The sequence below is a fragment of the Abramis brama genome, assembly GCF_963993115.1.
Source record: "Abramis brama genome assembly, chromosome: 2".
In the NCBI taxonomy this organism is placed as follows: Eukaryota; Metazoa; Chordata; class Actinopteri; order Cypriniformes; family Leuciscidae; genus Abramis; species Abramis brama.
Window position 1 is genome coordinate 26,524,920 of NC_139964.1, and position 68,070 is coordinate 26,592,989.

The 68,070-nt window shown below is 38.8% G+C and overlaps 5 protein-coding genes across 7 annotated transcripts; all 5 read right to left on the minus strand.

Annotated features, from left to right (window-relative positions):
* Positions 1-9,331: 9,331 nt before the first annotated feature.
* LOC311077983 (uncharacterized protein) lies at positions 9,332-18,930 on the minus strand (the record flags this gene model as incomplete). The annotated part of the gene is made up of 7 exons (XM_084106628.1): positions 9,332-9,908; positions 10,791-10,851; positions 11,005-11,193; positions 11,295-11,484; positions 12,071-12,118; positions 13,017-13,075; positions 18,873-18,930. 7 exons carry the CDS (start codon positions 18,928-18,930, stop codon positions 9,749-9,751), a joined length of 765 nt encoding a protein of 254 aa, XP_083962754.1. The 3' UTR covers positions 9,332-9,748.
* A 23,456-nt stretch (positions 18,931-42,386) lies between these two features.
* On the minus strand, positions 42,387-45,708 carry LOC311077984 (lysozyme C, milk isozyme-like; the record flags this gene model as incomplete). Its single annotated transcript, XM_084106629.1, has 7 exons — positions 42,387-43,136; positions 43,478-43,525; positions 43,907-43,967; positions 44,114-44,329; positions 44,428-44,617; positions 45,271-45,324; positions 45,646-45,708. The coding sequence occupies 7 exons, from the start codon at positions 45,706-45,708 to the stop codon at positions 43,037-43,039; spliced, it is 732 nt and encodes a 243-aa protein (XP_083962755.1). The 3' UTR covers positions 42,387-43,036.
* A 1,606-nt stretch (positions 45,709-47,314) lies between these two features.
* LOC311078486 (uncharacterized protein) lies at positions 47,315-49,952 on the minus strand. The gene is made up of 6 exons (XM_084107310.1): positions 49,899-49,952; positions 49,309-49,498; positions 48,812-49,210; positions 48,169-48,229; positions 47,960-48,001; positions 47,315-47,677 (listed from the first exon to the last, which is right to left on the minus strand). Exons 2-6 carry the CDS (start codon positions 49,487-49,489, stop codon positions 47,608-47,610), a joined length of 753 nt encoding a protein of 250 aa, XP_083963436.1. The 5' UTR covers positions 49,490-49,498; positions 49,899-49,952; the 3' UTR covers positions 47,315-47,607.
* A 2,746-nt stretch (positions 49,953-52,698) lies between these two features.
* Positions 52,699-56,971, minus strand: LOC311078485 (uncharacterized protein). 2 transcript variants are annotated; one of them, XM_084107309.1, is made up of 7 exons: positions 56,737-56,822; positions 56,390-56,418; positions 55,609-56,053; positions 55,188-55,523; positions 53,952-54,021; positions 53,591-53,623; positions 52,699-53,085 (listed from the first exon to the last, which is right to left on the minus strand). In XM_084107309.1, the coding sequence occupies exons 3-7, from the start codon at positions 56,042-56,044 to the stop codon at positions 53,016-53,018; spliced, it is 945 nt and encodes a 314-aa protein (XP_083963435.1). In that variant the 5' UTR covers positions 56,045-56,053; positions 56,390-56,418; positions 56,737-56,822; the 3' UTR covers positions 52,699-53,015. The 2 variants fall into 2 exon arrangements, with proteins under 2 accessions (XP_083963435.1, XP_083963434.1); XM_084107308.1 differs by lacking the exon at positions 56,390-56,418 and having other exon boundaries at positions 56,737-56,971.
* Positions 56,972-62,216: 5,245 nt separating this feature from the next.
* LOC311078279 (uncharacterized protein) lies at positions 62,217-65,808 on the minus strand. Of its 2 annotated transcripts, XM_084107003.1 has the most exons (5): positions 65,752-65,808; positions 65,183-65,260; positions 64,808-64,891; positions 64,598-64,731; positions 62,217-62,516 (listed from the first exon to the last, which is right to left on the minus strand). In XM_084107003.1, exons 2-5 carry the CDS (start codon positions 65,257-65,259, stop codon positions 62,419-62,421), a joined length of 393 nt encoding a protein of 130 aa, XP_083963129.1. In that variant the 5' UTR covers position 65,260; positions 65,752-65,808; the 3' UTR covers positions 62,217-62,418. The 2 variants fall into 2 exon arrangements, with proteins under 2 accessions (XP_083963129.1, XP_083963128.1); XM_084107002.1 differs by lacking the exon at positions 65,752-65,808 and having other exon boundaries at positions 65,183-65,292.
* Between the last annotated feature and the right edge of the window lie 2,262 nt (positions 65,809-68,070).

Below are 68,070 nucleotides of genomic sequence, written 5' to 3' on the forward strand. Positions count from 1 at the left end.
TGCAGAAATGGGTTTTTGTGTTTCATTTTATTGTTATCAATTGTGAAAACTGTATAGTTTTATAGAAAAAAAGCAAATGTTTTGATGTTGCTTCGCATTTATTGAAATGGAATTAAACATGAAACAATCCATTATACATTCAGAAGATTTGAACAAACTGTGTAATTACGTCAGAGAAGAACCCAAAACAAACAAGAAAAATTTAGTAACATTAAGTTGATTTCAGAGAAAAAATACAATACAGTGTATGACATGAGCCCTTTAACCATTCATAAATTACTAGGCTATTTGTTCATTTTATTTTCCTGCAGGTGATTGTAAATTGTGATGGAGCCTGTGGTGGAGCTTAAAGGTGGATGTTAAGGTGGGGCTTTGGATAGGGCTTGTGAGGAGGCTTGTGGGGTCTGGTGGTAGAGGTTTTGGTGGGTATTGGTGGGGACGTTATGGTGCGTCTTGAGGTGGAAGTTGCGGTGGGACTTGAGATGGAGCTTGTGGTGGGAGTTGAAGTGGAGGTTGCAGTGGGAGTTGAGGTGAAGGTTTCGGTGGAAGTTGCAGTTGGGGTTTCAGTAGAGTTTTGAGTTTTTTAGAGTTGCCATCAAAGCAAAAATACTCTAAATGTATGATTACCAAACTATTTGGATTATTTGAATTTGTAATTTAGTAAGGCAACTTTAAAAGTTGAAAATATTATATATGATTATTAAATATTAAATTATTATAATTTATTTTTAAATCTTAAATATTATCTATATTAACAAACTAAATTGAAGTCAGAATATTCTGGACGAACAATAGTTATAGAAATAATACCCCTTTAAATTAATACATTTGCTTTTATTTCTTTTAATGATTCTTTATTAATTTATGTACTAAAATATAGTTTTGGAAGCATGTACTGTAATTTTAAAAATAATTGTATTTGTGTATGAAACTGAAAACCACTACACCAACTCAAAAACCCTTATTTGATTTTATTATTTACTATATAAAATGTATTTAGTTAGTAATTACACGTCTAATCTGGTTCTCCGAGGTGTCACATAACCTGTACATGACATTCGATCCCAGCTGAGACAAAAAGGACTCTTTAGATGTGTTCTCGACTGTCTAAAAGATGCACAAAGTCACTATTGTAATTTACTCAGAACTTGCTGTCACCCAGTTCCACGAAAACCAAACCGCAATGTTTCGTACTCAACACACAGTGTCATAAAACCGCCTTCATACAATAACCTCAAACTCCTTTATTTCACACACAGATGCGCCTCTCAGGGGAACACAAGTCAGTCTATATTAGAGTGACCAAACGTCCCGCTTTCCAGGGACAGGTCCTGTTTTTGGTGGCTTGTACCTGTCTGGAAATGTCACCTGAAATGTCCCAGTGTTTTTTAATTATATGTTCAAAAGTAAAACAATACCGATTTGAAAGAAGCAGAGAGCACAGGTTCACTCCACCAACAGAGGGCGCTGCGAAATACACAACGTCTCAACAATCATACTAAAATATGTTTGAGTGTGTTGAAAGTTGTTATAACGTTACCCTGTGCGTTCGCTCGGTGGCTGGTATGAGACACTTGTTGCACACTGCAGTATGCTAGATCGAAAATACAATATCATATTAACTCTTTCCCCGCCAGCGTTTAAAAGAAAAGTTGCCAGCCACCGCCAGCGTTTCTGATCATTTTTACAAAAGTTTCATGGCCCCCACAATGTTTTGTTGTGTGAATATGTGAACATGCAGGAAGGGGACACTTGTGCTTTTAGGGGCACACTTTAACCTGCTTCCTGCTCAGCTACTGTTCGGACGCTCCTGCTTACTGCTCCGCGCTTTGCTCTATCGCTTTTACATTTTATCTCCTATTTTTTTATTATTTTTTTTCTTTATTTTATTTCCTTTTATCACCTAATTTTAACTTCAGCAAATCAGCACAGTGCTCATACGACAAAGTTTGGATTACTACAAAAACTGAGAATTCTTTTACCCGACCAGCTTACATTCCGGGAAAGGAAAACAAAACTGCCTCAAGGATAAGAGAAAATGCCTCTTCTGGAATCTACTTGCTGCACCAACTGCCACAGACTTTTACAAAGGATTGCAGTTCTTGAAACAAAGTTACTTACAGGACCACCAAACCAGACGGAGCACACAACAGAGCTTCGTCATGGACACCCTCAGCATACCGGTGAGTCCCATGAAACTAGTGCTCCTCGACAGGTAGAGAAACAAGCCGATCGACTTACTAATCGATGGTACAAACAGGGAGCGAGACACAAAGGCACTCGAGACATCAGATTGTCACGAGCATCACATATTGCCGCAGTAGCATCCTCTACCCCAGATACAGCTCTGACAAGGATTGCAAACACTGGTCTCCTACCACTGCCTATACATCTTGAGAACAGATTTGAAGTAGTAAGGAATGTAAATGAGGAATCCCCAAACGTGATGAATGTGATCGAACACAGACTGAATGGGCCAGTAGCTAACACTGATGCTAACTAGCGCTCAAGGTCGAGCAGACAGCGGCACTCAGCTCAGAGCGCAGCCGAGCCCAGGACTCTGATAGTGGGGGACTCCATAATCAGAAACATTAGCAGCAGGGATACAACTACATGCTGCCTTCCACAATCAACAACTTGTGATATAAACAGGGAACTTCAGAACATTCTGATGAAACATAAGACTGCAGATCGACTCATCATTCATGTGGGGAAGAATGATATTCATAAAGAGCAGTCAGAACTCCTTAAGAAGGATTTCCATGAACTTTTTGAACACTTAAAAGACTGAAAGTTCAAACATTCATCAGTGGACCTCTCCCAGCAAGAGGAACAAACAGGTTTTCACGGTTACTTGGGCTTAATACGTGGCTGCAAAAAACCTGCAATATAAAAGGAGTGAACTTCATTGACAATTTCAATCTTTTCTGGAGTCAGAGACAACTGTTTCATCGGGATGGCCATCACCCAAACAAACTTGGTTCAAGAGTGTTAAAGGACAATATCTACTTCTCCCTCAATCATCCTTCTGCAGTTTGTGCCAATCCACTCAATCAGAACGGCACACACACACCTGGACACAATATGAATGACCACGGGACTTCACTTCAGCAGCAAAATGGACATGATAACACCACTCCGCCACAACAACCTCTGCTCACGGACACAATCTCAGCTGAGCCCTGCCCACAGAGCTCACCACAGACAGACATATCAGAACTGCTTGAAGATTCAGCACCCAAGGACGACTTCCTGGAAAACAGCCAGGGAAGCCAGGACAGCATATCACAGCCTCCGATAACACCAGAGCAACAGCCCCTTTCACCAGACACTCTCTCCCTCTCTCTAGCATCGCCACTTCTGTGCTTCTCACAGAAAATGGAAGAACTGGTGTATGCTGGAACCAGACTATCCCAATCTTTTGCTGCAAGCCCCCAGATACCAACCAAAAAAAGACAGGCACCGCTACCACCAAAGCCTGCGGGCCCAGCTCGCCCTCCCCCTCCTGTGAGAGCTCTTCAGCCTCTGCCACAACACCAGGGCCCACACCCTCCTCCATCTGCTCGAGGTGAACCAAAAACAACTGATACCAGCTCTCAGTGATATGTGTCGGGTCCCCGTTTTGATAACAGTAACTTTCTCAAATGTTTACAGAACAAGCGGGAACCCAGTGTGCCTGTATCTCTCTCTATTGCTGTTCTATTACAAGATAGAAAGTCTAAGGCCTTCAATAGCCGTACAGCAAACCTAACTAATCTGGTGCCTATTACACGTCAAACTAATATTGCTGTGGGGAAAAGTAAGACTGTTAAGTTAGCACTCTTTAACATCCGCTCACTTAAAAATAAATCACTTCTAGTCAACGACTTAATAACCACAAACAATCTGGATTTTATGCTTCTGAATGAAACCTGGCTAGAAGACAGCTGCAGTGCAACAGTCCTCAATGAAGCAGCCCCCCCCTAACTTTATTTTTATGAGTGTCTGCAGAGCTGTTAAGAGAGGTGGGGGTCTAGCTGCTCTTTTTAAAGATATCTATCAATGTAAGCAAATATCATTTGGGAATTACTTGTCTTTCGAATATCTGGGTATTGTGTTAAAAGGTGCTCCACGCATTTTACTTATCATTATTTACAGGCCTCCAAAATACTCTCCAGCCTTTGCTGAGGACTTTACAGAACTGTTATCAACAATTACCTCAGAGTTTGACTGTTTTGCCATTGCTGGAGATTTTAACATCCACATAGATAGTGCAGAGAACAATATGGCAAAAGAAATCAAAAGTATTTTAAAAACTTTTGATCTGACTCAGCATATACATGGACTCACACACAATCGTGGACACACTCTAGATTTACTTATCAGTAAGGGTCTAAACATTTCATCGATTGTTATTAAGGATGTAGCGCTGTCTGATCATTTCTGTATTTTCTTTGATATAGGGATCTCTCAGTCACGTGACCCCTAGCCGCGTGTCAGCCATTTTGATGGAATACTTCAGCGCACCTACATACATGAGAATGCGGATTATCACATGTTTTATGGCAGCGAATTGATTAAAATAATGAATAATGGTCACTGTATTAATTATCTTGAGCCTGCTGAAATGTTCCTATAAATATATTTTCTTTCCAACTGTGCAATCTGAATAAAAATAGGCTAAATATATTTATCCACTAAGCTGTAGCTCGTCTTCCCATTAACAGTTTTTTTTTCTCTTTCTGACATTTCATACCTGTTGGGTTTACATTTTTTAATTAAATTGACTATAAAAAAAGATTGCTTGTGTGTGCTGGTGTTTATTCCAGTCTTTTAAAATAGTTGAATGAATGAATGCTCGCGAGGTGCCTGTAACGATGTTAAATAAGCTAGGCTTATAATGTACACACAGGGTAGAGGAGAATTAGAGTCAACTACTTTGAATAGTATAGCATTTTGGGCATAAACATGTAAACAGTGAAAAGATTGACATTGAAAAATGACACAGAATGATAAATTTAATATTTAAATATTTAATCCAAATAAATGTTCGTGGTTAGCACTGATGTTATTCATTTGTTCTCACACACTTCAGCGTCGCGGTCACTGGTTTAGACGAACACTGCCACTATCTATTATATAGCGCACCGTCAGCTAACTCTTCACGTCATGTCATCACAAAAAGAAATATACAAGAGGAAGATAAAGGAATTAGGAATCATAGATCCATATGAAGCACCACAAGTTCTTTTTACAGGCATTTAAGTTAATGACACTGTAAAACTTCCTGACACTGAGTTCGGTGACATTTACAGCTACCTTATTCACTTCTCATTACGTTACACCGGAGCTTCATTAAAAGCATACAAAAGCTTAGCAGGCTATCGGTATCACAGCATCGCTCGGGCATGATAGAGATGAATATTTCGCGACGAGCTGTATTATCACCAGCGGTTTAGCATTTTCTATTCCGTCAAGATGGCTGCTCCAAATGGCGTGACGTCACGCGGGACGTCCCTATATTGATCTCTCCTGCCACTGAAGCTAGATCTGTGTCTGTCAAGAAGAGATGCTTAAATGAGAACACTAGTGTACTATTTATGAAGGCTATATCCTTAACACCAAGCATATCTGCAGACTCCGTTGATTTTCTCCTTGATTCTTTTAACTCAAAAGTTAAAAGTGTATTTGATGATATTGCTCTTGTTAAAGTCAGGAAGAAGAGTGGCAGACAAAAAGCACCTTGGAGAAACTCAACAGCAGTGCAAAATATGAAAAGAATAAACGCATGTGGCGGAAGACAAAACTTGTAGTCCATTATAACATCTACAAAGACAGCCTTCATGCTTTCAATATGGAACTAGGCAAAGCTAGACAGACTTTCTTCTCAAATATTATAAACAGTAATTTAAACAACACACGCACTCTTTTTGCTACTGTAGAGAGACTGACAAACCCCCCAAGTGCAGTGAGTTTGCTTCTTTCTTCTCTGAGAAAATCAATAATATCAGAAAGGTGATCAGCACATCCTTGAGTTGCGCTGGGGTCAGACAGATCAAACCACCTGAGAAAGTAGTTACTATGTCTGACTTCAAAGAAATTGATGGCAAAATTTTGGAAGAAACCATACAGCACCTTAAAACATCAACCTGCGCTCTTGACACTCTTCCCACATCATTTTTCAAAAGTGTGTTACACAGTTTAGAAGCAGATCTTCTAGAAGTGGTAAATGCTTCACTTCTCTCTGGGAGTTTTCCAAACTCCTTGAAAACTGCAGTTGTCAAGCCCCTCCTGAAAAAGAACAATCTGGATAAGACCATATTAAGCAACTATAGGCCGATCTCAAATCTTCCTTTCATAGGCAAGATCATTGAAAAAGTTGTCTTCAATCAGCTGAACAAATTCTTATGCTCGAATGGATACTTTGACAATTTTCAATCTGGTTTCCGACCGCACCACAGCACAGAGACAGCGCTCATAAAGATAATAAACGATATTCGCTTAAATACTGATTCAGGCAAATTATCAGTGCTGGTACTACTCGACCTCAGTGCTGCATTTGACACTGTCGATCATAACATATTTCTTGACAGGCTGGAAAACTGGGTGGGGCTTTCTGGGATAGTCCTAAAATGGTTCAGGTCATACTTAGATGGGAGAGGTTATTATGTGAGTATAGGAGATCATAAGTCTGAGTGGACATCCATGACATGCGGAGTCCCTCAAGGCTCAATTCTTGCGCCACTCCTGTTCAACCTGTATATGCTCCCAATGAGCCAAATAATGAGAAAAAAACAAATTGCTTACCACAGCTATGCAGACGAGACACAGATTTACTTAGCCCTATCGCCTAACGATTACAGCCCCATTGACTCCCTGTGCCAATGCATCGATGAAGTCAACAGTTGGATATGTCAAAACTTTCTTCAGTTAAACAAAGACAAAACTGAAGTCATTGCGTTTGGAAACAAAGATGAAGTTCTCAAGGTGAACGCATACCTTCACTCTAGGGGTCAAACAACTAAACATCAAGTCAGGAATCTTGGTGTGACACTAGAGTCAGACCTTAGTTTCAGTAGTCATGTCAAAGCAATAACTAAATCAGCATACTATCATCTGAAAAATATTGCAAGAATTAGATACTTTGTTTCCAGACAAGACTCAGAGAAACTTGTTCATGCTTTCATCACCAGCAGGGTGGATTATTGTAATGGACTCCTCACTGGCCTTCCCAAAAAGACCATAAGACAGTTGCAGCTCATACAGAACGCTGCCGCCAGGATTCTGAGCAGAACCAGAAAATATGAACATATCACACCAGTCCTCAGGTCTTTACACTGGCTCCCAGTTAAATTTAGGATTGATTTTAAAGTATTATTACTGGTATATAAATCATTCAATGGCCTAGGACCTCAATACATTGCAGATATGCTCACAGAATATAAACCCAACAGATCACTCAGATCACTAGGATCATATCAGCTAGAAATACCAAGGGTTCACTCTAAGCATGGCGAGTCCGCTTTTAGCTATTATGCCAGCCGCAGCTGGAACCAGCTTCCAGAGGAGATCAGACGTGCTCCTACAGTAGTCACTTTCAAATCCAGACTCAAAACACTTCTGTTTAACTATGCATTTACTGAATGAGCACTGTGCCAGTGTTCGTCCGACTGTTTGTACTGTACTGTGTTTTATTTTTTATTTTTCTAAACTGTTTTAATTATTCTTATTTCTTTTTATTATTTTAATTTCTTCTATGTAAAGCACTTTGAATTGCCATTGTGTATGAAATGTGCTATATAAATAAACTTGCCTTGCCTAACCTTTATCTTAAAGTTATAGTTCACGTAAAAATGGAAATTCTGTCATCATTCATTCTTATGCCATTACAAATATGACTTTCTTTTGTTGAACATCAAAGAAGATATTCTGAGAAATGTTTTTTTCATCCATACAATTGAAGTCAATATGCATCTTTTATTATCTATGGGCATGTGTCGATTGTTGGATACTGAAGGACATGGGAGCTTTGGAGTCCTTTATTTTTCCCCTTCCAGGTCCTGATGAGAGCAACAAGAACTTTCCAGAGGTATTTCCTACATGTGCTGTAACTCAATCTATGACCTCTGCACAGCCAAGGTTATCCTCTGATTCTGTAGTTAGACCAACATTTAAAAATGTTACAGAATTGTACTTTTATTGTTATGTAAAAAAATTTTTTTTTAATGTGAAATATATAATGTTCAAATGTAAAATAAATAAATAAAAATTATGTGAAATATATATGTTCAAAAACACTTTTTACTTTACTTACTTTAACTGCAAGAAAATCAAAGCAATACATCTAGACAAGTTGTGTTCCAAATTTGAGGTTGATATCTCATAAAATGAGCTTTCAGTAAGATTTTGTTTTGCCGCAGTACCAAACGTTTCCAATAGATGAAATTCGTCTCCCATTAATGTCATGAGTTAGATTTGACTCTCTCTCTCTCTCTCGCTCGCTCTTCCCACTCCAATCCTTCCCACCTGTTTGCTATCACAATTAGCGCAATCTCTGATTGAGACCGCACCTGTTCCTCTTTGTGTTCGTCTTTCGTGCCGTTTAGTGCCTTCCTGTTTTTGGCTTCTTTGCCAGATTATTGTTGAATGCTTCTCGCTCATGTTCACATCTTGACTGGAGCTACTTCGCTCATCGCTGCCTTCCCGCTGCAAGCACAAGATGTTTGCCTGTAAATGAAGACTTTCTCCTTTCTTTGATACCTGTTTTTTGCTCCAGATCTGCATCACCTTTTCCAGTGATCAGCAGTCTGCCTTAGTTCCTTTTGTGACTGAATAAACATTACTGATCTGCTTTTGGGCCCTCTTTACGTTCTTGACAACGTGACAATTCATTTCCTATGCGGTCATTATTGGCAATGCAAGTGTGACTATTTTTTTATGGAATATGTTCAAGGTTTGTTTTTTTCACACAGCAAGTGCCAAAACATTTCCAAGTTTCGTTCCATTCCGATGAAGTAAAAAATAAGTAAAAAAAAAAGGCAAAAAATGTCCAAAGAGAACCAGAGTGTTTTCGTGGTGAAAATAGTTGTATACTGCTATCTCAGGTTAACTTTATTAGGTTAATCAGTGAAGATGTCTGATGTTCTGTGTTGTTTAAGTACATTAAGTATATTTCCAATTTTTATATATATATGACTAAAAATGTCCCCTATTATAATTAAGTGGCTTTTTGACTGGGGTGAGACTGATGGACAGTGACGGATGGTCATAGTGCTTGTCGTCATGTTGTACTTCAGCACACTATCACAGTGTTTGCAATAAACAACTTGAACCGTTCGCGCCCATCATTTTTAAAAGCTCTTTATTGTCTTTATCATATACCATAACCGCACTCAGCATCAGCACAGTGTGATTCAAGGAACGGAGACAGTTTTATTTCAATTGTTGACAGAAATTTAAAACGCCACCAAACATTTACAGTATTACAGCGATAATATAAAGTTTATTCATGCACAAGCACCCTCTGTTCAGAGCCTTGTTTAAACTCACACTGGTCCCACCACCATCATAGTGACCCCAGTACCATTCAATCAAAGCAGTTGCCATGGGAACATCAGACTGTTGTGTTTTTAGATTGACAGAAATCATGCAGCTGATCAGAAGTGCTGTTGTTAGGTAATGGTAGTCAGTTCATATATTGATTCTGTAAATCACTGGTTCAAATCTAATGTTTTACAGCAGGTCAGAAGAGTAAAATCACGCTGTGGTTTCACCAACAAATACACAGTTCAAAAGATATTCGCCAACAAATACAGCTATCTGAAGCCATTTCAACTGAAGCCATTCGTGCTGACTTTTTAGTCAGACACTCAGCGAAATAAGGAGAGGGAACCACAGAGTCACACTCCTTCACCAAAATAGTGTTCAACCTGTAACGCACAAAAAACAGTCACACTTTGAATGTTCAGGCCAGATTTTACTTTTTAAGCCTTTATATTTGAGGTAAATAATTATAAATAAATCTATCTATCTATCTATCTATCTATCTATCTATCTATCTATCTATCTATCTATCTATCTATCTATCTATCTATCTGTGTGTGTGTGTGTGTGTGTATATATTATACAGTATATATGTATATATATATATATATATATATATATATATATATATATATATATATATATATATATATATATATATATATAAAAACACACACTTATTTCTATATATTTCCAAATTTAAATGTGACAAATTTAAACAGCACTGGGTTTACATGATTGCAAAATTATAAATAATATAAATATGCAAAAATAATCTCAGACACTATTGTGATTATTAAAAAGAGACAGACAATAGTGTGCAAACTTCTTTTTGCATATATAAAGGATCATAAATTTGATTATTTTCAAATTACGCTGCAAGTGTAAGAGTGATATCAGAGGAGTTTTTGGGTGTAGGTTTACTGAATTTTTTTTATGAATGTAATAATACTTCTATTGAATGTTTATATATTGTGCACATTTTTATAGACTTAACTTTCCCTTCGCATGCGCTTTTGCCCAAATGCCATCCAGTAACTACACTGTCAAAAACACTTTTTATTTGTAGTTGTAAATCAAACAGAAATACCATTTCAGTCTTTCTACTTCAGAATGTGTTAGTTGCCATTTCTTTCTAATTATGTGTGAAATTTAGCATTTTCTGAGTGAAATCAGTTTGAAAGTAAATCCTACATAAAATGTTTTTCAGGGTATGAAATGACATCTAGATCATTCAATGCAGTGTCAATAATCTGTGTAGTACTTACATGCTGTCAATCATGGTCTTCAGGCAGGCGATGTCATCTGTGATGTCATCGTCAATCAAAGCTATTGGAGGAAACAGAAAAGAGTCAAAGCCTTCTTCAAACTGGCTCACTGTGAGTGCTTAGAGAGCCATAGGAATCTGGCAGTTTTTGAGTCCAGAAATTCACAAAACATTGTTTAGGATATAGTGTTATGATTGGTGTGGCATTTTCTCACCAGAGCAGCTCATGTTGCAGACATTGAGCGACGGCATCATGCCAGAATCACAGGCCAGCTGATCACTGAGCTGAAACACGCCGTACAGCTGCCGAGACTTGATATTAAAGGGCTTGATCATCTTAGGCCTAGCACCGATGGCTTTGACAAAGTTGGTGTTGAAGCCAGAGGCATTGGCCTTGCAGACAACTGCCACAGAACAAAGGGAATAAAGGTTGTGAGGCTGATCAACCTTTTATCTGCACATCATGTGACATAAATATGGATAGAGAAGGGAATCTGTTACTCACGTCTAGCGATAAGATCATCCACGGTCATTTTGTCTCCCATGGCTTCAGTCACCTGAATCTCACCCGCCTCGAGTTGAGCCTTCAGCTCACATTTACTGAGAATCCGTCCCTCAGTCGCACTGAACACCAGCAGAACCAGAGCCAACGCCGCCAACATCTTCACTGGGAGAACGCTCTTCATCTCTGATATCTGGAGGTTAAACACAGAGAAAGCAGAGATAAATGGGAATTTATTTTTAGTTATAATTATATTAATTTGGTTGCACATGTGTAATGCAAAGTAGCCCATTTAAAATGGCTAATTATTTTAGTCTGATCATGCAAACAAACAAACTATTTTTTTAAATTTTATATACACTTCATCAAGGATGTTTTGATTGATCAAAAGTGCAACTGTTTTCAACACTGATAATAATCAGAAATGTTGTCAAATTAGAATGATTTCTAAAGGATCATGTGACACTGAAGACTGGAGTAATGATGCTGAAAATTCAGCTTTGATCACAGGAATAAATTACATTTCAAAAATATATTCACATAGAAAACACGTATTTCAAATTGTAATAATATTTCACAAAATTATTTTTGATTAAATGAATGTAGCCTCGGTGAGCAGAAGAGACTTCTTTCAAAAACATTAAAACATGTTACCAACCCCAAATTAACTATACAGTATATTTGTTGCAGTCACAATGACCAGCAAGGCATTCCCTACCAGTTTAATCACAGAACCTGCAATCAAACTGCTGGAAGAACCATATTAAAATGACTCTTACCAGATGTTTTGTTGTCTTCAGATGTTCCTCAGTCTTCACTGTCCTGTACTGTGACCCATCAGTCTTATATATGTTAGAGTCGTCTCCACCTCAGCTGCACCTGTGCTTTTGGTTCATCCCAGCATTAATCCTGAGATTAATTTAACAATTACAATTTTTTGGTCTGAATGTGTCCCAGGGGAAGATGGCCTCGCCCTGTTGAGTTTTGTTTCCTCCTAAGGTTTCTCCATCCACCCAAACCAACCGTCTTGAGAAAGATGTATTGTGCCTAAGACATCCTTGTTCCTATATTAATGAAGAAAACTGGCTCGTGTTTGGTGTGATGTGACGTGCAGGTCATTTTAGTTTGTATCTTTCATATAATTTCCAGTAGGGATGGGCGACATATTATCGTTTGCGATGTACCGCTAAAAATTCTACTCATGATAAGAATTAGTCTCGCAATAATAACGGTAAAGCCTAGTTGATGACGTATTTCTGTTTGGGACTGTTAGAAATTAAGAATTCCAACAAAAGTGCCTTCGGTTTTCGTCTTTTAATCAGGCATATGAATGGACAATGAACCAGCGCTGGGGAGTCTAGGTCAAACTCACAAAACTCTAGATATGAAATATATACAGTAGCAAAACTGTAAGGGGAGTCTCACTATCTCAACCAATAAAACCATACATGACATCATATACGTTGTATAACAAATCTATAAATTGTCATTATCCGGTAAAATTTCCTTCTAAACCTAGTGGTCCAGCAAGGCCTATAATGCATACAATAGAATGATCTCTCCAGTAGAACACTGGAGTCCACAGTAACAAATAACAGATGTGCATTACATACAAAGGAATCTACACTCTGCATGCATACATGAGCTAAGCTTTTTCTATGGACTAAGCTGAGATTTCAGAGAGTGAAAACTATAACTTCTGACAGGGACCCATTCGCAGCTCACGTGCAGAGCGAAAACAACTGTGGTGGAAGGCGGACTTGAAGCTGAGGTGGAGTTTATTGCTAAACGACAGATATAAACACACAGATATATTTTCACTCGCCAAACACTGACTGAGCGCTTGAGAGTTTCGCTCTCTGTCAAGCGATCCATAAAGCGCACTGTTTCAGTTCATCCCAATGAATGCACAGTGTATTTGACGCACAGTAAACAGTAAACACTAGTGTGAGGCGCCCGACTCACTGTTGCTTTGCTGAGAGTGCTTGGTGTTTCTCACACACTCAAAGAGAGAGCGAGAGATGCCCACGCAGAATTGACTTGCTACATGTAAACGATATTATTTGTTGGATTTTTCTGTAAAAATAAGGGAGTTCATTTGGAATTATTCAGCCTTTATGAGCAAGCAGAAACAAGTGCGCAAACACAGACGTGATTAATATTCATGAACCCAGCAGCTCATCCATCCGAGCAGTTTATATTGTTATTAGTAGTAGAATTCGTAGTAGTATTGTAATGGTCACCAGCTGGAGTGCCCACCAGAGGGCACGCCACACCAGACTATGATCACTCACTCACAAACTACTTTTCCCATAACTCCCATGACTCATCATCACTGATTGCATTCACCTGTGTCTCATTACCCTGTTAGTCTCAGCCTATTTATACCATGTTCACTCATTCACTCACTGTGAAGTTTTGTATGTTGTTGCACTGCATTTCTGAGCGTTTTCCCTGGTTTCATGTCTCTTGGTTTTTGGATTTTTTGTCTGTTCCATGGATTACTCTTTTGCCTCTGACCCTTGCCTGTTTTGTTTGTTTGTTTGGATGGCCTACCTGTGTTTTGACCTATTGCCTGTATATTGGATTACGTGTCTGGTTTGCCCCTTAATTAAAGCTGCATTTGGATCTCAACCTTCGTGTCTCGGAGCAGTTCGTAACAAGTATCATTATCTTATCAGTATTATTGTTCGTTTTTTACATTTCAAACTTGTAATTGATTTGAAATATTATTGTGTGTAATTATTATTGTGTGATGTTTTTCAGTACAGTTGCACTAAACATTATCTGCACTTTTACAGAAGAAACATATATCTGCAACTTTTCCACTTCTGCAAGGGCTGGTGTTTGGATTTTCACAGGGTTTTTTTAATATTTTTTTTATTTTATGTAATTGGTATATTATAGCCTATTTGATGGTGGGTACGTATTACTTTAGATCAATGTTTGTGTTTCTGAGGCTCTCAAGAATGCATGCAGCTTTCACTTTGTAGCCAAAAACAGTTGTGAAGGGTACTATATTTATATCGTCATTGATATCGTTATTGCAATAAATACCAGAAAATATTCTGATATAGTTAAGTCCATATCGCCCATCCCTAATTTGCAGCTGTGACTTTCTGGAGCTGATGTTGCATGGACAACAGACATATAATTGTCACACAATAGATCCTCACTTTCTTTTTCTTGGGTGTAACTGTTGGTGGTGTGAACCTGACGATTATGCTTTTGTGCAAAAATGATTCAGGGGCAAAGCGCTGTCATTTAAATAGCCGTTTTTAGAAACTCACAATGGCTTTAGTCAAGAAATTGTATCAACCAACCTAATTTATGGATGTAAGACTGGAAAAACTTGAAGAACTGATTAAAGGGACTGTGTGTAGGAATTTCTCCCATCTAGTGGTGAAATTGTATTTTGCATTCAAACGAATAATGCTCTCCAGCGCCTCACTTTTTCAAATGCGCGTTGCATTAGCCATGTACCAAAAAGCTATGACAGGATGTCTTATAATAGCACTTCGAGTTTTTCTTCAGGTGAACAGGTTTGTTATTTAAAACAAACTGAAACTTGAAACAACGAAAAAAAGAATGCTACAGTATGAATTACTGACTGTGAAAAACATTAACTATGGTAATTAGTAGTAATGCCTTCTTTACTCGTTATATTTTTGAAGTACGTGCATTGTTAGATATCATCATCATCATCAGAGCCTTCTAACGTTAACTTTACTCAATAGCTGCTATTCATCAAAGAGCCTGTTTAACTTTTAACTATAAATGTTCTACTGTCTATATAAAGTACACAACCAAGCAATAAAAAAAAGCTTGTAATTAAGACCGTAACATTGACTTACCTGTCGAGAAGAAAGCAGACAACTTCAGCGTCTCTTTTGAAAGCTTTCTCCTGCATTAGCTATTAGGGATGTCCCGATCAGGTTTTTTTGCCCTCGAGTCCGAGTCATTTGATTTTGAGTATCTGCCGATACCGAGTCCCGATCCGATACTTCTATAATACATAAAAAAAGAATAAAGAAGAGCGAAAAAACAGATCCAGGATGTTCCTTATTTTTTATTTAATTCACCTTATTTTAACATTCAACAACTCTGTTAACAAACAGAGCACTTCTGTGAGGTAGCTTGAACAATCAAGTAATACATAACATAAATTCTTCACTTTTGGACTTTAGTGCAACAGTAAATATAAAAAAAGTCTAATATATAATCAAATAGCACCTCAACTTAAAATACCCGGCAGGCATGTAAACAAATAAAAAATAAAAGTGCCACAGTGTTTGCAAAGCCAGTAATATGCTTTTAGGAACTGCACTCCTAACTCTTACGCCGGTTTCACACAGCACGCGTTAGCAGAGCGTGCAGCGCGTATTTTTTTCGCCGCCCATGTTAACAGATTAGAGCATTCACACCGCACGCAGAGGCGGCGCGGCAGTGCGTAGAAGAGCAGAGCAGCAGTGCCGCGATCGTTTCGGCGCCAAGTCTATTTTTGCTGTGCCGCTTACGCTGAATTAAAGTGACAATGCATTGATCATGGCCAAAATACACCGCAGTTTTATCCAAAAAGTGCTCCAAAATTGATGATATCTATTGTGTTTTAAACAGTCAATCAAATGACCAACAGCAATTTAAAAAGAAAACAAATGTCCAAAAACAAACTTGTTGCCAGAACAATAAAAACAAAGATGAACCAAAAGTTATATAGCCTAAATGAAATTATTAATAAAATAAGCTTCTTGACAAGTCTTTTCTCTTAAATGTATTTGAAAACGAAATAAAGCAATGCCAACTTATCCATTATAGAGTACTCTGTCTGTACACAACCCGCGGTTCAGCCGCTGCCAGTGTGAAAGCAAAACGCGCGTGTCCTGCTCCTGCTCACCACGCACTGCTCCTGCGCTGCTTTAAGCCTGTTTTATACTTCTGCGTCGAACTGCCGCCGTAGCTACGTCGTAGGCTGTGTGTAGCGCGCGTACCCTACGGCGTACCCTGACGTGCACCTCTCCAAAAATGTAACAGCGCGTCAATTCTACGCGGACACAAGCGCTGTGATTGGTATGCCAGAACCCCTCCCTCGGGGTTTCACATGCTCCCTAGGTGCGCGTCAACGCGGACAACGACACAGAAGTATAAATTAAAACCAACACATTGCCTAAGGCGTATAGTTTCCGGCGTAGGTCCGACGCAGAAGTATAATGAGGCCTTTACTGTGCGTTCACACCGCCGGCGGCGAGAGCGTCAAAGTGGCCGGAAGCCATTCATTTTCAATGAGAGCCGGCGGCGAGCTCCGGCGAGGGCGGCGCGGCGCGTCTTGGACGGCGAGAGCGGCGAGAGGAGTTGAAATCAAGTCAACTTTATGGTAATAAGCTATGACGCGGTTCGGCGGCAACTAGCGGCAATCAATCGGAATGTAGAAGTCCTCCGCCTGAGAGGAAAAAAATCACGCATTCTAATCTGCGTCAGAGCGTCCCCGAATCTTTCTACGGCGTCGGTGGCAGGGCGGTGTGAACGTACAGTTACGCTCTGCTAACGCGTGCAGTGTGAAACCGGCGTAACGCTAGGTTCACACCGGACGCCGAAGCGACGCGGAACGGAAAATCACGCGCGGTCCGGCGCCTGCCTGTTCACACCAGACGCGTATTCTCCGCGGCGGTCGACAAGCGCTTCTGCTCAGTTGTTGTTTATTCAGAGCTGTTTTTTTACATCATGGGTAAGTAAATAACCTCATAAAATGAATACACCATGTTTCTGTAACCAAGAAGTTTGTACACTTCTTTTATTAATCCGTTTTTTCTTTGTTTGTTTTCATCTTTCTAGTCTGTTTAGATACACAAATATGATCGCATTTGTCACTCGCGGTATTTTAATTTGAAAATTGCTTATATTTTGACAATTGACCGGATTGTCTCGTGTTTCTTGGTGTGACTTCCTGCCAGAATGGACGCAGATCACTCGCGGCTCGCGCAAAAAATAGACCAGACGCTGAAACTGGCGCTTCACGGCGCGGGCCGGCTGCGGCGCTCCGCGTCTGGTGTGAACGACACCATAGGTTAACATGGGCGCCGAAAGGAAGTGGCCTCCGTTCCGCGCCGCTTCCGCGTCGCTTCGGCGTCCGGTGTGAACCTAGCGTAACTCTGTGCCACCGCATAACTATAGATGGGTTAAAAAATAATGAGAATATATATACATATATATCCGAGTCCTGATCGGGAGGTAACGTCCGATTCCGATCGAGTCTGAAAACACGTGATCGGGCCCGATTTCCGATCACGTGATCGGATCGGGACATCCCTATTAGCTATCCCGACATTAAGCTTGTTTTGTAATCTCCGGTCACGTTTCCTTTTACGGTCTATTTTGGACTTTTTCGACGACGAGGACTCATCCTGTGACTCAGCATACAGTATGTATGAATGAACGGTGTATAAATAACCGTACAGTGCATCCTTTTAAACTTGCCGGGGCAGTGACAAGCCCCTCTCACTGCTCTGCTCCTCTGCTCCTCCGCTTCTGCTGACTTCAGTCACGTGACGCTGGTTCTGAACGAAAATGCGTTGTAGAAACGCGTTGGCCTAGTACTTTTTGTCCCTCTCTGCTATTATAGTTTTTCAAGATGGCAGAACTACATGGAAGCCTCCGTGGACCTACCCGTCCCATGTATATAAAGATAATAAATTCTTCGTTTACGAGGATTAGTCTGATCATTGGCAGAGGTATTTGTACACCATTGAGGGCATATTTATTAATAAAAATATTGATTTTAGATAATAAAATATCTAAAAAGCTACACATAGTCCCTTTAAGGAACAACCACTCCTTGAGTAGACAAAGGACCTTACTGGAAATTACCATTTGAACTCCTCCTTGTGCACTAAGGCAGTGGTTCCCAAACCTGTCCTGCCGGCACCCCAACACTGCACGTTTTCTTTGTCTCCCTAATCAAACACACCTGATTCAACTCATCAGCTCATTATCACATGGGTTAATGAGCTGATGAGTTGAATCAGGTGTGTTTGATTAGGGAGATAAAGAAAATGTGCAGTGTTGGGGTGCCGGCAGGACAGGTTTGGGAACCACTGCACTAAGGAGACAAAAGTCACACCTCTGAGTCATCCTAATCTACATTTTATTCCCTACCCTTTCTCTCTCATGCTAAGATCACCTAAAACTCACACAAGAATATATATAGTTTAATGTTAATGATCATCATCGAGTATTATACATGTTTGGTATCGTTTGAAATGTCTCAGGGCGACTGGTACGTGTCTCATTCCCAAATAAGTAAAACAAAAGGTAATAAGGTTTTTAAGAGTTCAGAGATAACTGGCACACAAAGGAAGGTCTCTAGACAAATGGTCTCCTACCTCCAAAAGGTGTAAACTCTGAATGAAAATTCCCATTGTTAGCAGATGTTTCCATCTGAAAGAGGTTCTGTCTATATAATGAAATGCAGCAAAAGGCTCTGGGCCTTTTTGTAACTCAAGTTGGCCCATGATGCTGTCACCATCACGATCATTTTCAGTGTCGTTGTCTTCTTCACTGTCACTGTCATCGTCATCTGTTACTCACCGTCTGCACTACAGTTCCCAGCATCCTCCTTGGCCCACACCTGCACGTCCTTCACCATTACCCACACCTGCCAGTCATCTCGTCATCATCAATCATTGTCTTCAGCTGTTGTCGTCATTGTTCATCTGTGTATTTAAGTTCCCTTCATGTCCTGTGACATGGGGCTCGTTCTTCGTACGTTGCTTATTACATCCGAGATCAAATGACACATCTAAGATGATATCGTCGTGCTAATCATGATCATCTGGCTAACTTGGTTCTTCGAACACACTTGCCGGATATGATTAGTATCGCTGGATTGAGTTATCTGAGATAATTGCGCGTTCATGCGCTGGTTAAAAGGGGATATGTATCGATAGTAGAAACATTGATCAGCAACGCTGCTATTGGCTGCTCAGCGTGGCCAAAGAGCGGGCTCAGTTTTTCTCCTCAGCAGAGCAAGATAGTTAAAGTTTATTCAGAATTTTAATGTTTAATCAAAACGCCTGGGAACACCTCAAAGTCTGCAAAAGCCAGGAGAGAGGGCTGGCAAAAAGTAGCAGACAATTTAAATCCGTTAGAAGTGGCCATGTTAGATGTTTTTATCACTTAATAGCCTATATATTTGTATTTTAATATTTGCATAATTACTTTGTTCATTGTAATGTCAGAGTCACCACACGAGAACATGGGAACAAATAAAAGCGAAGTACAAAAATATTCTACATAATGGTAATTTTTAGTTATATTATAGTCTCTTCTATAAAATGCACTGTTAAATAAATGGTGTTCTGATTATAAAAGCAACCAAGAAAAAGGCTGAGAAAAAAAATAGAAAAGATCTTAGTGGCCTACACTGTAAAATATTTTTTGCTGCATTAAATTAAGGCCGTATAGTCTTTTCAACTGTTAAATCTTGAGTAATGATGAATTGCTTGACTTGTGAAAGTGAAAACTGATAAACTTATGTTAATGTAAAAATATTTTGCCATGAGTTATTGATCACATTTTTCCCCGTGTGTAGTTCATTGTAATGACATTGTGTTTTCCTCTTTTGTGCACTTTTACATAATACACCAACACTTGTATCTGTTCCCAAGAAAGTGGTGGCTGAAATATGTGCAGTAAGTGGACATTTTCTAATTTTCCAAAGGAAAGAAAGTATAAGATTTTGTAATGTCCATTTGTTTCCATTGCACTGGACAGTGAATAAACCCTCTCAGATAACTGTCATATGGAGGAACTAGCCTACCTGCAAGTGCATAAATAACTTTACTTAATTTATACTTGTATGCTTTATGGCTGCAATATAAGTTGCAGGATTCCACATCTACAGAAGAGTCTGCACAGACAGAGGAGACATACAGTAGGCCTACAGGTGGGCAGTGTATAGCCAACTTTTCCTTTTTATTTGTTGCATGAGGCATGTGTCTAATATCTCTTGTTGCAGGCACTTGACCACTGGCTTTTCTTTACAAAGAACAATTGAAATAAAACTCAAGGAACTAAGCATATTTGTCTTTTATTAAACATTTAATGAAAAGAGTTTTTTTTTTTTTTTTTGGCAGTGCTGTGTAATATGGCACATGCAACAATGTCACAGGCCCTGTCAGGTGTGCAACCCTCAGACTTTTCAGACACTGAAATCTTCCCTTTAGTTCATTTCATTGTGTGCCCTTGTCCTGGCTAGGCAAGGCAAGTTTATTTATATAGCACATTTCATACACAATGGCAATTCAAAGTGCTTTACATAGAAGAAATTAAAATAATAAAAAGAAATAAGAATAATTAAAACAGTTTAGAAAAATAAAAAATAAAACACAGTACAGTACAAACAGTTGGACGAACATTGGCACAGTGCTCATTCAGTAAATGCATAGTTAAACAGAAGTGTTTTGAGTCTGGATTTGAAAGTGACTACTGTAGGAGCACGTCTGATCTCCTCTGGAAGCTGGTTCCAGCTGCGGCTGGCATAATAGCTAAAAGCAGACTCGCCATGCTTTGAGTGAACCCTTGGTATTTCTAGCTGATATGATCCTAGTGATCTGAGTGATCTGTTGGGTTTATATTCAGTGAGCATATCTGCAATGTATTGAGGTCCTAGGCCATTGAATGATTTATATACCAGTAATAATACTTTAAAATCAATCCTAAATTTAACTGGGAGCCAGTGTAAAGACCTGAGGACTGGTGTGATGTGTTCATATTTTCTGGTTCTGCTCAGAATCCTGGCGGCAGCGTTCTGTATGAGCCGCAACTGTCTTATGGTCTTTTTGGGAAGGCCAGTGAGGAGTCCATTACAATAATCCACCCTGCTGGTGATGAAAGCATGCACAAGTTTCTCTAAGTCTTGTCTGGAAACAAAGCATCTAATTCTTGCAATATTTTTCAGATGATAGTATGCTGATTTAGTTATTGCTTTGACATGACTACTGAAACTAAGGTCTGACTCTAGTGTCACACCAAGATTCCTGACTTGTTTTTAGTTGTTTGACCCCTAGAGTGAAGGTATGCGTTCACCTTGAGAACTTCATCTTTGTTTCCAAACGCAATGACTTCAGTTTTGTCTTTGTTTAACTGAAGAAAGTTTTGGCACATCCAACTGTTGACTTCATCAGTGCATTGGCACAGGGAGTCAATGGGGCTGTAATCGTTAGGCGATAGGGCTAAGTAAATCTGTGTGTCGTCTGCATAGCTGTGGTAAGCAATTTGGTTCTTTCTCATTATTTGGCTCATTGGGAGCATATACAGGTTGAACAGGAGTGGCGCAAGAATTGAGCCTTGAGGGACTCCGCATGTCATGGATGTCCACTCAGACTTATGATCTCCTATACTCACATAATAACCTCTCCCATCTAAGTATGACCTGAACCATTTTAGGACTATCCCAGAAAGCCCCACCCAGTTTTCCAGCCCGCCAAGAAATATGTTATGATCGACAGTGTCAAATGCAGCACTGAGGTCGAGTAGTACCAGCACTGATAATTTGCCTGAATCAGTATTTAAGCGAATATCGTTTATTATCTTTATGAGCGCTGTCTCTGTGCTGTGGTGCGGTCGGAAACCAGATTGAAAATTGTCAAAGTATCCATTCGAGCTTAAGAATTTGTTCAGCTGATTGAAGACAACTTTTTCAATGATCTTGCCTATGAAAGGAAGATTTGAGATCGGCCTATAGTTGCTTAATATAGTCTTATCCAGATTGTTCTTTTTCAGGAGGGGCTTGACAACTGCAGTTTTCAGGGAGTTTGGAAAACTCCCAGAGAGAAGTGAAGCATTTACCACTTCTAGAAGACATTGTAACTGGTTTGGGTCAGGGAATGGGGTCATAAAACACCTGTCTGCAGGCAGGAACATGTCATAATCACCTATGAAAAAATGCAGTTCTGATCAGCATAAGTGTATGTAATACAGTAAAATCTCCAGTGTTGAAATCCTGGTGTTAAGGACTTTTAGAGTAAAGAGTTAATTTTCTGGTGTTGAATTGCAAGGGATTAACACTGCTAGTGTTAACCGCACCCTCTGGGTGGTGAAAATATGTGGAGTTAAATTAATAACACCGAGAGAGTGTAATTAGTTACATCCGGGACATTTATGCGCTGGGCGCGACCAGACGAGCTGAAACTTTTTTCAAAGACGCCATTTTCTTTGACTCGCGATGCAATGCATCAATTAAGTGTTTTATCGCATTTATACATGCATTTTATATCATCATATTGTTTTATAACAATATGTATGTGCTGTGCATGGCTAAACTGTTCTCAGAGGGGCATTTTCCATGACGCGCGATGTGGAGCAGACCAGGGTGGTGTTGCTTTTTAACAGGGAAACGACGAAAGTAAGTGTTTTAACTAATTTACAATATTTATTTTATAACATATTGATTTATAGCTATATTTAAATGCTCTGCGCGCTTAAACGAGCCGAAACTTTTTTCAAAGGCGACATCTTCGAGGAGATTTGCTTGTAACGTTAACAGGGAAAACACCAAAAGTAAGTGTTTTTACCTAATTTACAACATGTATTTCATGGCATTATATTGTTTTGTAACGATATTTATGTGATGTGTGCGCTTAAACCTTTCTCACAGACTGACGTTAGGCCCTCCATCTTCTTTGACTCGTGACGCAGTGCAGACACGGAGTTTGCTTTTAACAGTGAAAACACCGAGTAAGTGTTTTAACATATTTACAATACGTGTTTTATAATGTTATATTGTTTTATGATAATATTTGTGACGTGCAAATATCATAAAGTAGCCTATGTATTTATCCTCAAACTATCTTTTACTCTCGTTTGCCAGCACACCTAACGTACAGAAGAACAACTCGCACCTGAAAAACAGAAGAACAACTCCACAAACTGCGGACCGACAATGCACGTGAAATTGTCACTTTATTTCCTTATTTGGTGGACCAATTTTCTTAAAATTGGTAAGTAATTCTTTCAGATTAAATATGTATGCAAAATGTATTTATCAGATTTACTTATGGTTGATGTTTGGATATGCTTTAAATGTATTGATTTTGCTATTTGTGTTTGCTAGGAGCATTTCTATGATGCACCAAGTAGCTAAGAGTAGCAGGCTGGGTGTTTAAAGACAGACTAGAACCTGGTGATGGTAAGATTTAACAGATAACATACATGTATGAGAGAATCATGGGCACGAACATAAAAAATAATCGGTAGATTTTCTGTGTTTCATAACACTCATTTTGAATTTGTCCAGTCAAATTATTTTACAAAAGTAAATCTTTTCTTTTCTTTTTTTTTTTTTACTTAAAATGAGTTTTCAAACCTTTTCATGATTTGACAGGTATATGTTTTCTTGCTGTTTAATTTTAGACTCAACTGATTGGGAAAAATCTGCCTATCACCTGCCCCCAACATCACAAAGCCACAACAACGGAGCAAAGATTCTTCCGGCAGCTGACTATTTAGTGAGATTTCTTAAGGTGCGTGTCTTAATTTATTCTTAAAGGGATAGTTCACTTTGAAATTAAATTTTGGTATGTTTTAGCTTACCTCAAGGGCATCCAAGATGTAGGTGTCTTTGTTTCCGCAGTAGTTTCAATTTTGATATTTTTAGGTCAAACCGTTCTTGTCTGTCAGTCATATAATGCAGGTCTATGGTCACCACCTCAAAGAGCATGCACAGAGAAGTCCAGAGAAGGAAGCGCATGCGCCCTCAGATCACTTGGACTCGGTTGTGTACAAGAGGTAAAAACTATATAAATACTGTTAGTTTTCTCACACAAACCGCTCGTTTCGTGTCTTTGGCCATCAATATGTACTTACGATGGGGAATTGTTTAATTTGGACTTCTCTGTGCATGCTCTTTGAGGTGGTGACCATAGACCTGCATTATACGACTGACAGACAAGAACGGTTTGACCTAAAAATATCAACATTGAAACTACTGCAGAAACAAAGACACCTACATCTTGGATGCCCTTGAGGTAAGCTAAAACATACCAAATTTTAATTTGAGTGAACTATCCCTTTAAAGGGTTAGTTCACCCACAAATGGAAATTCTGCCATTAATTACTCACCCTCATGTCATTCCAAACATGTAAGACTTTCTGTCATCTTCACAACACAAATGAAGATATTTTTAATTAAATCTGAGAGGTTCCTGTCCCTCCATTGACAGTCCACGCAACTACCACATTCGAGCCCCAGAAAGGTAGAAAGGTACATCATTATAGTACTCCATGTGACTCCAGTTGTTTAACATATACATTTTATTAAACTATGCAAGTGCTGTGTTTGCAGCAAAAAAACATTTACCACTTAATTTATAAAATATTAATTTCCAACATGCGTTCATGAGATAATTACAACACCTGCATGTTGTTAATGCGAGAGCAGATGTTGTTGTGTGATTGTGCATTGAAGATTAATATTTTGTAAATAAAGTTGAGTTAAAATTGTTGTAAAAAAGTCGTAAAATTGAGGTCAAACCACTGAAGTCACATGGATTACTTGTGATTTTCTTTATACCTTTCCGTGGCTTTGGAAGTGATAGTTGAATAGGCTGTCGATCAAGGGACAAAAATATCATCATGAAGTGTTCCGAAGATGAGCAAAACTCTTACTGGTTTGGAACAACATAAGGGTGAATAATTAATGACAGAATACAAATTTTTGGATGAATAAAGTATTTAATTTACTTGGAAATCAGTAAATTCAAGTCTTAATCTTACCAAAATAGTTTCTTGTTTGAGTCACGAAAGTCTAAGATGGTTGAACTTTTTCCACCATAAACTTGGTGTATTTATAAAACACAAATTGTATTGATTGTAATTGGTCTGGTTTTGTGTTGTCTAGGGAACCAGCACTCCAGGATTTTTCGAGAAAGTTGGATCTGCACAGCCTTTCCTTCTCTGTGAAACAACTATGCACTGAACTTTACTGTTAGCAACTGGACACAACTGATCCACTCATATTCTGCAATTGTTTTTCATCTGCTGAATGTTGTTGACCCAAGCACTGCTGTACTGTTGCAAAGTCGAAGGTACTGAATCAACTTCACTGACACAGAGCTTACATTCACTGACATGTACAGGACTTGAGGTATTGCAGACCATTTGAATAAGCAGCTTTCATATAATTCTGGTGACAGAAATGCCTATATTGTTCCTTCATCATTTATTTTAAAAGACTAATAAAAAACTAGTTTGTTAAAACAACTGCTTGCATTTTGCCTTTATTTTTAACTTTACAATGAACAGAATTCTACTATGATTCTACTATACTATGAGGTTACAATTTAACTTTCTGGATTGTTTTGAAATAAAGGTTTGAAAGAGTAATATAGAGTGATGTTTATTTCAAAGAGTTTATTTTACAGTTCTTTAAAGTGGCAGATGCAGAACACTAATAAGAAAAACTGGTAACTCCCTTACTGTTTTTATTTGTAAAAATGTGTTTTATCAACACCAGGATGGTTTAATATTTGACTCCTATAAGGTTGAGAAGATTGTGATTTCCATTTTTTCAAAATTGTTAGGTCAACACCAGAACAGTGTAGAATTTTAACTGCACCCAGCTCTGTAACAGTGTTGTTGTTCTCTGCATTGGTGTTAATATTTTACTCTCTTAATGTTCATATTGTAACACTGTGTCGGTGTTGCGAGAGGCAACACTTTTGAAAGTGTTGAACTAACACTTTGTGGGTGGTTCCTATATATACACTTTTAAAGTGTTGAAATTAACTCTATTGGTGTTGATTTCCGGATTTCAAATTTACTGTGTGAGCTTGATATTTAATTGTGGAACTTTTCTCACCACTTTCAAATAATGTGCATAAATGTGAATCTCTGAAAATTCTTAAGTCATGCACAGATCCTGACCATTTTGCTTTCACATTTGTGATATGGAAGATTTTAGTCAACTGCCTTTATTTTATTTGATATAATATTACTAATCTGGAATATTAAGAATCACAATAGTAACTGGGCTGCACATGTACATTGTGAACCCCCTTTCTGTTCACATAATCCCCTTCATTGAGGCCTTGATGGCAGTCTATGGTCTAGCATAGTCTATGGTACCAATCAAGTTAGTGAAGCCTGAGTGATATACTGTAATCGGCATGGTCATGATTGCATGATCTTCATAAAAAATTATGATAGCCTAAAAAAAACTGCTTTAAAAAAAACTGCTTTACAACATTGGGTCTTAAGTAGGTTGCAAATGCCACAAAAAAACCTAAAACTGTTTTAAACCTAAAAGCACCAGGTAAACTCCGAATGACACGACAGACAGACAGACAGACAGAACCATCAAGTTCTCCACATCTCCAATAGTGTAAAGGAAAGAGCCACTCGCAAATAATCTTAGGGCAATGCAAACAGTTTGTGCTGTAGTTAAAGCCCGACTCCGACAAGTCGAAAATAAATGTGCGTTTCCAACAAATTAATAATGTAAACGACAATCTCACGAGTCACGAGAAAAAATATATATCTCAGAAAGTGCACTATCGCGCTGCGCTGGACTTCCCGTATCAGCTCCGTTTATGAAGCCGCAGTCTAATCCTGTTAACATGAAATAAGCCTGCTCCCGAGCAGGTTTAAGCTTGCGCACCTGTTGCTATGACAGCAAGTCCAGGATGAGCGTCAAAGAACCAAACAATCCAAGATCATGCCAAATCGCCAACAATCAAATCCAGCTAACTGAGTTAGCGACGTACGAAGAACGGGCCCCTGGTGGTTGGTTATTGTTTGTGCCTTGCACGCTGTCTCACCTAATGATTGTATTCTGCGTTACTTATTAAAAGAATCTTTGTTAGTTTTCTATATTCATCGTATTCATTGGATCTTAAATGTCACAGAATAACCGACCGAACAAGTTGGATGAATGGGCAAAGTTCATCGCTATGGCCCAGGAGAGCCACAGTTTTTTGAGATTTGCGAGGGAGTTTGTTCGGTTGCCGTTGACCAGCTCCCTCGACGACGAGACACTAAAACCCCTGTTCTGGATCGGGGCGAACTTCCACAAATACATCAACCTTCCAACCTTGTCTTGGAGAGACACTGTGGTGAGGTGTACGGAGAGCGTATGGCCCGGTTCCAGAGCCCAGCCCGATCAATCGATCCTAGGAATCTTCACGTCATATCTACCAAATCTGAGCTACATTTCATGTCTACCGAGCCTGAGAATCTTAATGTCATGTCTACCGAGCCTGAGAATCTTCATGTCATGTCTACCGAGCCTGAGAATCTTAATGTCATGTCTACCGAGCCTGAGAATCTTCATGTCATGTCTACCGAGCCTGAGAATCTTAATGTCATGTCTACCGTGCCTGAGAATCTTAACGTCATGTCTACCGAGCCTGAGAATCTTCAAGTCATGTCTACCGAGCCTGAGAATCTTCACGCCGTGTCTACCGAGCCTGAGAATCTTCACGCCGTGTCTACCGAGCCTGAGAATCTTCACGTCATGTCTACCGAGCCTGAGAATCTTCACGTCATATCTACCGAGCAAGAGACTGTTCAAGTCATGTCTACCGAGCCTGAGAATCTTCATGTCATGTCTACCGAGCCTGAGAATCTTAATGTCATGTCTACCGAGCCTGAGAATCTTCAAGTCATGTCTACCGAGCCTGAGAATCTTCACGCCGTGTCTACCGAGCCTGAGAATCTTCACGCCGTGTCTACCGAGCCTGAGAATCTTCACGTCATGTCTACCGAGCCTGAGAATCTTCACGTCATATCTACCGAGCAAGAGACTGTTCAAGTCATGCCCACCGAGCCAGAGACTGTTCACACCTGGTCAGCCGCGCCTGAACCCTCGTCTCCCGACATGATGGCCGCATTCTCACCAGAGCCCTCGTCTCTGGCCAAGATGGCCGCCTCGACACCCGAACCCTCGCCCATGATGGCCGCTGCTACGCCACCTCAAGCCCTCAAAGCCTATCCCTGATCCTGTCCTCGAGACTAATCCCATTATTCCGCCCAAGAAAATGTTGTGCCGGGGCTGTAAGTCTCTGCCGAGCAGAGACTGGAAATGTAAGACTGGAAAAACTGGAAGAACTGGAAGAGAGAACTGGAAGAACTGGAAGAACTGGCCTTTTGGCCAATGTTAGGTTCACATCTTTTCTCTTTATTCTAGAGCATTCGATGTTATTGTATTGATTATCTTTGAACTGATTATGAAATTGCCATGATACATTTGCCTGACATAAATTGTAAACATTTGATTTTATTCTAATGGACTCTAACATTATTTTCATTAAAGAGTTGTAAAAGGAAAGGTCAAACATTTGCTCACATTTAATGATGTACAGATATCAATAAAACCTTTTCATTTATGGAGTCAGATGAAATAACAAGAAAATACATATGAGAAAACGTATTGCATTTAATCAAAAATACTTTGCCACGAGAAAAGACAGTAACATGCAGAGACCTTCCCCGCTGACCGGATGCCTACATTGGGCCAATTGAGCGCGGGCTTACAAGTAGAAAGTTTAAACTTAGGTACTGCAAGCAAGTGTTCAGAACTTGATCTCAGCCTAAGGGCAGGGACATATGGGTGTATTAATTCTGAAAGGTAACAAGGTGCTCAATTATGGCAAGCCTTGATAACTAGGACAAGTATTTTAAAGTGAATGCGATAGATAACAGGGAATCAGTGCAATTGCTGTAGGATGAGTGTGATTTGACCTGATTTTTTGTTCAATGTAAGGGCATGAGCAGCTACATTTTAAACTAGTTGAAGGCGATTAATGGTTTTAGTGGGTAGGCCATAGAACAAAGGGTTACAATAGTCCAGATGTAAGGTTATAAAAGAATGGACAACAGTTTCAGCATCTTTGAGATTTAACAAAGGTTGTACACAGGTGATATTACGGAGATGGAAAAAACAAGACTTAACAAGTTGATTGATGTTGGGTTCAAGACATCATTTGGAATCAAATAGTATCCCAAGATTGCGTATAGAAGGTGAAGGATAAACTTTGACTCCATCAATATTAATGGAGAATTCATGTTGGGAGGAGACAAAGGATTTAGGGCCAAGTAGCCAACTAACAGGATTTCAGTTTTTTCAGTATTCAGTTTTAAGACGTTTTGAGCAATCCATGCTTTGAGATCAAATAAGCAGGATATAATGGAGGGTGGAGGAAAAATAGAATTGGGCTGAGCAGAAAGATATATTTGTGTATCATCAGCATAACTGTGGAAATTAAGACCATGGTGCCGGATCATCTGACCCAGAGGAAGCATGTAGATTAAAAACAACAGTGGACCAAGAACAGATCCTTGAGGTACTTCACAGGAAACAGCAACTGAATAAGATTGGAGTTTATTAATGCTAATGATTCATTGCCTGTCTGAGAGATATGAGCTGAGCCACTGAAGGACAGTTCCATTAATAGCAATATCAGTTAGACGAGATTGGAGTACAGAATGGCAAACGGTGTCAAAAGCTGAACTCCGATCTAAAAGGATCAAAAGGCTGAGGGCGCCAGTATCAGAGGCAAGGAGGAGTTCGTTGTCTCGTCTACTCTTACGGTGCGTGTCCACTGGCACGGTGCGAGCGGAGCGAGCGTTTTCAATTCATTCCTATGGAAGTCGAGCTTCACGCTCGCGCATTGCATTTTGGGATTGACAGCGGACCGGAGAAAGCGTTAAGAGCGACCGAGAGCGTCAAAAGGTTGGGCAGTTCTCAAATATCAAATATCAAGCGAAAAACGCGGTCGGCAGCCAATTGCTGTGAGGTTCGGGATGTGACGTCTGTTTTGAGAGTTTAAAAATATGCAATTTGTTCCGGAGTTTATGCTGGATTTAATGCGTAAATCATTTTGTTTACAATTAGACGCTTTGCAGTTGTTATATAGATTTTATTTTGGATGTGTTCATTGTGATTATATTGGCTGGATTTGTAAAAGTTTATAAAATTGAAAGGATCTTTGCTTGGGGCATTTGGAAACAAAGCTTGTCTATTTCTAAATGTAATCGCGTGCATCGCTGATGATTATACTGTCCGTGTGTTGAAAAAAACTTAGATTAAACACACTCGCATCAGACACACCCCAAAGCGGAGACGTTACAGCGTTACCAGCGGCACTGAGCGGAGTTTTGCCGCTGTAGTGGACACGCACCGTTAGGGGCCGATCACACCGGACACGTTTTTTGCAGTGAGAGGCGCCTATTTTCAATTGGTTTCCTATGACAGCGAGCGTTCTGCGCGCTGTTTATGCGCCTGCTGCGCCTCGCGTTTTACCCATAGACTGTAAAAAATATGGACAAAGCGTCTGTGACGTCACCCATAGACTTTCTCAAGAACGGTTTTGAAGCCGTTTATGGGGGGTATGGGCGGCGCCATCTTGGAAAATCTTGGGAAATCCTAACCCCGCCCACCTTCTGGCCAATCCATATATGGGTAAAGGACGCAGCGCGCGTCACTCAGCTCGCTCTGCTACTCCGGTTATCTCTGTGTATATTTTAGGCAACGAAATATGTTATAAAACACCATACTAACTCTTTTCGTTTTCATTTAAAGAAATCTTAAACATTATAGCCACACAAATGTGGTTCAGGCAACGCGTATTGATTATATTCACTGCATATAACGTTTGCCTATTTATAACAAAACAAAATATAAAACACAAACCTGCCTCTTTTCGTTTTAAATATAATATAAAAACATTAAACATTTTAATATGGTCCAGGCAATATGTGCATTTGTACTAAACAACAGATTTTGCAGTAAACAACATTACAGATCATCTTCGTTGTATTAAAATTTAAAATGACAAAACTCAACCCAGTCTCTTTTTGTTAAATTTCAGTTTTATCAATATTAGCCATTATAAAAGTATAAGTAAAAGGTACAAGAAGCTATACAAATAAAGCAAACAATTCAGTCAAACATCAGCGCTCTAGTCTAACCATACAACGGTAAAGTTAAATACTTATAAAGTTATGAAACTTCCCCTCAGCCAAAACGATTGGCCAGGGAACAAATTATAGATTCACGAGACCAAAAATCGCCCGTTAGATATACACAAGACGAATTATATCTCATATTTAACCACTACAGAGACGCCAGAGTCAGCGGCAAACCTCAGAACGACTAGCCGAGGAAAGGCTGTACCAGACGGGGTACATGAACGCCGAGCGCCCGGTCATCGCTGGATCTCACAACTGGATAAAATTTTCATAAATCTTTAAATAAACCACAGATTTGAGCTTTAAACAACTATTCTCGCCTGAAAAACTCTTAAAACTACATTTCATGATACAGAAACAGTAGTATTATATTTCAACTGTGTAAAAAAATGGCGCTTATGTTGTCATTCTCTATGCTGGTTATCAGCTGTCAATCAAAGTTAACCACGCCCTTATTTGTCATACATTTTATATCTAAATACGATCTAAACTAACGAGTTAGAAAAAAATTCACAGCCCTCATGGTTGTCAGGCACTCGGAACCTATCGAAAAATACAATAAAAGTCCATGGGACCAACCTGTAAAAACATGAATTTATGCTGTGAAAACGGACATTTTAACATGGGGGCTATGGACATTTGCTCCCTTTTGGGACCTCGCATTGCAGTTTTTCGCACTTCCGGGTAGGCTTCATTTTTCAGATTAGAATGTTACTGCTTGGTTTTACCGCCCGCTGCGCCTCGCCTTTTTGAAGTTGAAAAAAAAGCAACTCAGAGCGGAAAAAGCGCCCGACGTCATCGCGTTTTTTCCACTGTATAATCGAATGAAGTGAGAGGCGGGCCTTCCGTTTAAGTGATGAAAGCTACAGTTGCTTGAACGCCAGGAGAGTGCGATGATAGAGGATAAACTTGTGGTGCACTCGCGCCGGGTTACAAGGAGCTTAACGACTTCACGAACCGTAACTACACAATGTTAACAGAAAGTAAATAAAGGTAATAAAAGGCTGATTTGACGTTTACTTGACTGACAGGACAGCTGTTTCATTGGTTGTCTAGCACCTGAAAAACGCGTCAGGTGTGATCGGCCCCTTAGAAGAGCAGTCTCTGTACTGTGGAGAGGAAGAAAGCCAGACTGAAAAGGCTCATGCAGGTTAAATTTGTTCAAATGGGATTGTAGTTGTGTGGCAACCACCTTTTCTAAAACTTTATACAATCAAGTATCACACTGCAATCTCTACACATCAATTAAAATGATTTATTTTAATTGTAGTGTGATCATTAGGAGTGATGACATAACACTTTTAATATCTAGGCACTTTTCTGCATCTTTAAACTTGACACACTATATTACACAAAACAAATTGATAAAAAAAGACAAAAAAATCTGCTGCATAATCTTACAGATGGGCCTAATACAAATCAACTTAGGAAAATTATTTATCTGTAATATTATCATGCATGCTCAATTTATAATAGCAAAACTAAACCATTTATTTTACAAGTTATTTTGTTCTCTGATTGCAAAGTTTGCATAGTCATGATTATTTCATATATTGTTAAAAAACAAACATCTGTACTGTATAAGCAACACTGGACAATTTGATAGATTAATATTATTTTTCACTATGTGAACATGACTGAAATTAAATATTTTCTTTTAACAGTATCTTTTCTCTGGTATCCCAGATAGCATGTAACCATTGAAACAATGTTGAGTCAGTGTTGATGCGTCAACGCTGATTACACTGAAATGAAGTTAGAAAGTGATGTTGCTTTAGCATCCTCGGTTAATATTGAAATAATGTTCAGATTTCAACCACAAATCAATGGTGTTAATATTGCTTCAACATTACAAAGTGATATTGTTTCAACGTCACTTTTGCACCCACATTTGTTGAAACATTATTAATACTGAAGACAAAAACATGCTCATAACATTGAATCAATATTCAACCAAAATAAAAAATTTAAAACACTGTTTCAATCACATTCCTCTTTATTTTCCAGTCTTTGTCCTTTTAATTCATTCAACTCAAAGCAGTCAATTCCATGTCAAGGGAAAAAGAAACATCATACAGACTCAAAAGTAATTGTTTTACTTTTGTAAAAAGTAATTGCTCAAAAATTCAAATAAACCAATGAACAAAAAAAACAAATTAATTTGTATCTGGAGCAGGGGTGTCGGACTGGGGGTAAAACCAGTACTGATTACCAGGGCCCCAAGGGGAGAGAGGGCCCTTGAAAAGTCTGGAATATATTTTATTTTACCTGGATATTTTCATTTCCTAATTAAATTTCACAATGAATGTCAGATGAAATGTAAAGTTGGTGTATTCGCTGAATAACTTGGTTGATTGACTGACTGGTCCCACCCATAGACTGTAAAAAAATATGGACGTAGTGTCCGTGACGTCACCCGTAGGTTTCTGAAGAGCATTTTTGAAGCCTAAAGTGGGCGGAGCCGGCCGTCGCCATCTTGGCCTTGCGTCACTCCCGCATAACAGAAAATAGACAAACAGGCGGGGCGTGAGTGGAGCTGAGGAGCCTGGCTATCTGAAATCACCTAGCTCGACATGATCGAGTTAGCTGATGATGTAAAGCCAATTAAACGTTCCTATTTTTGCCCTTCGAAATATTATAATAGTTAAAAGACATGGCTACAACAAGTGAGACTGTGTATTACTTCGAAAGTGTTTGTGTATGACAGTGATTTATGTGCATACATGTCCGTCACTCTTTCGTGGTCCGTCAGCGCGGCATCGCTCAAGTTCGTAGAGAGCTTATTCAGTCCATTTTAAATTCTGATGTTGGCCGTCTCTCAAATGGGTTATGGTTTAACCGTTAAACCATAGATATATTGCCTTTGAAGTGCAAATAAATGCGCTAGAAAATCCGCGCTCATTCATGTGCATTTATTGCACGGACGGAGAAAGCGCCGACGCCTGCATGATTTCATCTGACGGTAACTTACATAAGCATATTATAATCCATCTGTTCCATGGGAGCAGAACGAACGAGCATTTATTGACGTTTTAAATTTGAAAACCCCAAAAAGCAACGAAATTGTCAGACATTCATTAGTGCATGTTCACAGAGGAAAACAACTGAAATACAGCGCTGGTTGTTCTCTCGAACGATAACGACGGAATCCAAAGACGTGGGCTTTGTAACGTTACCCAAGTATTAAATTGTATGAAATAATAATCCCGAAAAAAAGCACAAACACTGCAGAGATGGCAAGTTCAGCAGCTAACATTGCTGAGGTGAAGTGACGGCTAGTAACAGCAGACAAACGGCTAGCACTGACAGCGGCAATCCATCTGTCACTCAAGTGGCTTGGCCACACCCTTAAATTTAAATATTAATCAACTAAACGGACGAGTTATAAAATAATTCACCCCCCTCACAGTTGTTATGAAGGGCAAAATTAGCTGTATAGACCAAATCCACATACAGACACCAGGCTTTAAACACGTTTTTTTCTGCTGTAAAATTTGGCATTTTAACATGGGGGAGATACAGATTTGACTCACTTCTGACAACAGCCTCAAGCGGCCAGTCAACGAATTGCAGTTTAACTCACTTCCGTGTTGGTTTCAAGAGAGAGACGGGGAGGTTGCAGGCGGGAAGGAAGTCGACCGGAAGTTGAAGTCGGCCGGGTGCCGACATCTTGTAGCAGAACTTCACTTGCGTTAGCATCCCATTGACTCCCATTCATTTTGGCATCACTTTGACAGCGAATAACTTTACATCTGAGGCGTTTAAAGACTCCATTTGTCCATTATTTATTTCTAAAGATACACGACAATGTATAAAATGCTCCATTACCTTGTAGCTTATGTTATGGACCCGTAGAAGCAGTTTTTGTAAAAGTAGGCTAACGATTGCGTCATAACCACGCGACTCTCTGTCGCACACTAGAGAGATTACCGTATAGACGGGAGGAGAAGCTCGCGGGCAATCGGGGGGACGTGGAGGCAAAATGACAATATAATTAATCAGAATACCTAGCAAAAGTTTCTCCTGCTCCAAGCTTATGGACAGCTCCTACTCACACTCTCCGTCTCTGCAAGATTCGGAAGGGAATGATTCAGATTTCTCTTGGCACAGCTACTAGAAGACAGACGGGTTGCTCACGTGGTCCGTGTAACGCTTTGCTCGGTTTGAGTCTGCGCGTCAGGAAAGGAAGTGCTAAGAAATCGCTGAAAATGGGCTTCACTTGTCTCAATTGAGTTCCAATGGGGTCGCTGTGTCCATTTCTTTTACTGTCTATGGGAGGTTGCCGCTTGGTCCCACCCCTTGCTAATGCGCCAAATGGTTTAGTCCATCTGCACGCATTTTGTTTATGTTAGTTAGTTGAGCATCTTGTGGAGCGCAAACTTATGCTGTAGAAATGTCTTTCTCAAAGAAAGCCAAATCAGACCACCAAAAAAGAAAGGAAAGACAGGAGAAGGAAAGAAAACAAAATGTGGGGAAACAATTGGTAACTGACTTATTTTCAAAGAAAGGTGAGCACAAACTAGAACACGAAATCTATAATACTAAAATGCTTGAATATCTCCGCGATCGTTAATGCTAAAAATTAACTGAGACAACCCATTGAAAGAGCAGAACATACTCTTTCAGATGATAATTTGGTTATCTGAGGTAAAGGCTAAATAAATAACTGTACACTAACAATGTTGTTTGCATACAACACACCATTATAATAGCCTAAATTGAAACCTGTTTAATAGGCTATAATATCTAAAATTAGCAATAATTAGCTATTTTATAGCCTACATTGGGAGTTATATATACAAACTGAGGAACATGGGGGCCCATCAGGACTGCCTATGCATAGGGCCCGGGATCTTGTGCTACGCCCCTGATCTGGAGGCACCGACGGAACAGAGCAGTTCCGCCCACACAGTACGGAGCATATCAGAGCCATTTCTGGACTGCCTGAGTATATTCATACTGGGAAACTTTTCCCACACCCATCTGCAAAGTCATAGCATCTAACAGAAGAAAAACAACAGGATATGAAATGTATGTACATTAATGGAGGAACTGGAACAGGGAAATATTGGATGAAGTAAGGTCAATTTCTGGGATTGATAGTAATAACGCACCAAATATACACATATTCAAGAACGTATCCTTGAATGCCCTCTTTTGCCTTGACTGCTTTTTAACCATCTTCCCAGCCCAATTTAGTGATGATGCCTGCTCATTGGTCAGTGCACAAGAAAGCATGCGATGGACCCTAACTTCCAATGAGGTTCCTCCAATTATGCTGAAGTGTTTTACCTGCCATACAAAATGTGTACACAAAGCAGAGAGAACATGTAAAATGTTTAAAAAAAAACTGAGTTAACAACAAAATGGTCTACATAGAACCACGAACCATTATTGTCCTTGCTTCACTGGCTGCTAATATCTCCTCTGCACTCTCAAGGTCATCACTATTGTGCAGAGGGACTGAGACAAGCAACGGTTGCAGCGGTTTCTTTGAGGGCAAGAAGAATTCCTGATATTCCTCACGCAGTTCCTTGACTTCTTTTACAAGTTCAGTTACAGTTCCGATCAACTTTTGTAAAGCAACATCTTGTGGAGAATAAAAAACATTACTGGTCAAAACATATTTAACATGTAGGCTATACTGTATAAGGAAAGTAGGAAAACTTCTCTGCACTTGCCTTTCATTAACTGTCTTGCAGAATCCCTTGCATCTGCAACAAGAAAAACTATTGCTAGTGAACAGACTCGCACATTAGCAACCAAATTATATTTTAGGATTAAGTAACAGTATTGTATATTGGTGTAAACTGCCTGAAATTAGGAAGCTGGACATTAAAATCAAAGCAAATATTGGTCTCATTGCAAAACTGCCAAAGCACTTCTGGAATTGATACCCTCATGATTGGAAGATGGTTCCTGGCAGGCAGGGCTGATGAGTCACTTGACTCAGTCAAGTATGGAGAACTGCTGCACATCTGGTCAGAGGACTCACACCGTGTCCTAACTACACGCGACGCGATAAAATTCCAGCGACAGGCAGTGTGTCTGTCCACACTAGACGCGACGCGAATGTGAGACGCCACAACGTCAATCAAAAATCACAGCCAATCAGAACAGCGTGTGGGCGGAGTCTCGCGGCAAGTGTGCACAGCACTAGAGAGTAAACTTGACGGCACTCGCAAGAAAATGGATAAGTAGCTACATAAAAATTCACAAATATTACACCATTTACAAAATACATAAGCTACTGAGTTACTAAAACAATCTTTGTCAAATAATACACTTGTTTGTTCACAGTTTGAACGTTCTTGTTTCCATTTGTTTAATTTCAAGATCTGAGGTGAATTATATCCATTGTTGCTTTTACAGCTCCAAAGCTGGAGCACTAAATGATATTCAAAGTCACATTTCACGCTTTTAACATTAAATAAAGCACATAAACAGCACCTGAGATTATCATTGCCACACTTTGTGTTTGATGTTCCAGCGCGACGTCGCAGAAAAATAGAAACCGTTTCTAAATTAGAAATGTCGCGTGTCGCCGTCGCGCCTGGTTAGGACAAAAACTCTGATTAACATGGAAAAGATACCTTTTATCACGGCGTCGCGTGTAGTTAGGACACGGTGTCAGAGGGATGGTTAGGCAGAATTTGAATAGAGGGATGGACAAAGGTCTGGACTCTGGAAGCTGATTGAACAGGAGCCTGCATTTTATTGGGGACTGCAGTGCAACAGATTTTACACGTTAGCAGAATTTGGGACAAATTTACACATTTTGGGACGTCCACGTAAATGGAACAATTGCATATACTGTGCCACTCAGTCTTGGTTACATAACATCACTGTTATACCTGGAAATAGAAGTCTGGGAGGAGCTGGGCAGAGTTTTCTTTTTTAACTTCCTCTTCTGTATCAGATGTTGTGTTGTAAATGGGATTGGGTCTAATAGAAAAATAAAACTTCAGATACATCTAGGAATTTCATGTTATAATTATTCTTTCCCCTTGCCATTCATTAATTGCGTTACCTGGATTTTCTTTTTTCAAACTTCTCAATTTTTACTTCAGACTGAATGTCACTTGTGTCGCAGTTTTCCTGTAGATATCTTTCCAAACCCTTCTCAGCTTCTTCATATGTGGCTGCAAGTTATATGTTGTGAGTGTAATAAAGTCCACAATAATTCGAATTCCAACTCATATTCATTTATACACTTACCCCGACTTGCAAGGTGTCTAACAGGTTCATATAGGACAACCATTCCTCAGTAGGCAGCTCATATTTTTTTCACTGCAGCCCGTATCCTGGCTGTGTCTTTGGGTGGATATGGTGGCCAAAGAAGCTTATTTCCAATCAGCCAGCTGTGTGGCACAATTTCTGTGCCACCATTTTGAAATTGAACGATGCATGTTTGTTTTTTTTAAACAAAATAACTCCCCTACAATACAAGATTAGTAATGTAAACTTTCCCTTGGAGATGGAAAAGCAGGAACTAATTATGTTAAGAACAAGCTTTTCTTACAACAGCAAAATCATGTTTTAATCTACAAACAATTAATTATGTCATATGGATGAGTGGCATGACAATGAAAACATTCTTGTCAGGACAGAGGAAATATTTCAGCTTAATATCTTGGAGCCTGGCCATATCAAGATTGTCACGCAACTCCCAAACTTTATAACAACCTATGCTGGTTGACTCAAATGGGTAGGAGAAGAACGACTCTTGATTGTGAAACTTTTGAAACAGGACAAAAATCCCTACTCCATGTATACCTTAATGATATTTCTTAAAACAGCAATGTGGCCAACTATTTGCACACAATTATCTCCTTGCACTATTTACAGAGTGTACTTTTCAGTGACAGCTTTTCTGAACTGTTTGCCAAGACTTAGGCTATGGTCCGTCAAAATGTGTCTGACTTAAGTTGCACTTGTGAGGCTTTGGTGACTCTGGACTTGGCATCTCAGATAACCTTTTCACAACTTGCTGTAAGGGTAAGTGAGGCTTGCGCAAAAGACGTTTTATTTGTCCTAAATAATTCTCAAAAGGAAATGCTGACACATTATCCAAAGGTCCAAAGAGATGATACTCTTCAGCCAGATGAGTGAGTTGGTGTATATTGTAGACTATTTCATGTTTACCATACAGTTGTCCAAAGTGGCATACAAATGAGACAAGCAATTCATGAGCACTGTCAATCATCGCCTCTGGGGTTCCAGAGGATAAAAGCAAATGCATTGCAACAGAAAACAGCATAAAGTTCTCATACATCGGCATTTGAATGCTATTCTGAAGCACAACAGGGCCCGTGTACAACATAAAATGGCGCAGCTCAGTCGCTTTCCAGCAGTCAATTTCTGATAACCCTCTTGGTTTCCGACTAAACTCAACCGGCGTGTAGGAACTCAGCAGCTTTAACTTTTCAGAAATTTCGGCTACAGTTTGAGTGGACAACCTAGTAGTATGTGCTTTACCTCTGATCCATAAGTTCAAAAGTTTCCTAGTGACGCCTAGACAGCACAAGTGCATATAATCTAATGGAAACATGGTAACCATTTTTACCAAGCCAGCTAAAGGAGAAAGTTTGGTCTTCATGGTGGTGGTCTTCATCAATCATATAATTAAAATCAGAATCCATCCTCAACTTTGCATCAGTTTCTGGGTATGTCATTTTATTTTGCCACTTACCCACTTGAACACATTTGTCACAGCCTGAGTAGCCATTGTGAGATTTTATATTTTTAACAAAGGCTCTGGCAGAGGCATCACACACAAAATAGCTTACTTCTACCAATATGTTTTGACCATTGTAAACAATACAACCCATAAGAACATCAGCTAAATCATCAATAAATGGCTTTAAGAACTCAAATATGCACTTGGGCTTTTTCATACCACAGTAAAGGCCAATGAGGAAGGGATGTTTAGTATAGTCACAATTGACAATGGCAAGAATTGGCCAGGACTGAAGTGTACAGCTTTTGAAAAGTGAAAGGCCATCTAAATCGAACTGTACTTTAACTATTTTAAATTGTTCAGGCAGGATTAGGCTTTTCAAACACGACAATATCCCCTTTGCCAAGCCAAAATGATAATACTCCCCAACTTCCATCTTTATGGTAGATACATGGGTTTGGGTCTTAAGAATTGTCCTGGCATCTGTGGGCAATTCTGGATGAAACATTCGCAAAATACTTAAAAGTGCACTGAGTGCAGCAAGTGAGACTGAGAAGGTTGAGGCCCAGTATCGCAAACTCCTTAAAAGAAACTCACTCGTTGGAGCTTCTGATTCAGTATCAGAGTCAACGTCTGATAAGTTGACTGTGTCATTATTAACATTGTGTATATTGGTTGGATGCCACAGAACCTCATCAGACACCCCACCAGGGAACTCATCTGTGACTGAATCATTACAATCTGAACCAGCTGAGTCAGCAGCGGAGATAGCGTGGGTGCTTGGGTGCGGCCGCCCCAGGGCCCCGTGCCAATTTTGCAATGATAGATTTTTTTGCAGCTGTGAACCCTGCCATCTTTTATCACATAAAGAAAATTGGTACTTTGAATCATCATTCAATAAAAGTAAACAGGGGTCCAAATCTAAATATAGACCTGTAACATGTAACATAACAATCACATACTTCCATAATGGTTGAAAGTTAAGTTTTATTCATGTTTTGTAACTGTTATAACCAGCTATACAGTTGTTACCATGGCTGCTAACTCTGTGTTATGGTTTATAAGGTTAATGCCGTCGACTCTGTGTTTAACTCTCGTGCTTGAGTGCTTATTGTGATGTGTCTGCCCTATTTAGTGCAGCCTTCGCTTTCATTGCATTAAGATATGCACATTTTGTTAGGGTCGGAGCAGATGTCTCTTTGGTCTAGTTCCGCCTATCAGATGCGAGTACTCTTAGCGACGCGGCTATTGGCTAGAACTGTCTTGCTTATGTGTGGGTGTCATTTACCCCGTTCAGGGCTTATCTGGGCTTCACTCCTCTCACGGCGGGATTTAATACAGTTCCCATATACGTCATAGCTGACGTAATGTTGAGTTACCGCCTTGAAAGGGAACGTCTCCGGTTACTATCGTAACCTCGGTTCCCTGAGAGGCGGGAACGAGACATTATGTTAACCGCCGTGCTCGCTGTTTGATCAGCTGTGCTAGCGTTCAGTCGTGATTCTGACGTAATTTTCGCGCCCATGCATTTTATATTGCCCGCTAACCTGTCAGTATTTGCATGCTTCGCGTCAATTGGCCAGCTGTCCCCAGCTGGCGTTAGCCTATAAGATTTCAGCGAAAGTGGAGAAGGGAGGAGTTCCCATACGTCATAGACGACGTAATGTCTCGTTCCCGCCTCTCAGGGAACCGAGATTACGATAGTAACCGGAGATGATTTCTTGATTACTTCACTTTGTTACTCAATCACGAGTTTATATATTTAGACATCTGTCTAGTTTCATTTCCCCTTTTTGTTATGTTCAGACACAAAAGCATATAAATGTTAATCCTGCAAGAAAAATAAAAGTTATGATTAATTATTTAATTTTTTTTAATCAGTAGCAACCATAATAGTCTGAGTTCTACATCTCTTTCAGCGAACACAGACAGCTGCTTCTTCGCCTGTGTTTAGGTCCGGAGAATCTGCTCTCTTTCAGATGATCTGTAATAGCGCCCCCTACTGCATAACAGTGAAAACACAGAAAGCCAGAAATTTTTGTCAATGGCGAGGAAAGAGTTAATAAAAGCTGGATGCCTTGTGTTGCTTTATGGAATGCAATTAATTTAAATATATATTGTATGATGGAGAAAATTGCTATAAATAACTAAAGCTCTTTCTGATTATGTTGTTGTTATCCACTTGACAGAACTATTGTCTCTGAGGTACAAACATGTGACTCGCGATAAATCAAGAAAACAAGAGATTCAAACAATATGTTGAGCTTTATAACAATGATTCGTTTCTGTCGATAAATGTATCCAAACAGTTGCGTCTGGTGACGTCACTGACAGGCGACCAAAGGACACGGTCCGTAACACTGGTTAAAATAGCTGATTTCTCTGTTTTTAAACATTGTTTGAAAGATTTGGGGAAATGTAAGTACACAAGTCAACAAAATATATAACACTGTTTTAGTGGTTTTTGGATGTTTTAATTAAAAAATCATACATATTGTGCCTTTAATCATCAAAATAATCGACCGATTGCTCGATTACCACAATAATCGTTTGTGACAGTCCTAGTTATGTCCCCTATAATCAAGTGGCTTTTTGACTGGGGTGAGACTGATGGACAGTGACGGATGGTCATAGTGCTTGTCGTCATGTTGTACTTCAGCACACTATCACAGTGTTTGCAATAAACAACTTGAACCGTTCGCACCCATCATTTTTAAAAGCTCTTCATTGTCTTTATCATATACCATAACCGCACTCAGCATCAGCACAGTGTGATTCAAGGAGCGGAGACAGTTACAATTGTGACAGAAATTTAAAACGCCACCAAACATTTACAGTATTACAGTGATAATATAAAGTTTATTCATGCACAAGCACCCTCTGTTCAGAGCCTTGTTTAAACTCACACTGGTCCCACCACCATCATAGTGACCTCATTACCATTCAATCAAAGCAGTTGCCATGGGAACATCAGACTGTTGTGTTTTTAGATTGACAGAAATCATGCAGCGATATTGTTAGGTAACAGTAGTCAGTATATACATATTTTGATTCTGTAAATCACTGGTACAAATCTACAGTTTTACAGCAGGTCAGAAAAGTAAAATCAGTCAATTGAAACAATTGGTGTTGTTGCAGTCAGACACTCAGCGAAATAACGCGAAGGAACCACAAAGCGACACTCCTTCACCAAAATAGTGTTCAATCTGTAACACACAAACAACAGTCACACTTTGAACGTTCAGGCCGTATTTGACTTCTTAAGCCTTTATACTTGAGGTAAATAATTTGATTAATAATATATATATCTCTGTGTGAGATATATATATATATACAAATATACATTTACAAATTTACACATATATATATTTACTAATTTAAATGCGATTAATCGATTAAACAGCACTGGGTTTACATGTTTGCAAAATTATAAATATATATATATATATATATGCAAAAATAATCTCACTATTGTGAAAAAAAGAGACTTCTGCAGACTTCTTTTTGCATATATAAAGGATCATACATTTTATTATTTTCAACTTACGTTGCGAGTGGAAGAGTGATATCAGAGGCGTTTTTGGGTTTAGGTTTACTGTGAAGAAAGAAAACATGTTATGAATGTAATAAGATTTACATTGAGTGTTTATATTTTGTGCACATTTTTATAGAGGCCTTTTAGACTTAACTTTCCCTTCGCATGCGTTTTTGCCCAAATGCCTTCCAGTAACTACACTGTCAAAAACGCTTTTTATTTGTAGTTGTAAATAAAACAAAGATTATTGGGGTAGTTTTACCAGAAAATACCATTTCAGTTTTTCTACTTCAGAATGTTAATTGCCGTTTCTTTCTAATTATGTGTGAAATTTAGTGTGTAGTGTGTCTTTCTAAAATGTGTTTCAAAGTGAATCCTACACAAAATGTTTTTCAGCACATGAAATGACATCTAGATCATAGTAGTGTGCGCGCTACTTACATGCTGTCAATCATGGTCTTCAGGCAGGCGATGTCATCTGTGATGTCATCATCAATCAAAGCTATGGGAGGAAACAGAAAAGAGTCAAAACCTTCTTCAAACTGGCTCACTGTGAGTGCTTAGAGAGAATCTGGCAGTTTTTGAGTCCAGAAATTCACAAATCATTGTTTAGGATATAGTGTTATGATTGGTGTGGCATTTTCTCACCAGAGCAGCTCATGTTGCAGACATTGAGCGACGGCATCATGCCAGAATCACAGGCCAGCTGATTACTGAGCTGAAACACGCCGTACAGCTGCCTGACGGGCCGCTGAATTTCAAGCCCAAAAGAGGCGGTATTAAAGGGCACATTCTCCTTAGGCTTGGCGGCGATGGCTTTGACAAAGCTGGTGTTGAAGCCAGAGGCATTGGCCTTGCAGACAACTGCCACAGAACAAAGGGAATAAAGGGTGTGAGGCTGATCAACCTTTTATCTGCACATCATGTGATATAAATATATGGATAGGGAATCTGTTGCTCACGTCTTGCAATAAGATCATCCACGGTCATTTTGTCTCCCATGGCTCTAATCACCTTAATCTGAGCCGCCTCGAGTTGAGCCTTCAGCTCACATTTACTGAGAATCCGTCCCTCAGTCGCACTGAACACCAGCAGAACCAGAGCCAACGCCGCCAACATCTTCACTGGGAGAACGCTCTTCATCTCTGATATCTGGAGGTTAAACACAGAGAAAGCAGAGATAAAAAGCTTCTTTTCAGTCAGTTGTGTTAATTCGGTTGCACAGAAGCGCATTAAAACGGCTCATTATTTTATGCTGATCGCATCACAGCGGATTATATTGGTTAAAGCAACAGTAAAGGCATTTATTATGTGAAACAAAATTCTATTTTAAATAAATACTGTTCTTTTGGGCTTTCTATTCATCAAAGAATTCTGAGAATTCAGTTTACATAAAAAAGTATAACAGTTTCCATAAGAATATGCAACACTGATAATAATCATAAATGTTTCTTGAGCATCAAATCATCATATTAGAATGATTTCTGAAGGATCATGTGACACTGAAGACTGGAGTAATGACGCTGAAAATTCAGCTTTGATCACAGCAATAATTTACATTTTACAATATATTCACATAGAAAACACTTATTTCAAATTGTAATAATATTTCACATTATTACTGTTTTTACTGTATTTTTGATCAAATAAATGCAGCCTTCTTTCAAAAACATTAAAACATCTTACCAATCCCAAATTAACTATACAGTATATTTGTTGCAGTCACAATGACCAGCAAGGCATTCCCTACCAGTTTAATCACAGAACCTGCAATCAAACTGCAGGAAGAACCATATTAAACTTACTCTTACCAGATGTTTTGTTGTCTTCAGATGTTCCTCAGTCTTCACTGTCCTGTACTGTGACCCATCAGTCTTATATATGTTAGAGTCGTCTCCACCTCAGCTGCACCTGTGCTTTTGGTTCATCCCAGCATTATGTGTGTCAGGGGAAGATGGTCTCGCCCTGTTGAGTTTTGGTTCCTCCCAAAGTTTCTCCATCCACCCAAACCAACCGTCTTGAGAAAGCACAGTCTTGTGCCATCATTGTTCCTACGTTCATTTTAGTTTGTATCTTTCATGTAATTTGCAGCTGTGAGTGTTTCAGGAGCTGATGTTGCATGACCGCAACAGACATATAATCTAGGACAGAAGTCACTTTTTAAAGCTTTAAATCCTCACTGTCTTTTTCTTGGGTGTATCTGTTGGTGGCGTGAAACTGACGATTCCCTGTGAAGACTTCATGCTTTTGTGCAAAAAGTGCTTTATGGGCAAGGCGCTGTCATTTAAACAGCCGTTTCTAGAAACTCACAATGGCTTTAGTCAAGAATTTTTTTCAACCAACCTAATTTAAGGATCATTTATGAATTAAATGACTTAATGAATTATCCGTGTCAAATCAGACTTGTTCTTCAGCATTGTCACAGTAAATGATTTGCAGCTTACGTTAGTGTGTCAAAAGCTCATGCAACTTGCAAATTTATGTAGGAACAGTGATGCTTTACTTGGAAAGATTGCATATAATACAGTTATTTTTAAAGTTTTATTGGCATAATGCTTTTCACAATATACATTTTGATCCAAAACTGCTTTGCAGAATATAGTGCCTAAAAGTTGGTTGGTTGGTTTAAGTGGATGAAGAAGAAACCTTGGGAGGAACCAAAACTTTCTCTGAGACGAGCATCAAATATTAATCTCAGTATTAATGTTGGGTTGAACCAAAAGCACAGGTGCAGCTGCAGGTGGAGGCGACTCTAACATATATAAGTCTGATTGGTCACAGACAGTGAAGACTGAGGAACATTTAAAGACTCTCAATCATCTGTATCTCCAACAACAGAACGTCTGGTAAGAGATTAAATGTTTCACAAAATGCATTGTGCATTGACAAAATGAAAATATTTATATTGTTTAAATAAAATGTACATTGAATCTAATAATGTTGAATACATTTATTATAAAATCTATGCAATTTTTAATGTTCAAAATTTGTAATCTGTCTAAAATAAAAATGTATTTATTTACATTTATTCATTTTCATTTACATTTATTCATTTAGCTGACGCTTTTATCCAAAGCGACTTACAATTGCTATATATGTCAGAGGTCGCACGCCTCTGGAGCAACTAGGGGTTAAGTGTCTTGCTCAGGGACACATTGGTGTCTCACAGTGGATTCGAACCCGGGTCTCTCACACCAAAGGCATGTGTCTTATCCATTGCGCCACACCACCCATTTATTTGATTATTAGTTTGGTTGTTTGCATGATCTAAAATAATGAAATGTATATGCTTATTATATTTCCCCATTCCCACTCCATATCAATGTATCAGCAACTAGATTTACAAAAAAATAATAATAATTAAAATCCCCCATAATTATGTTCATAAGTATTGTAAAGTCTTATGGAATCCTTAAAGGGACATGGTGATGGAAAAAAAAAAAAAATATATGAGATGGTAGGAAAAATTATGTAAATGCTTTTGCATTCTCTCCCAAATGTTTTGTGTTCCCCCGAGAAACTTTGCATTTGCTCACAAAACCTTTGCATTCCCTTGCAAAATGTTTGCCTTACCCCAAGAAACTTTGCGTTCACTTGCAAAGCTTTTGAGTTCTTTGCGAGTTTCTTGGGAGAGTGCAAAAGATAGATAAAATAAGTTTAATAAAAAATAATGTTTTTTTTCTCCCATCTCATATTTTTCCATCACCATGTCCCTACGCGTAAAATGCATAATGCAGATTGCAATAGACCACAGGAAGAGCTGGTGATGACTAAGCCAAAACTTTACCACTTGACAAGTCCAGTTATTTAAGCTTTTTGATGTAATGTAATAAGGAAAAGAAAAGCACTCAAGTTTTTGATTTTATTGTTTATGATAAAGTGACAGTATTTAAAAGCCCTCGGCAGCAACACAATGATATTAGACACAGTAATATATATTTAGACAGAAATGTAAACATTCACAGTATTACATCAACAAACTAAAGTGTCTTAATGGACAAACTCCCTCTATTAAAAGTCATTAGACATTTAATAAACTCACACAGATACCGCCACCATCATATGGAAACCATCAGGCTGTTGTGTTTGTAAGTAATGCAGTCGGAGGAAGCTAGAGCGAGTCTGTTGGTCCGTGTGTGTTTTTAAGCACAGTCTGCGAAGTACTTTGAGGGAACGACAGAGTGACACTCCTTCACCATCAGCGTCTCCAAACTGGAACACACCAAAGACAATCACACATTGAACATTCAGGCCTGATTATATTGTTCAAGCCTCAAACGCATTTGTATTTTGTATTATTCTGTATTGTTGAATTTTATAGTTTTTTAGTAATTATTTTGTATTTTTTATATTATATTGTTGAATGTTGAATATGTATCTGCCATGTAATAGCCTGTGAAGCCGATATGGCAATGCATTTAACTACAATAACTAAATTTATGATTTCACATGATTTGTACAACTATACTTGAACCAGTGAAACTATAAACTTACATTTTATTAACATCAGTGGGCTTCTCTTTGGGTTTAGGTTCCCTGTTGAGAAATAACATGCGTAATATTTACAGTTTTAGTTCTTTTCAAATTTGTGTTAATACATTTTTTTATCATGCGATTCTTATCATACCAAAGCCTGCTTTGAATTAATATTTTAAACACCATTGGTAACTAAAGCAAGCCTGTGTTTGAGCTAGTGAACTTACATGCTGTTCATCAGGGTCTTCAGGCAGGCGATGTCATTGCTGATGTCGTCATCAGTCAAAGCTTTTGTGCAATAAAAGAAGAAAAAGAAAAACAAAGTCAACCGGATTGCTTTCGCTTTTCATGTGGTCGAACGTGTTCAAACAGCCACAAAACACCGTCTTCTCTCCATCTACTGATCTAATGCGTGAACATTATGGGAAGAGCTCTAGCCAGACCGGGATTTGAACTATCGGCTGGAGACCCAAGTTTGGTTTGAAGATGAAAAATGTATCAAGCTCAATGTTCTCTCTCCATTCCTGATTTCTAACACACACTCACAGCGTTCGGCTGATCTTGCGTCTGTCAGAGCAGAAACTAAAGCTGATGATCTCTGTGTGTTTTTCCGGAGTCTCCGGTCGTGTTCAAATGTAAATTGTGAGAGCTAATTCCGTCCATTAGATTGAAAGATCTAAAAAAAAGACCCTACATTTACCCATCCATAGACCCTCCCCTCGAAGAAATCAGGACAGAAGTGGTTGAAAGTGGACAAAAGAGACGGATTAAAACACCAGGTGTGAACGCCCGGGAATGTGTCTCCCTCGTCTACTTGTGATCCGATCGACCAAAACACATCTTAAAGAGTAAACAGGGCCTTAAACTCACCAGAGCAGCTCATGTTGCAGACATTGAGCGATGGGATCATGCCGGAATCACAGGCCAGCTGATCACTGAGCTGAAACACGCCGTACAGCTGCCCGGAAACTTTGGCAGTAGCGTTCAGGTGTGGAGGCTTGGTCTCATGGCCGGACCCCTGTGGTCCTTCAGTGGGGGCTTGTGCGTGAGGGTTGCGTAGGGCTTGTGTGTAAGGCTTGGATGGGGCTTGTGTGTGATGCTTGGGTGGGGCTTGTGTCTGAGGCTTGGGTGGGCTTCCAGATTTAGCTTGAGGTGGAGCTTGAGCTGGGGCTTGAACTGGGGCTTGAGCTGGTTTATTCTGCTTATTGTTGACCGTGATGGCTTTGACAGAGCTGGTGTTGAAGGCTGAGCTGTTGGCCTTGCAGACAACTGCCACAGAAAGGAAGAAAGAAAGACATAATTGACATAAAACATGGCAGTTTGGCATTCTGAAGACGGAGAGAAAAGCTGAAAGGCAAATGTCTCACGTCTAGCGATGAGATTGTCCACGGTTATTTTCTCTCCCATGGCCGTAATCTGCTGAAACTGAGCAGCGTCCAGCTGTGCCTTCAGCTCACATTTACTGAGAATCCGTCCCTCAGTCGCACTGGACACCAGCAGAACCAGAGCCAACGCCGCCAACATCTTCACTGGGAGAACGCTCTTCATCTCTGATATCTGGAGGTTAAACACTGATTACATCTTCAAGTAAAGACAAGAACAGATCAATAGTATTCAATTCTTTTTGATTTGAAAGTTTATAGCTGAATTGGGGGTAATATTAATATTTTTATCTTATCATGCACAAAAAACATCTTTATTTATATATATTTCATAGATTAAAACTCAAATATTAACTAATTTTAGACATATAATAATTCAGCAGAAGCTTTCATCAAAGGTGACAATTTTTTAATTTTTTTAATTTTTTATTATTTTAAATATTATCACCAAAGTCAGTCACAACAATATATATATATTTTTTTTTTTTACAATAATCAGCTGGGAACATCTAATTATTAATCTGAGCAAAAAACATGAAATAAAGTATGAAGAACCGAACTGTCAAGTGTCTCACCAGACGTTCTGTTGAAATGATGCTTGTTTGAGGATCGAGGACTCAAGCGTCAGTGTTTTTTCTGTACTGTGGTCCATCTTATATATATTCGAGTGACCTCCACCTGTGCGGTTGGTCCATCCCATCATCACGAGGAGATCGTATTACTGTGATGTCATTCTTAAACAGATTGGAAGAAAATCACAAATGCTTGCCAGGGTGTTCAGGTTGTTATCTTTGTCATTTTTATTTATTTGTTTGCTCTGTTTTCCCCCTGTGATTTCAGTGGAGTTTTGAAGCTGATGTTTTGTTGCTTGAGCCTTTGAGCTGTTTGTCTTTGGATTATGACAACACACACACACACACACACACACAGACAGAGCAGCATTTCCCATTCAAATAGATGAATGCTGCAGTCTGGTCATTCATCTCATCTTCAGAGTCACATCTCATATAATAGAGGACAGTGTGTTTTGTTTGGGTGGATCTGAAGTGCTGACGATGGTTTTGGATCATTTAATTTAATCCAGAGTTTGTTCTCAGGAAACTTAGATATATTTGTCTCTTTCTCCATGCAACTTTGCTTATGGCATGCTGATCATTACATTTCAAACACTTGTGTATAGGATATAATAAGCTAACTGTTTTATAAAAGCTTTATTTTTTTAACTTCAGATGCTTTACTTTATTATATCGATCCAAATCTCTGAGCTGCGCTGTGAGGGTTATTTGAGTGTATTCAAATAGTGCACAAATACTGTGGGGATAAGGCATAAGGCTTGCTTTGACCTTTTCCCTGTTGTTTTCCAGCATGTAAATATGAATTCCACGTGGCACAGGACAAACAGTAAACGTGATAAAAGAATAAACAATTTTATAAGCATAATTTCATCGATTATTTATCATATTTCTTGTGAATATGCAATCACCTCCTTTTAAAATGTTATTTTATTATATAAAGTCAAGTCAAGTCACATTTATTTATATTGCGCTGTTTACAATACAGATTGTTTCAAAGTAGCGTTACAGAGATAACAGGAAAATAATGCAAAAAAGTTTGTTTCCAGAAGAAAATAGCGTCACAGTCCAGCTAAAGTAAGTTCAGTGATGTTTCCTTTTTTGTTTTTAAAAAGTTATTAATTTAGTTCATTTATATATATACAGACCCTTTCCAAAAAATTAGAATATCATGGAAAAGTTTATTTATTTCCATAATTCCATTCAAAACATTAAACTTCCATAGATTATAGATTCAGGGCCCACAACTTAAACGATTTCAAGTATTTAGTTGTTTATTTGTACATAATTTGGGCTTCCAGCTCATAAAACCCACGAAAACAGGATTTCAAAAAATTAGAATATTACATGAAATCACACAGTAATTACACAGTGAGACCATGGTCATTGAACCAGGTTTTGGTTCTTTTGGCAGTGTGGGCAGGTGCAAATCCTGCTGGAAAATGAAGGAAGCATGAAGTGCTCTGAAAATGTCCTGGTAGACGGCTGCGTTGACTCTGGATTTAATAAAGCACAGTGGACCAAAGTCCTCTTTTCTGATGAGAGCAAATTTTGCATCTTATTTGTAAACCAAGGTCCCAGAGTCTGGAGGAAGAATGGAGAGGCACACAATCCAAGATGCTTGAAGTCCAGTGTGAAGTTTCCACAGTCTGTGTTGGTTTGGGGAGCCATGTCATTGGCTGGTGTTGGTCCACTGTGCTGTCCACTCAACGCAGCCGTCTACCAGGACATTTCCAGAGCACTTCATGCTTCCTTCAGCAGACAAGCTTTATGGAGATGCTGACTTCATTTTCCAGCAGGATTTGCATCTGCCCACACTTTTCCATGATATTCTAATTTTTTGGAAAGGGTCTGTATATAGCCGCTCTGGAGTAAACCGAAACGTCATCGTCCGGCTCAGTTCAGTTCTTGTATAATAGTGTCAATGCAGGCAGATCAATAATATTGTTGAATATTAAATGTCCCGAACTAAGCAAGCCAAAGGCAAAAAAGGCAACAGTGGCAAGAAGCCAAAACAGTGACAGAATGGAGAAAAAAACCTTGGGAGAAACCAAACTCAGTCGGGGGGCAGTTCTCCTCTGGCCAACGAACAAACAGTGTATGATTATGATTTAGGCAGCATTACAGGTCAGTAGCCAGATTGCAGGGCTCAACAATAACGACTGCCCGATGGCCTGACAGACCTGTAATGCTGCCTGAATCCAAAGAGCATACTGTGTACAGAGCAGTTAACATGATCAATGCCACTAATTTGCTTATGTAATATAAGTAATGTAATATGTCTCTGCTAATGGGAGGAACGGGCGTTGCACAATGGATTTGGATAAATAGAGTTTATTTTTTATTGTGAGTCATTATGAAGCTTGAGGCAGGTGCTCAGACACAGGGGGAAAATCAGACACAAGACCATAAAACAGAGGCAACACGAAAATAAATGTTTTGCGCCCTCCAAAAAAAGAATGAAACATCTACTAACAACATTTTTTTTGGATTTAAATGCTGTAAAAAAATAATAGAGAAAGATGGTGTAGTTGCGACATCCACCAGTTAACTACTAGACCATGTAAAACCAACTAAATCCTGACTTCTTGGATGGTGTACACTTGCTTTGTGATGAACAAAACGTTTGTGTAAAACTCCAATGAGAAATTTGTATCTGTGTGATGTTTACCGCACAAGATTTGCAGCATGGTTGTTAGGGTTAGGACGCAAATATTCATCCCAGAAAGGCTTTCAACCTTTCACTAATGCAAACTTTGATTTATTGATGTTTTTATTGAGAAGACAGACTTAGACAAGGAACTCTTTTATGAATATCGTTTTATTTGCATTCTGTGGTATACTATTGTACATGAAGAAGCAACTAAATAGTAGCTATTTTGATAACATTTTCCAGGCGCATTTTGACAAGTGCAACCGAAGAGTGAAATACAACACATGTAGAAGTCTGAGAACATAATGTATATGCATGTGAACAGCAGTTCCTCTGTGAAAGACTTTTCAGATTAACAAACGCCAAAGAGGTTTTGAAGCACTGCTGTCATGCTTGCACCCCTCAAGTGTTGGGTTTATTACAGTAATGCATGAGGATGAAGCTGGACAGAAGAAACACTGAATGTGTTAGACACACTCAGCAAAGTACAGCAACGGATTGACATTGCGGCACTCCTTCACGCACAACATGTGCTTCCTGAAAGACAATAAACACAAACTTGTAAAACAAGCTTGACATCTTGTACACTTTATTGCTGTAGCTTATCTTATTTTTGTGGATGCTACTGTTAACACAGGAGCACCCAGTTTATGTAATTTACATAAGCAATTGCTTATGTAAGCAATTACGTGACTAACAATTGACTCCAGTTTGACTTTATCATGTTGCTTAATGAGATACTCTTATAAATATTAGAAACTATATATCAAAAATGCATATTTTCAGATATATGTTTTGATATATATTTCCAAAAGGTTTAAATATATTGCTAATATTGATGAAAATATATAAGTTGTAGGTACTTTCACCACACATTTATTTTGTCCAGAAGATATTTATTTAATATTTAAGCTAAATGTATTTTTACTTTGAAAAATGTGTTTCCCTAAACCTCTAAGCTTTCAGGTATTGAATAAAATATAAATATATTAGTAATCAGTTTTTCTCTTGACTCGTGTAATCTTTCAGTTGTTTGACTTACTTCTTGGGCCGAGGAGCGAAGACTGGAGCAGGGCTATAAGAAAACAGGACCAGGAATATTACTAATTTTGAATATGCTTCTGTTACTTGTTAAATTATTTGTAAAAATACGTTTATTTCAGTTAGATTAGAATGTTCCACAATGAAAACGTTTGGCGATTTGCAATTAAAATGCATTGCTATTCAAATTCATTTAGCAGATTTAAAGCAACAGCTTTGGCAATGCTCTAAAATTGAGCTAAGTCATGCAAATGAGTGGTGACTACTAATGGAAGCCTAGACTGTGAACCATGTGATTAGCAAGACCCTGCAACTGTTATGATTGACTACTGATTTGTAGATGTGAGAAGTTGACAACTTACGCATTGGTCACGCTGTCCAACAGAGTCTTCAGGCAGGTGATGTCATCCCTGATGTCATCATCAATCAGAGCTGTAGAAGACAAAATTTACGAGACGTCACTCAAAGATGATCTACAATGATTCTGAAATTGTGATCAAACTGGGCTATTGGGTCAATCAACACAAGCTGACAGCAATTCATAACTATTTTAGGTTTTGGTGTATTGTTCGTATTGTATGAATTCGTACAATCACATTCTTACATTTTTCTACAATCTGCCTACGCCCCAGTTAGGTTTAGGGTGGAGCTTCATGCTCACTTTTGTCTAAAAATGTTGTTTCATCACATTGTGCAAGTGTAAATACAAGATTGAATCTAATTGGTTTTCAATTACATTTGTGACCAGTCACATGAGACATCACTCAAACTTGACGTACTGAAATTGTGATGAAACTATAGGCTAGCTGCTTTTCCACTATTGGGCCATAGCCTACGGTAAGGAAAGGTTCCAGTTATATTTCCACTTGAGCTTGGTTACAAACTGTTCTCGGCACGGAATTCTCACCGTTCTGATAGAATGCATGATGTCGCCACTCATGATTGTTTTCTTCTTGTCTGTTGCTCGGCTACCAGTTTAGATGGCTCTGTAGATGGCCAAATGCGCTATTTGAGCGAAGTTAACGGAACGCAAGTTAATAATAAAATGAAAAGAAAGATCTGATCATCCTTAATAACGCAGTTACTTACATCTCGTATCGTCTAAACCTTGCGTCACCAATGCAATGACTGACGCATTTGTATTACTTTAGAAAATAGCTCTGTTATCAGCTCGACAGTGGAAAATTAAACCATATCCGTATACCGGCTGGACCGGATCGGCACAGAATAGAACGGTAAAGCAAAGAGAACGGTTTGGAAAAGCAGCTTATGCTAATTTCTATATAGAATCTTATGGCAATTCACTATTTCACTATTTTAAATTTTTTTGCGAACTGGTGGCTAATTTCTATGAATATGTATCGCATCTGTATGTTTTCATACAGTCGGCTTATTCCCTACGTTAGGTTTAGGGGTGGAGCGTCACGTTTACTTTTAAAGTCCCCCTGTAGTCAACAACATTAAAGCTTTATTTTCACCACTGGGGGACTTTTTAAAAAAGTATGCGTTTTCGTTCAAATCGTGCGAATTCATACAAAATCGCTACCTTGTAAAATAGTTACGTTTTCTCATGAGAAAGAATGTATCATGTGACTCACCACTGCAGTTCATGCGGCAGATGTTCAGGCTCTGTCCGGATCCGGAATCGCACGCCACGCGATCGCTCAGCTGGAAGATCCCAAACAGTTTTGTGGAAACTTTGGTGTTTTCGCTGGAATCCTCCTCTGAACTGTCACCAAACAGGCTAGGGGGATTCCTGTCTCTCCCCCTACCAGGGGATCTCTTTCCTCTTCCACCGGGACGGCCCTGACCAGGTCTTCCCTCTTGTCTTTCATTGGGTCGGTGTGCTGGTTTGGGACGGGAATCTGCTGGAGATCCGATGGCGGTGACCAGGTTGGTGTTGAACTTTGACACACGTTCAACAGAACAGACAACTGAAAGAGAGAAGGAAAACACCCTTTGCTTACATTTGTACCATTGCTAGAATTCAACTCACAGTGTTTACTCTCATAAACTTACTTTTGGCGATGAGGCCCAAGTCTACAGTTGCATTTCCAGGCGCAGGCCCATTTCCAGGCGCAGTCCCATTTCCAGGCGCAGTCCCATTTCCAGGTACAATTCCAGGCAAACTTCCAGTCCCATTTCCAACAACACCTCCGGTCACGACTCCAACCCCAGAAGTGACACTTTCAGTCCCATTTCCAACAACATCTCCAGTCACGACTCCAACCCCAGAAGTGACACTTTCAGTCCCATTTCCAACAACAACTCCGGTCACGACTCCAACCCCAGAAGTGACACTTCCAGGCCCGCTTCCTCCCTGATTTCCTCCCAGACCCGCCTCGAGTTGAGCCTTCAGCTCACATTTACTGAGAATCCGTCCCTCAGTCGCACTGGACACCAGCAGAACCAGAGCCAACGCCACCAACATCTTCACTGGGAGAACGCTCTTCATCTCTGATATCTGGAGGTTAAACACAGAGACATAATAAGAATAAGTCCAAAGAAACAATCCTAATCTGCAGTTTAATTTAGTCTATTCTCTTCAAACTGTGTCAATCAAATGCTTGCAATGAAGGAACCTAACAATCAATAATTAGCAACCTTCTGGGTTCAGAAAATTTTTTGCAAAGATTGTACCCTTAGGTTGTCACTGGGGCAGTATCCTCAAAAAGGTACATCTTTGTACCTTATTTACCCCTAAATGTTCATAGTTGTACCTTAATAGTACATATTATTATTACTTTAAGACATAATGCACACTGTATAATTTAGGGGTAGATAAGGTAAAAAGATGTACCTTTTTGAGGATACTGCCCCAGTGACAACCTAAGGGTAGAATTTTTGCACATTTTTTCTGACAATGTTTCAAGGTTGGTTGGTCAAGCCCACCAGGCTATTTAAACATTGTTTTTTTTAAATAATTCTGCTCTTTAGCAAAGCAACTAGTTGGTCTAGACTAGAGGAACACTCATGCAACTAAACACTTTGCATTAGATATTCTACAACCAAATGGCTTATTATTATTGTTGCATATTTTAACATAGTTCTAAAACATGAAGCATTTTTATAGCCTAGCAGATAAATGAGAGCAATATTTGCTGGTAAAGCATCTTATTGTAAAGAGAGTTCAGAAGTGATTTTTACCAGAGAGCCTATTGTCTGTTGTATAGATGTAGATCTAGTCTTCACTCTTGCTTCAGTCTGGTGTTTGTTTCCACCGTCCGCTGTGTACTGAATGCATGAGTGTGGGGATATTTATACTAAGCTGACGTGATGAGCTCACTGCATCGAAACCTCACTTAACCTGTTGAAAAACCACTACATTACTTGGATTCCAAAGACAAATGGCATGTACTGCTTCATAATTTTGAAATCCAGTGTGTGATGTAACATTACACACAGGTGGAGGTGAGTCAGGTTTTGCCTCGTCACCTTTTTCTCTCACCATTTCAACTAATTTTAAACTGCGACCATGTGATTATGAGGTCTTTGCTGTGCTATATACACACACGTTCCTTCAGCCTTTGACCAGCGGCCCTGCAAATAAATGAGCAATTTCAATATTTTTATTTTACTTTTTAATTTGAAAAGATTATCATTGAACCCAAAATATCTTATTTTAATTCAGGTCCAAAGTATCAGAGCTGTTACCATTATATATAAACCTCCAGTGTATTATTAATGTTTATCATCACTGACCCTAATACCCTACACTATTTCAACCTTCACTCTTAAAAAACTATTTCAGCTCAATTGGGTTCTAAGTAGAACTCTTGGGTTCTTGACTCGATTTTAAAGAACCTTTCATTCTTGAAAGGAATTTGAATTGAAAAAAGAAATTAACCCATGAAACTTCTCTTGCATTACATGTTTTTTGCGATGATATTAAATGTTTCAGTGTTAAATTTGTAGGTTGAATATCAGTGCAAAAATGTCTAATGGTGTAAAATAACTTAAATTTAACTTAAACTTAACACATTATTCACTGTCCATATCTTTGTACTTCACAAGACAAAAATCTGTAAAAAAACAAAACAAAACTGAATTTATTTAATTATTTTAAATAACAAAAATTATAAACATAATGAAGATGCTATCCAAAAGAAACGTAGTCAAAAATACTTTTATGATTATACACTCTTAAATATGATGTCAGAAAGACGACAAGCCACAACATAAATTCATTTATCTTTTCTAATTTACTAAAATGTACTGTAGTGGTAATGAACTGGGAAAGCCCAGACATGAATGGTGGGTGGACTGGTATCACACACACCTGTGGTTGGATTACTATTGTTGGATTACTATGGTTGGATTATGTATTTTCAACTGGACTGCCACATAGTTTCGGCAGTAATTAATATCTGAACAGGTGCATCTTGTGTTGTTACAGAGCAGTTTTGTCTGGAGTATTCAAATACGCAATACTATGATTCATTTCTCTGAAAAGACTGTCAATCTATGTTCAGTTGTGTGAAATGCATGTATATGCAGACCATGTAAATGTCCCAAAAAATATATATTTTTGAAGTGAAAAGTTTTAATCTGTGTACAAAGTGGCCCAAAAACTATCTAGACCCTTAAATGATCAAAACCTAACTTAACTTAACCTAACACTGCATTAGATACAAAAAGTGTCAGCCACTTGCTCTGTTATTTTTAACCAGCTGGTCTGAGCTAGGTCATCATATTAGCATATAAATGTTTCACAAAACTTATGTTAATTTTATATAAATTGTACGACATTTTTGTGTTATATTTTCTGAGATCTTACAAAAACAAAATTGTAAAAATTATACTTGTGCTATATTTCTTTTATATATATATACAGTGAGGAAAATAAGTATTTGAACACCCTGCTATTTTGCAAGTTCTCCCACTTGGAAATCATGGAGGGGTCTGAAATTGTCATCGTAGGTGCATGTCCACTGTGAGAGACATAATCTAAAAAAAAAATCCAGAAATCACAATGTATGATTTTTTAACTATTTATTTGTATGATACAGCTGCAAATAAGTATTTGAACACCTGTCTATCAGCTAGAATTCTGACCCTCAAAGACCTGTTAGTCTGGCTTTAAAATGTCCACCTCCACTCCATTTATTATCCTAAATTAGATGCACCTGTTTGAGGTCGTTAGCTGCATAAAGACACCTGTCCACCCCATACAATCAGTAAGAATCCAACTACTAACATGGCCAAGACCAAAGAGCTGTCCAAAGACACTAGAGACAAAATTGTACACCTCCACAAGGCTGGAAAGGGCTACGGGGAAATTGCCAAGCAGCTTGGTGAAAAAAGGTCCACTGTTGGAGCAATCATTAGAAAATGGAAGAAGCTAAACATGACAGTCAATCTCCCTCGGACTGGGGCTCCATGCAAGATCTCACCTCGTGGGGTCTCAATGATCCTAAGAAAGGTGAGAAATCAGCCCAGAACTACACGGGAGGAGCTGGTCAATGACCTGAAAAGAGCTGGGACCACCGTTTCCAAGGTTACTGTTGGTAATACACTAAGACGTCATGGTTTGAAATCATGCATGGCACGGAAGGTTCCCCTGCTTAAACCAGCACATGTCAAGGCCCGTCTTAAGTTTGCCAATGACCATTTGGATGATCCAGAGGAGTCATGGGAGAAAGTCATGTGGTCAGATGAGACCAAAATAGAACTTTTTGGTCATAATTCCACTAAACGTGTTTGGAGGAAGAAGAATGATGAGTACCATCCCAAGAACACCATCCCTACTGTGAAGCATGGGGGTGTTTTTCTGCACATGGGACAGGGCGACTGCACTGTATTAAGGAGAGGATGACCGGGGCCATGTATTGCGAGATTTTGGGGAACAACCTCCTTCCCTCAGTTAGAGCATTGAAGATGGGTCGAGGCTGGGTCTTCCAACATGACAATGACCCGAAGCATACAGCCAGGATAACCAAGGAGTGGCTCTGTAAGAAGCATATCAAGGTTCTGGCGTGGCCTAGCCAGTCTCCAGACCTAAACCCAATAGAGAATCTTTGGAGGGAGCTCAAACTCCGTGTTTCTCAGCGACAGCCCAGAAACCTGACTGATCTAGAGAAGATCTGTGTGGAGGAGTTGGCCAAAATCCCTCCTGCAGTGTGTGCAAACCTGGTGAAAAACTACAGGAAACGTTTGACCTCTGTAATTGCAAACAAAGGCTACTGTACCAAATATTAACATTGATTTTCTCAGGTGTTCAAATACTTATTTGCAGCTGTATCATACAAATAAATAGTTAAAAAATCATACATTGTGATTTCTGGATTTTTTTTTTTAGATTATGTCTCTCACAGTGGACATGCACCTACGATGACAATTTCAGACCCCTCCATGATTTCTAAGTGGGAGAACTTGCAAAATAGCAGGGTGTTCAAATACTTATTTTCTTCACTGTATATATATATATTATATATATATATGAGAACTTGTGTGATCAGTATGCAAGTATCCTAGCAAACACAGTAGGTTATGTTTTGTCTTAAGTGAACGTAAAGAGTTGAGAAAGTAAACACATGTGTAGAGTATCAGTATATTAGATCCGTGCATTCGCTCTTAAAGTGACAGCAGCCTAATATTCCTGCTGCTGTCTGTTTTTAATTTTAACCAAACAACAAAAGACAAGAAAATCTCTCACTGCTCTTGACTGAATAGCTTTTGTAACTTTAATATTGATTAATCTTTATTTAATTTCTGTACCTGAAAACTACTGTTAGATACCTAAATAACCTGAAAAGCACTGTTTATTTCATTTGTATTTTTGCTCTATTGTATTTATTTGTGCTGTTGCTTGTAGTTAGATTATTTGTTCTTATATTTTCTTTATTTTTATTTGACAGTAGTCCTTTTTACCCTGAACAGGGCACATACAAAACCGTACCGAAACCGTGACCCTAAAATCGTGATACAAACCGAACCGTCAATAATTTGAACCTAAATATATATATATATATATATATATATATATATATATATATATATATATATGAGAGTTTTCCTTGAAAATGTGCTTGTGCTTCTTTAAAATAAATTACACTTTTATCTTGACATTCCCACATTTTGAGTGACTTAAAGGACAAATCCAGTGAAAAATGAACCTGGGGTTAATTAACACATGGTTACCGAGTCGATCGTTCCCTGCGATGCGTTTTCATGAAAATCGAATGTATAGAGTTTAATCTTTAAAAACAGATTAGCTCATAACAGTAGTATATGGGGCACAGGGTAAGTAAAAGTACATCGCTAGTTAATACCAAGGCTCAAAATAGCCTCACACTAACACGGTAGCATAATGAGGGTCCCTACATGCAAACCGAAGCATTGAGAACGTTGTAAGTGTACAGACAGTTTAATAAGAAGATACTTTATAAAGACAGTACATTACGCGTTTACAGGCATCATCTTGGAAAACAGTCTCGACTAGTCGAGTCACGAACGCCGTGCTAAGTGAGCTGGTCGATAGGAATTACGTTTGTGAAATCTAACGTAGCACGGCGTTCGTGACTCGACTAGTCGAGACTGTTTTCCAAGATGGCTCCTGCATGTAAACGCGTAATGTACTGTCTTTATAAAGTATCTTCTTATTAAACTGTCTGTACACTTACAAAGTTCTCAATGCTTCGGTTTGTATGTAAGGACCCTCATTATGCTACCGTGTTAGTGTGAGGCTATTCTGAGCCTTGTTAGTGGTATTAACTAGCGATTTACTTTTACTTACTCTGTGCCCCATATACTAGCGTTATGAGCTAATCTGTTTTTAAAGATAAAACTCTATACATTCGATTTTCATGAAAACGCATCGCAGGGAACGATCGACTCGGTAACCATGTGTTAATTACCCCTAGGTTCATTTTTCACTGGATTTGTCCTTTAAGTGTCCAAATACTTTTGCATCCACTTTATTTTCATTTGGATCAGTTATTAAATTGCTGAAATATATTTAATTATGCAGAAATGATCCAGGTTCAGCATCACGCACACCCTCATCGCACCATGTCAAATCTGGTGATGAACAATGAACCTACAGTTGAGGAACATGATCACGAGTTATGACGCAAGTATCGGATATCAGAGAAGACTGGAGCCGTTTGACAATACAATAGTCTGAAACCGATAAACGTGAATTGTTCAGTGTCTCTATAGCGCGGGATCATTTTACAGGAAGTGAACAGAGTTCAGAAGAGTTTGAGCTATTTTTGATGTGAACACAGGATGAATGTCAGCATGACTCAGACATTTAGATGTTGACACACATGCCAACAAGGACGGCAGTCTCTCACTGCTGTGATTATCTGATATCTAATAGTTGAATATGATTAGATATGTTTCCCACACAACATCCTTTGTCAAATAAAGGTTCATATGCAGGTGGAGATTATTGCTCATTTGTTAGTCCTCATTTGTTTGATCATCTAATGAATTGCATTGGGATATATAAATATTTAAATAGTTTCTGTATTTAACCAGTGTATGCCAAATAATGTCATACTTTGAAGTAAATCTAAACAACAGCTCGGATTAGTCACCTTAACGTAGTCACACAAATCTTCACAAAACAAAAGTCTTTTATATCATCCACATTTTATTCTATGATTCTGTGTACTACTTTCACTGTTTTAAGGCTGATCATTGCAGACATGCATGAAGTAATGTCTTTGTGGCTTTCAGGTTCTGCTTGCGTGCCAGTGGAAAGTACTAAACGCATGTTTTACATGATGGCTCTGACAGATCTGCTGTGTCATTGTGTGATCACATTCCACCATAGATTTGTTCCTCAAACGAAAGGTTTTGATTATGGTTTTGATAGCAGCTTCATGTGTTTTGGGTCAGATAGAGGTGCTGATCATCTCCTCTGTGTGTCTCCAGTGGGCCTGGATGTGAACTCAGCGTGAACTTCTGGACATCAGTGCCTGTAAAAACAGCACAAAATATCACAGTAAAGTTCACAGACTGCCCATAATAGCATGAGTCGGTTTGTCATTTCATCCGCTTTAAGCAGCTAAAATCCTTTATGCTTCAGAGCATTTCATGCGTTGTGCGTGCATTGTTTGCTTGTCATGTTGATGGAGATCGGCACACTTGCAGGTACAGTGATTTTATGGCATGCGTGTTTCCTAAGCATAACCATCTCTATCAGTGTCTGTGAAAACAAACAATTTGTTAAAGAAATAATTCACCCCAAAATAAAATATCATCATTTACCCGCCATCATGTTTTTCCATATATGCTACTATTTTATTCTGTGGTACACAAAAGGAGAGTTTTCCTTAAAGCTGTTCATAGTGTCTACAGGCCGTCTAGCTCAATAAAGGAAGAAAAAACAGTAACAAAAAATTACCTTTTCAAAATTCTAAGTCGGAAGACATTGCTGAAGAAAAATCAACTTGGTATTAACTCTAAAATCAAATCATTCATGCAAAATTATAATGCAGCTTTCAAATCAGTGTTATTTAAGTATCATAGAGATACTATTATAGTTTAATAAAAATTTCAAATTATTATTTTTATATTTTTTTATAGTTAAAAGTTTTAGTAATTTTGTTGTACGTTTTTATCCTTTTTATTAATGTTTGTTTTGTAAATATGTCTAGTTTTTGTTGTTTTAAAGTTTATTAATCATCAGGTTAAACCTAAAAAAATAAAAAAATAGAAATGTAGCCTAGCTGAAATAAAATAAGTTTTACGTTTTTAATATTTTAGTTTATTTCAGTTAACATGTATTTTATTTCAAGTGAAGTAAACGTTTGTTATGTTTAGTTGTAGTTAACTAGAATAATCCTGTTTCAAATGGTTGACATTCTTTAAAATTATTCCTTCGTGTTCCTCAAAGAATAACGAATTCGAATGTGGAATGACATATAGACCTACCATACAGTATATGACAAATACCACTTACTCACATCACATTCATTTTCTGATGAAACTGAAAACATTTAGTTGAGATTTCTAAAGGTGAAGAAATATGTGACGATAACAAACAGGCCTAAAATAGCTCTTACTCGACGAGAATAGCGGAGTCCACACCACAGCTATAAGTTAACGACACAGAGGAACGACATATAGCGCTTTTTCCAGATGATGAACGATATAAGAAACAATATGACAAACAGAATCCACCTAACTTTAAAGCGCGCGATTAGATTCAGCGGAACGTCATTGAATCACGTGATTCGATTCAGCAGAACGTTATCGTCTGTTCGTGTGTGCGCTAATAGTCGCGCTAATTTAATTAGTTACCGTGTGTGAACGGGCCATTAACGCAATGAATAATATTTACATTTACCATTACTGATAACAAATCATCTGTAGCCTACGTATGAAACCGGTAACGCTATATGACTGATTGATTGTTTTGATAGTGGTGATAAAGTCATTATTTACTTGAGTCATGGATGATTCTTTTCACATTAGTGGTATGCTAATCCATTAGTACTGCGTGAGATATGTGAACATGCATGCTAGTGACAGTACATTTATGGATTCAGAATATTCACTGCTGTTTTTAATACAATGTAAATTCATATTCCAGTTCCATTTGATGTTTACACAGATTAATGGATGTTGAACCATGTTTACGTTCATTCCCTGTTTCTCCATTTACAGGTCAAGAACATCCCAAAGTCTGAAGGTCAGCTAGTCTGTAATTGCTCAGGCTGTGTCTACATCTACATAACTTTTGTATTTGCAAAACATGATTTTGTAAGGTGCCAGAGAAATAAAACAATGAAGAAATAAGCCTTCCAACAACACCACTCCTGATTGTCCAGGGTGGGAGACCAAGTTTAAGAGCTTAAGAGACAGAATCTTTTGTAAGACTAAAAGGTGAGTGTTGCCAAATATCAAGAAAATGGGATTTAATCATAATATTCTATTAATAAGGACTCTGATGAAAAGACTTTTAAGCTTTTGTTTCATTCCTCTACAGAGGTTTACATGCAAGTGAAGACACTGAAGGCAGGTAAAACAGAGACGAATCTTCTCTAACACAGACCTGTAGACAGCTGAGAGGAGCTGTGACGGGACAGAAGTGAGGCCTGCAGACTCCGCTGATCGAACGCTCCTCTCTGATAACACTGCTCTGCTCTAGATTCATTACGCAGCAGGTCTGGAGTCTTCAGTGTCGAGCTGAGGAAGAAAAAGCTGTTGAGTTTGGTGTAGCCTAGTGGAGGAAAATCTGGACTACATTTTTATTTTTTCTCACCTGTGCAGATGCGAGCTGACGGTGTGAACTCTCGCGATCTGACCGGGATACACTCCCAGAACATCTCGGCCCTGACGACGAGCGCTGGAGAAACACAGTGAACAGAGGAACCTGATCAAACAAACATGATGCACACAGTAAAACATACCAACATGCTTCAGATCTATGTGTATTAAAGCAACAAACTGGCCAAATTTAATCTGAAACATATACACAATATTGAACTGAAAGCAATATCACAGCAAGTGTGAACTGCTTAATTTAAAGATGTCCAGCACACTTTATTACCCGTTTAACATCCACGACTGGAGCTAAACGCTTTTAATTTGAGTTATTATTAGGAGTCAAAGGCTTTTAAAAATCATTTATACTTACACTTGTGCTGGTTGATGTTTGGTGTCCTGACTTTCCTTAAACTCATGTAACCTCAGAGCAATTCCTGACCCGGCCATCCTGCACATAACCTAATTAAAACTGGTTTTCGGTTGAATCTTACATGCTCATTAATGGCAAACGTACATATAATGTAGCCTAGGGAACATAAAGACATAAAACAGCTTATCCAAGCCTAAGCTGGTTTGCTCGTCTCCCAACCTGATTCAGAGAGGTTTTGGGTAGTTAGCTAGCTAGTCAGGCAGGGAGACCAATTGAACTGTTGTTTTCTTTTTTAACAGGATAGCATTGAAACAAAATGATGAACACTGTTATAAAGCTCCAAAAATAGACTTAAAAACAGATCTCCAGAAATTGTTTATAGTCATTCCGTGGTTCTTGCCATTGCAGTTTCAGCTGCGGCTCCTTGTGCCTTGTTGTGTTTGTAGAGTGAGTCACTGCTGCTGAGAGTCTTGTTTACAGGTCACAACCAAATCACACATTCAAATGTGAAATCTTCATCTGAAAGCCAAATGAAACCTGCTTTGAAAGACAAACGCGGGCCGTCTTACCTGCTTATTTTCAGTCAGCGTGTAGATTCATTTGCACTTTGCATGGCTGAAAGTCAGCGTCCTCGTGAGGGTAATGGACAGCAGCGCTTCTGTTACCTGAGCACAGAAATCTGACACAGGCCCGAGACAGACACACCGATATCCATTCTAGACAGGTCAGGATCTGGTGGATTCTGGGTCTAGTTTTAAAGCGAACGGGGCATTGCATTGCAGCCCCAGACAGCAACATAGTGTCGGCTCAGATCCGGGCCACATCTGGTACATGTGGATTCTACGCGTAACAGATGTGGGCCAGATCTGGGCTGACACTATGTTGCTGTACAATGGACACTTCAATACAAAATCATCATGCACTCGTTCAGAAAGACAAATGCTCCCGTTTATAAAGTTTCATCTGATGTGTCCAGTGTGAACAGCCTCAAATAGTTGTGGCACGTCATGTCAAAAAATGCAGATATGTTTAATGGATTTATTATAAGCGAGGCGCTCGCGTTCGCTCTAGACAGTGTTGACTACTCAATTGCTTACTTATGACACTTAGCAATAGTAACACAGCTAAAAGTATTCCTCATATTTCTGACCTTTTATTGTCTACTGTCTTTCAGAAGCTCTTGGTCTGCAATTTAACAAGTTGTCTGATCTGGAAGCGAACAAATGCAACTGCTAAGAGCAAAAGGATTAAGAGCAATTAAAGTCCCCCTGTGGTGAAAATCCAGCTTTTAATGTTGTTTATGTGTCTATGTGGTGCTTTTAATGTGCTTTAAGACAAACCATGTGTAAATTCACAAGTCGACACCATTGCTGAGTATTTTCTCCTTAAAACTGCAGTGAACCAAAGACAGTCTCAAAAACACGGTTGTAAACAATCAGATCAACGTGTGATCGTCAACGAGTGGATCTCTGAGCTGTGCGAGTGAGTGGAGGCGGGGCTCATTTGCATATTCATAGAACCGCATATACTAAATGAGGCAAGGGTGTCGAGTTACATTCAAGCTGTTTTAACGCATGAATAATTAAAAAGTAAGTAAAAATCGCTTAAATATGTCATTTAGGCACAAAGATGAGTTTTAAGGGATACAATTATTGTCTACAGGGGGGCTTTAAGTTTGACAGAATCCTTTGCAAAGGAATACTATAACAATACGTTTGCATGTACTTTTATAGCGCATTTACTGGTAGGCTACCTGGAAATAAACATGGTGTGGTAGTTTTTCAATAACTTCAGAGACCATACCAATATATCTTCAAATCCTTTCATTGTAACGTAACTGATACATCTATGATTGTGAATTTCAGTACTAAGCTTTTAAACTATTATTAATAATAACAGTAACAATTTGGAGTAATTTTAATAATTGAATATCATTTAAACGTATTTTTAAAATTTGAATGTAAACGTGTAAACTATTATTATTGAAACAAAACAAAACAACAAACAAAAAAAAGTTTCTGGAGTTTCTGTTTTTGGAAAAGCAGACTTGAACTTTCTGTTTAATCATGGGGCTTCAGATGTATGTGTTGAACACTAGAGGGAGACATCCTGCAACTTTATATGTGAAGTCCTCATAAACTATGCACTACACGTGTAGTTCAAAGCAAAAGATGTATGGAATAGTTTATGGAAATCAATCCCCAAGTTTGTGACTTCAATCGATTATTCAAAGAGTAATTTTAGTCTCACTAATATTATTATTATGCGTCCGTGTCCTTTGTTTACTGTATGCATTCATTAAATAAGACAAAGGGTCCCAAATCTTCACTCTGTCCCGGGAAAGAGGCTGGGAAACTCATTGTTGGTGCATTTATTATTGTCTTCATCGTTTGGTGTATAATAAGTGAGTTCTGTTTATATGAGGTCTCTTTTCGGTAGGCAACATAAAGCATTTATCATGCATGCATATGTAGCGAGACCAACAAAAGCCTGAAGAACGACAAAGCCAGGAAGAGGAGGAGGAGGAGGAGGAGGAGGACGGGGGGGTGTCCGGTAAAAACGGGTCCTGGTGTGACGTCGAGAGATTTCCTCCTCCGTCCCACTGGCAACGGCTGAACGGCTGGTGCTGGAGACCAAATTACTAATCCTACTATTGCGAAGGTTCAGCTCATTGATGATAAACTCAGGCTGACGTTGCTTTCCAACCACCCAATGGTAAAGGTTTTGGTTCTGAATATTAATTAGCACCGACAGTAACATTTCAATGGCGAAATCCTGGGCTTTTAATATTAATGAGCCGTACCGTTCTGAAGCTTGTGTTCCTGATATAATATATTTCAATGACCATGGGGTAGAAAAAGAAAACGCATATTATACAGTAATTAATA

What these genes read in the sequence shown, in the direction of transcription:
- LOC311078279 (XM_084107002.1), bottom strand. Translation starts at nt 65,268, where the DNA reads ATGTGCAGGATGGCCGGGTCAGGAATTGCTCTGAGGTTACATGAGTTT. An exon ending in AAACATCAACCAGCACAAGT is followed by an intron (nt 64,892 to 65,182) that starts GTAAGTATAAAT and finishes GTGTTTCTCCAG; the next exon opens with CGCTCGTCGTCAGGGCCGAG. An exon ending in GTCAGCTCGCATCTGCACAG is followed by an intron (nt 64,732 to 64,807) that starts GTGAGAAAAAAT and finishes TTTCTTCCTCAG; the next exon opens with CTCGACACTGAAGACTCCAG.
- LOC311078486 (XM_084107310.1), bottom strand. Translation starts at nt 49,489, where the DNA reads ATGAAGAGCGTTCTCCCAGTGAAGATGTTGGCGGCGTTGGCTCTGGTT. An exon ending in AAGACCCTGATGAACAGCAT is followed by an intron (nt 48,002 to 48,168) that starts GTAAGTTCACTA and finishes ATTTCTCAACAG; the next exon opens with GGAACCTAAACCCAAAGAGA. An exon ending in CCCACTGATGTTAATAAAAT is followed by an intron (nt 47,678 to 47,959) that starts GTAAGTTTATAG and finishes GGTGTGTTCCAG; the next exon opens with TTTGGAGACGCTGATGGTGA.
- LOC311078485 (XM_084107308.1), bottom strand. Translation starts at nt 56,044, where the DNA reads ATGAAGAGCGTTCTCCCAGTGAAGATGTTGGTGGCGTTGGCTCTGGTT. An exon ending in TTGGACAGCGTGACCAATGC is followed by an intron (nt 53,624 to 53,951) that starts GTAAGTTGTCAA and finishes GTTTTCTTATAG; the next exon opens with CCCTGCTCCAGTCTTCGCTC. An exon ending in TTCGCTCCTCGGCCCAAGAA is followed by an intron (nt 53,086 to 53,590) that starts GTAAGTCAAACA and finishes ATTGTCTTTCAG; the next exon opens with GAAGCACATGTTGTGCGTGA.